At 40.6% G+C, this 70,166-nt stretch overlaps 2 protein-coding genes across 6 annotated transcripts; both read right to left on the bottom strand.

The window, feature by feature from the left end:
* Positions 1 to 4,715: 4,715 nt before the first annotated feature.
* QRICH1 (glutamine rich 1) lies at positions 4,716 to 31,713 on the bottom strand. 5 transcript variants are annotated; one of them, XM_083353815.1, is made up of 11 exons: positions 31,622 to 31,713; positions 27,971 to 28,083; positions 26,488 to 26,947; positions 21,870 to 22,892; positions 11,832 to 12,009; positions 10,810 to 10,964; positions 9,490 to 9,604; positions 9,157 to 9,265; positions 8,209 to 8,360; positions 7,678 to 7,768; positions 4,716 to 5,956 (listed from the first exon to the last, which is right to left on the bottom strand). In XM_083353815.1, exons 3-11 carry the CDS (start codon positions 26,797 to 26,799, stop codon positions 5,764 to 5,766), a joined length of 2,328 nt encoding a protein of 775 aa, XP_083209941.1. In that variant the 5' UTR covers positions 26,800 to 26,947; positions 27,971 to 28,083; positions 31,622 to 31,713; the 3' UTR covers positions 4,716 to 5,763. The 5 variants fall into 5 exon arrangements, with proteins under 5 accessions (XP_083209941.1, XP_083209944.1, XP_083209945.1 ...); XM_083353818.1 differs by having other exon boundaries at positions 26,488 to 26,820; positions 31,622 to 31,706; XM_083353819.1 differs by lacking the exon at positions 27,971 to 28,083 and having other exon boundaries at positions 26,488 to 26,820; positions 31,622 to 31,711.
* Positions 31,714 to 37,215: 5,502 nt separating this feature from the next.
* Positions 37,216 to 69,899, bottom strand: QARS1 (glutaminyl-tRNA synthetase 1). Its single transcript, XM_083351281.1, has 24 exons — positions 69,720 to 69,899; positions 66,580 to 66,727; positions 64,660 to 64,769; positions 63,617 to 63,692; positions 61,969 to 62,033; positions 60,617 to 60,670; positions 59,698 to 59,755; positions 57,876 to 57,947; positions 55,020 to 55,105; positions 53,909 to 53,995; positions 51,909 to 52,008; positions 51,061 to 51,139; positions 50,746 to 50,854; positions 47,688 to 47,818; positions 46,751 to 46,843; positions 45,411 to 45,548; positions 45,223 to 45,310; positions 43,979 to 44,125; positions 43,778 to 43,882; positions 41,527 to 41,619; positions 39,740 to 39,867; positions 39,151 to 39,217; positions 38,408 to 38,533; positions 37,216 to 37,999 (listed from the first exon to the last, which is right to left on the bottom strand). The coding sequence occupies exons 1-24, from the start codon at positions 69,861 to 69,863 to the stop codon at positions 37,949 to 37,951; spliced, it is 2,355 nt and encodes a 784-aa protein (XP_083207407.1). The 5' UTR covers positions 69,864 to 69,899; the 3' UTR covers positions 37,216 to 37,948.
* Positions 69,900 to 70,166: the final 267 nt, after the last annotated feature.

The raw sequence follows: 70,166 nt of genomic DNA, 5'->3' as shown, positions 1-70,166 counted from the left end.
ATGAAAATATATATTGTTCCTGTTTTACTTTTTAATTCTCTGTCCTGTTACGCATTGCCAGATGAGCACAGGATGTAAACTTAGTATTAGGACTGTGCAGTCATTCAGATTCAAACATTTGCATCTTAAAAACAGCTACGTATTTTCCTCAACTTTCCAAATTGGTACACCTGCACCTGAATGTGGTCTAAAATTAGATTATTTCATTCCATAAATGGAAAGAATCTACTCTTCACATATACTTCCCTACGAAACAAAGTTATTCACTTTGAAAAATTTTGCACAAGAAATGCTAGAATACATGAAATTCTGTTAAATAAAATATGTAAGTAGTCTGTGGTGAAAGTTCAATTTGCCTTTCAAAACACAAGCTTTCTGGCCAGTGACATTTGTGGGAGAGAAACAAGAATACTTTTAAGGCCTTAGAACCGTGGTTGTTAAACTGAAAGTGATAGAGCCCCTTTTAATTGTGTGTATGTGAGTTGAAGATCCCATTTGGGATGGCTGCTGCCAAAATGCTTGTGCAGAACAGTTTTGTAGAGACAATGACATTATTCCCCACTAGGAAAAAGACAAATTGGGTCAAACTGTTTAACAACCATTGCTTTAGAAGTAAGGGATATTTTGTATGACTCAAGTAGTTAGATGCCTCATATTTTATATCTTAAAAAGAGAACTTAGGAAACTTTCATAAATAATTTACAAAAGAGCTGGGGGGGCATTTTCCAGTAACTTAAAATATTTATCTATTTAAACATAGAAATGGCTTTGATACCAAGGTTGACCATGTATGATACATATATATTCCTTATATTTGTATGTTAAGTTGCATGTATGGACATGTAAAAAAGTGCACACCTATTAAAATGTTTTTCAACATATAGCTGATCTTCATTTCAACAGTATTGTTAGAGGATATGCTAACATAACCATTTACATTTTATAATCCATTGTGTAATTTAACTGTAAGTAATCCCCGACTTACAATAATTCATTTACTGACTAAATGACTGGCACTGAAAAAGTGACTTACAACTGGCCCTCACACAACCACTGCAGCCATCCCTATGGTCACGTGATCACAATTCACATGCCTGGCAAGTATTTATGATGGTTGTAGCATCCCAGGGTCGTGTGATCACCCTCTGCAACCTTCCCAGCTTGTTTCCTATAAAAGCAAAGTCAATGGGGGAAGCTGGATTTGCTTAATTACCATGTGATTAACTTAACTGTCACCAAAAAAAGGTTGAAAAATCAGGTGCAATTCATTTAGCAACTGCCTTGCTTAGTAACAAATTCTGGTGCCAACCGCAATAGGTCAAGGACTACCTATAAACAAATTCAAATTTCATACATAGAAAAGCAAATAGATCCCTATATTTATCACTATTCAAATATCTAAAGCTAGACTCAGGTGCACTAAATCAGGTGCAAATGATTAGAGCATCGTTAGAGAGAATATGGTTGAAACCTGCCTTATTGAAAGTATACAACTATACCTATTTCAGAATTGTACTTTGATTTGCTCTTTGTTGTCAAAGCGTGTACTGCTACTATAATTGAAAAAGCTCTCTGAGGCTTTCAGAAAGGTAAGAGATGCCTTAGCTTAGAGCAGGGGTGTCAAACTCAATTTCATTGAGGGCCGCATCAGCATTGCAGTTGCCCTCAGGGGGCCGGGTGGGTGTGGCCTGGGTGGGCATGGTCTACTGGGTGGGCGTGGCTAGAGTGTATATGGCCTACTGGGTGGGCATGGCCAGCTCTACATCATTCGCATCAAGGGTGCCTATGGGGGCCTGGGCAGGAGTGGGACAGATCTGAGGGTCTCTAGCGGAAGGAGGGTCTCTGGGCCAGGGCCAAGGCAGTGGGGGCCGTTCCCTCACTGTTTCCAGGATGGCTTTGCGGGCCGCATGAAACCACTTCACGGGCTAGATCTGGCCCCCGGGCCTTGTGTTTGACATGTCTGGCTTAGAGCAGGGCTTTTCAACCTTTTCACCCATTGTACCACTTTTAGGATATGGCAAAATCTGAGTACCACCAGTCACCACCAGCAAGGTGTCAAAAACTTGACCAAAAAAGTGATGAAGTACTGGTAGTCCTCAACTTACAACAGTTTGCTTAGTGACTGTTCAAAATTATAATTGCACTGAAAAAAATGCCCAAGCCACAGCTGAGCAAGACGCCTGCCTGCCTGGGAGCACTCTTCCTCCTGTCCGAGATTTTCATTGTTGTGAGCATTTCTGTTGAGGACTGGCAGCGGGGGTGGGGTGGGGTGAGGGGTGTTTGGTTTTTATTCCCCCCATCTGCTGGGTGGTTGTAGCAGGTTTTGGTCACTTCACATGACCCTGGGACACTGTGACTGTCAAAAATATGAATCAGTTGCCAAGCATCTGAAGGTAAATCACAAAACCCTGGAGATGCTGCAACATTCTAGCTGATTAGCGCTTCTTCTGGGCTCAGAAGTGCCAGGATCTGTGCCAAGCTCCAGCTGGAGCCTGGCGCTGATCCTGGCGCTTCCGCTGAGCCCTGACAGCCCTGCAGCTCCAGTCATCTCTCGCTCAGGCTTGTGCGGAGCTGCCACTGGTTCAGCTCACTCCCCTCCACCACTAGCACTTTTCTAGGATGGTTGCGTACCACCTGCCACGTGCCAATGTACCACAGGTGGTACCTGTACCACTGGTTGAAAAGCCCTGGCTTAGAGCATGGGAAAAGATTTTTTAAAATTGCCAAATAGACACAAATTATTCCATTGCCTGTAAGGTCATCTACAAGTAAAAAAGGTTTCAATGAACTGCTAACTTGCCCATTAAACTCAGCCCAAGAGCAGAATGCAAGATGTTGAAAGACGTCTCTAGGGACTCCAGAATTTCAGCACAACCGTCAGGTCACTCTTACCACTACTGATGTTGAAGTGTGTGAGCCTACTGTTACAAAGCAGTTGCACAAATTAGATCTACACGGGAGGTGTACCAGAATGAAACTTTTGAACACTTAGGCAAAGTCCAAGACTTTCTGGTACAGTGTGCTTTGGATAGATAAGGCAATGATAGGGATCATTTGGCAACAGGACCAAAATCAAAGAACCTGACACCAACTATAAACCATGTTGATGGAAATGTTATAGTCTGAGTTGCCGAGCTGCCTTAACAGCCTGGATAGCCCGTCATCACAGAAACTACTATGTGTTCTTCGTTGTACTACCAGGGGGGTCAAACTGCCGGCCCATGGGGCGGATGCGTCACGTGGAAGCTGCGCCCACCCCATGTGTCATTGCAATGGCAAAACTGTCCTGATACGTCACGCGACGTCACAAGTTTGACATATCTGTACTAGACAGTGCTTGAGGATAATGTGAGGCCATCTGTCAGAAAAAGTGCTGAACAGAAAGTGGACCTCACGACAACTCTTAAACATTCCAGTAAATTAACCAAGGAATGGCTGAAAAAATAAGTGTGTTCTAGAATGGTCAACTCAAATCTGGGATCTAAATTCCATCAAAATGCGGTCAAGTGATTTTAGAACAGGCTATATATATGCAAGAAACTCCTCAAGCATTACATAGCTGGAAAAAAAAATCTGCCCACTTTCTGTGAGATACGCTACTATATAAATTTGATCAATAAAGTCAGTTTTTCTTTTTCTTCAATTACATCACAATTTGTCTTTTGTTTGAATGAAGATAAAACACTGGCATGTCCACAAATGTTAAAAAAGAAAAAAACTTTATATGGGGTGTACTTATTTTTTCACATGATTGTATAATAGGTAGGCATATGTCTGTGCATACACACACTCATGTAAGAAATACCCAAGTACCTATTTGGAACACAGTTGTAGATTGTTATCTGGAGCGGAGTTACATTTCCTTGCCTGAGGGAGAGCACCACTTTTCCTGCAATTCTGCTCCTTTCTTTTTATGCAGAGCTAGTTTCCTTCCTGAATAGGGATGACACGTACTGATCATAGCTTTTTTAAAAAAACAAACAGCACTTTTTCTCATGCAGTTTTCAGGAAGGCATCAGGTAATTTTTCGTACATATCTAAGTTACTTGCCCTCTTCTATAATGTTGCTGTAATAGTAGGCTTAAATGCACAAAAATGTGTTCTTCAGAAAACCAATGCAGAATTACACAGACTTTGATTCTAATTTCAATCCAGCTGCTTTATGAGAAAGGGAAAAAAACATGTAACGTTAATGCTGAACTGAACAATCACACCAGTTTTAAATTCTAACTGGTGGAAATATGGTGGAAAATCTGAAGTCATCATCACAATATCTTTAAGTAGACAATGGCCAAAATATAATAAGTAATGCAAAAAAAACCAAACACCACCATAATACTGGGCTTGCTCCCAGCACAACATAGTTCCTATGGTTCAGTTCTTAAAACCTGTCAATTCAAACAAAACAGAGGTAAAATGGATGTAAAAATATAATTTAGAAAGGTATTAAGGACTGGATGTTTTTGCTTTTCCTCTTTCTACAATCAGTGTTACATACAACTGCTGCCAGCTGAGATAATGATGAGGGAATGTTCTTAAATTCTGATGGATTAAAATCAGTTGTCATAAAGTTATGATAATGCTATGTTCAAGAAGAAAGGGATTCTATGCTCTCTAAATCCTAGTACTAATAAACGTCTGCAGTTAAGTCTCAGGCTTTCGGGTAAGTAGGTTACCCGAAAAAATTAAAAAGAAAAGTCCTGGCCTCAAATACCTGCTATCCCAATTCCAAATTCATTTAATTAAAAATTACAACAAAAGCAACAAGTTAGTGTGCTAATAAACAATTTCTTGCATGAATCCCATAGAATCAGGTAACCAGGAAAAAAACAAACAAACCCTTCTTTAAATAGGCTAGTAAATTTGTAGAGGAATAGTTAAGACATTCTGTACGCTACTAAGTTATGTCTTTTGCTCCCCCAATAAAGACACATTGTTCAACAGCATGTTCAAAAGACGTGCTTGTCATTCTTAATAAACAACTAGCATAAGAATACATAAGAGAAACAGGGTGGTATCTTTATATGATACACAAGTGTATGTTACAAGAATTCCATTAGGCACAGGAGCCTCAAGGATTTAAGGCCTCAACATCAGGCCAAACAAGAGAGAGAGAGAGAGAGAGAGAGAGAAAGAGAAAGAGAAAGAGAAAGAGAAAGAGAAAGAGAAAGAGAAAGAGAAAGAGAGAGAGAGAGAGAGAGAGAGAGAGAGAGAAGAGAAGAGAAGCAAGTGTTGTAGTTTGTACTTAACATCTAAAAATGTCACTTTTAAGGTCTTAATAGAAATTGATTTTCTGCTCCTTATAAATCATAATTGCAGGACATCCCCCTCTAGGACATGTTAGTGTCCAAGCACAAGGAAACTGCAAACCACCTTTTTCTTTAGGTCAGGCAGATATCCACTGTTTTCTGCTTCCAAGTTCATGAGCTTGAATGTAGTGGCCCACCCAGGCCAAGTCCACCAATTAAATTTGTTTTTTTCACATCATAAAAAATCCCCAAGTCAACCTATGGAACTTCAGAGCTCCTAAAGAATGAATGCAGCCTTCAATGTGTCCAGAAAGCTGATGCAAAAGGGTCGGATACACAATGGAAAGGGTCTCTTATTAACCAGAAGAAGCCTAAAAGGGCTTCTTAACTACATCAATTAAAAAAAAAATTAGGCATCTCCTTTAGTGTAAAAGGCTGTACAATTGATCCTGGCCTTGCTGTCACCCCACCCAGTTCCACCCTGCACCCTTTTTCTGAACTGGGAGGGCTGCCTTTAGTGCATGGTGCTAACATTGGCCACCGCAATAGCTTCTTGAATTTCTCGTATCACCAGAATCCGGGTAAGCATTTGCTCCATTTGCTCTCGACTGATTGGCTGGATGGAATACCAGATAGGGCTATTGGGAGCCACCACTGGTTCAGGAGTCAAATAGAATGTATCATTTCTGCCTTTCACACTTTGCGGGCTACAAAGAGAAAAAAAAACCATTAGTGTTTGCTTTGGAAATGCTATTAACACTATCTTAGGAACAAAGGCCGTTTCCTCTTCCTCTTCATGAAATTAATAGGCAAAATGAAATCTGAAAAGGGCAAATTAATCTGGTCTGTTGTAGATAATGAAATCAGATTAAGATAATCTGTAATTAGAATAAAATAGGAATAATTCTTATCAATGGAAACTTTAAGCATATGCTATACCTTTCTTACTCTATCTTTTCTTTTTCCCTTCTACCTTTTGGTGACTCACTTAAAAGAATTTGAAAAAAATATGGATACAGAATATACACCATATTTGATATAATCTAGCGCAGGGGTAGGCAACCTTGGCTCTTTTATGACTCGTGGACTTCAACTCCCAAAATTCCTGAGCCAGCCATGCTGAAGGGAAAGGGAGAGCATGCTGGCTCAGGAATTCTGGGAGTCGAAGTCCATGAGTCATAAAAGAGCCAAGGTTGCCTACCCCTGGTATAATCAATTGCCTATGTTTCCTTTGTATCATATATCAAGAAATCCTGTTTTAGTAACTGGAAGACTGCGTTAGCTTGGTGATTTCACAGGACTCTCAAACGAAGCCTGCTTAAGAAACATTCCCTACTACAAGTAACTGCTTAAACATATTCAGCAACTTTGTTCAGCAACAGCTCAGAGCCACTAAGACCGTAAGGTTAAAAAGAGACCTTTATCTGATGAAAATTATATTCTTGAGCTGCAATAGACTATCTGGAAACAATACTAAACCTGATTTTGTCAATTGACGAACAAGTAAAAATCTATAGTATGTATTGTTCAACTGATCCCAAATAGTTAATGTTATTAACAAGAGATCTATATAAATCCGGATGTTTCCCACACTTGGTTTAGTACTGAATTAAGCCTGGACTAATTAGTTTAAGAAATTAACTAATTAACCAAGAAAATAACTTAGATGACAGGCTTGAGATTCCTATTTGCAAGCCTTTAATATATATCAAACTTGTTCAAAGACTGTTTATTTATTCATTATATTTAGAAAATGCTCATCTCGGTTTTTTTTAGCATTTTCCAAAGGCCAGGAGACCAAAGGTTCCAGAGAGTGAGGGCAACAGGAGGGCAGGCTCCTCCTTCTGCAAGCTGGAATTCTTTAACTGACAGGGTCTGTAACATGCTTTCCTTGCCTGACTTTTCTTCAGCCACATAATAAAATGTATGAATCAAGCATTTCTGTGATGGCAAGTAGTCCTCACTTAATGATGTGGGATTGGAATTTCTGCAACTAAGTGACACAGTCATTAAGTCTGATGTCACGTGACTGTGTTGCTTAGCAATGGAAATTATGACATTCCCAGTTGACATCATTAAGTGAATAGCTGTGGGTCATTAAGCAAGGATATCAGGTGTCGCTACTTGTGACCTTCTGCCAGCTTCCCCACTTACTTTTCTGGTAGGAATTTGGATAAAATAATAATAATAATAATAATAATAATAATAATAATAATAATAATAATAATAATAATAATCATCATCATCATCATCATCATCATCATCATCATCATCATCATCATCATCATCATCGTTCAGTTTCTGGAGGCAGATTGTCCCACTCATTTAATTGTTCTAACTGTCAGGAAAATTGCTGCAGGACAACCTGTACCAAACAACCTGCCCTTGAAGTTAATGAACAATGGACAATTGCGCTGGGAAAACTCACCATTTGAAGAGGTAGAAGTCATAGAGTTTTATAGGACACCTCAATGGGTTTTCAGGATTCTCTGTCTGCTCTGCGTACATATCATCTGTAACTGCAAATCAACCCCAAGAGATACAGAACCATGAAATACTTTCTTATGGCAGATGAACAGACTGATGTCAATGTTGTTAATGGAACAACGCATATTTTGTAATCTCTGTCATCTTCATTGTTGCATATACTGTCACATACTATTTTCCAAAAGAGTTCTTGCAAATAATTAGCCTTCTTAATAAGGCACTGCACGTAGGAGAAATGTAAGTTATGAAAGGCTTGATGAACGACTACCAGAAACACTTAAAAGTGAAAGCAGCAATTTCACATATCGCAAGGGGGGATATCCGTACTTCCAACAGATCACATACATGTCTTTACAAGACAATTTATACCCTATTTATTGCACAAAGTCTATGTAGTGGACCTGAAAAAAGCTGTGCAAAATGAACATCGCCAAGTAGTAGAAATTTTCATTCTTTCAGAAATTCTTTCTACCTTTTTGGCCTGCCTGGTGGATCCCAAGAGCCTTTAGATATCGGATGCTTGTACTTTTATCTTTAGGGTTAGAAGGGTTCTTCTTAGTCTGCCTCAAGACTTTGGAAAAGGCCAGTTTCATATGTTGATCTACTGTTTTCAACAGGAAATATCTGCAGACAGGAAAAGTGCCCATTGAATTACATACTCTATCCCAAATCTGGAAAAAAAACCCATGTCCCCCATATCCATCAATGGTCAAACATTTATGAACTATGGACCTAGGCACGGAGTATCTATATTTCAATAATCAAGGACATTCATATATATATTTAAGAATGTGATTAAACAAAAGACTGTTGCCATACTATTGTATCTAGATAAAATCATTTTCAGCAAAAAATATTCATTTATCAGAGCAATTTCCTTCAACAATTAGGGGAAAGATCTATGTTCAAAATGAATATAGTGCCCTTCAAATGATATAAAAACACTACAGCAAAAAATATATTCTTAAAGGATTAGGATGGCCTTTTCAGAAAACAGAAGGCTGGACTGCAGTCAACATTTCTGAAACATGTGAAGGCACTTGCCATAAAGAGCAAACTTCCATTTCTTACGTCTACTGACCTACAGCTGATCATGCTGCAGACTATTGACTTAAAACCACATACAGTATGGTCTATATGATGAAGCAGAATTTGAACTAGAAAATTACTGGTCCGTAATTTCTTTGTAATTGTACTAAACCAGCTTTAGATTTTAGTCTGTTTGCTTACATGCTTGCTTATTTGTTTCTTTATTAAAAAAAATATGTCGCACGTCCCCCCTACAAGGTAACTCTTCCATATTCTGCCGGAAGTTTGATTTGCTCTTACTAATTCAAAATTCTTGGAAAATAATAGGATTCTGCCTATTTTAAAATAATCGGAATGGTGTTATTGAAGTAATGCTTCCATCGGTACATACTTTGTATTAAAAAACATGAGAGTGGTTAGCAAGGTAGCAGGAGAGTGAGCTCCCAGCTGTTTACACTCCCATAACATCTCTTCTGTCACATGGCTGGGAAGAACATATCCTGTGCAGATAAAAAGAAAGCATCAGTACAGAGGTACCTAACTGACGGCTCCTCCTAAGAAGAGAGACAAACAATGCACTTCTCAATATTGTAATGTTAACAGAGCAAAAAATAAAATTTCAAAACAAAAACAATTGATTTGTGATAGCAAATTCCACCAGTTGTTCAGTTATTGTTAAATATTTAGATACTTCTCTCAACTATCTGTTTGAAGATTCTCTTACCCAAAGAAGTGATCCTAGGCTGCACATCCTTGAGAACTTCGTGTAACCATTCAGTGAACCGTATGTAATAGAGATCTGAGAAAATGTCATCAACTCGCCCATTTTCAAATAAGTACTGCAAGAAACAATAACACAAGGGAGAAAAAAAACACCTTACCATGATGTTCATTAATGTAATGAAATGAAGGGCTGTATGTTTAATTTTATATTCAAAATCCCTACCAGTCTAAAGTAAAAAGTACTGCTAAGTAAAAGCATTTCAGTTCAGATTCAAATAAGTTACTTTCAGAAAAATGGACTCAACAAATACATGTCCCCTACTTTTGTCAGACATCCAAAGATTTATGTTTAATATAATTTTAACCAGGGCTTTGAAAATCTAAAAAATTATTTCTATCATATGAAATCAAGAGTATTATTCATCCAAGCAGCCTGCAAGTCTCAGACATTATTTGTCTCAAGCTTGAATTAAACAGGGCTAATACCCATTCAGCTAAATTTCCAAAATTACATTCACAGCGATTAAAGCCAACAGTTGTAGTAATGAAAATTTCCAACATTTAGTATTCATTCAAATACACAGGTACTGTCCTCAACTTAAAACCACAACTGAGAATCAAATTTCCATCACAAATCAGTAAAGCGAGTCATATGAGTAGACCTGATTTACGACCATTTTTACCCTGGTCATTAAATGAACCAGGTGGTTAAATAAATCTTGGTTAGTGATTTTGCAATATTTTAGGTGTTTCTCTGAACACCGTTTGAAATATCAATACCCTCTTAACATAAGAACAAGTTTTAAAATACTGACATAAAATTTCAGAAGAACCTAAATTCTGGTATAACAAATACTTATTCGCTTCTAAAACCTAGGTATGTTTAAATATCAGAATATATCAGTAAAATGCTTCTTTATAAGGCATACATCCAGCTAAAGTTAAAGTTTCAGTTAAAGTTTCAATTTCCTTTTCACAATTCGCTTATCTCATTTGCATGCATTTCAAAACCTGAATAATGGAATTCTTTTCTCTCCCCCCCCCCCTCACTGGAGTCATTCCGGAAAGATTTGAAGTCTTAAACTTAATAAAAATAATATTAAGGGAGTTTTTTCTGTAAACTAGCAAAGTTAGATGACAGTTAGGTAAGAATTTTGTAATTGTATAATTATTATTTTTAGAAAATATAGTAAAGTATCATGGTTTATATTGGTTTTATTGCTTTTGTGTAATTTTAAGCCTTAGTATTTCCACTCAAAACATGCCTAAAACTATTTGTGTATTAAAACTACTTGTAGCAAGACTTTCCATGATGGCACACCTTTTGAATGCACAGAAAGATATAGTAAAGAACATCTGGATCATAGGGCTCGCCCTCACTATTGCGAGCTTCACGAGACATTAAGCATAATCCGTAATTTAATTCTGCTACAGCTGAAGATATGAGATCTTCTTGGAATCTCAATAACTGGCGTCCTGCAAACAAGAAGATAAGATCATCAAATGGCATTTAAAATCCCCATTTAAATCTCATTTTTCTTGACTATTTAAATCAACCCATTCTGCTACAAAATCACAACCACTTCCTCCTTCAGCATACTGGTGAATAAGTAACCAATAAATATTTTAAACTTTGATATTGAAGATACAGCCTGTCCTCATCAAACTTTTTGCTGCTAATAATTGTAACTTTTAGTCTGACAGAATATAAAAGTACATGACAACATCAGTAACACTGTTAGCTACAGTTAACAATTCATTAACAAATTTAGTTTTTGTCTTGCCCCCATAAAGTTTTGCAGTATAGACCAATGCAGGTAATCCTCTACAACTACAATTGGGACCAGAACACCTGTCACTAAGCAATGTTTAGTGAGTTGCATCAAATTTTACAACTTGGAAACCCCACGGGAAGGTGACATAATTCCACAAATATGTGCCAGTTGCCAAGCACCTAAATTTTGATCATGTGACTGTGGGGACAATGGAATAGTTTTAAGTGGGAGGATTGGTTGTAAATTACCTTTTGCACTACTGTTGTAGCTTCAACCGGTCGTACAATGAATAGTTGTAAGTCAAGGACTACCTGTACCTTACATAAAACACCCAGTATGGCCCTCATCCAAAAAATACACCCATGTGTTAAAAAATGGGGGGAAGGCACATCAAATAATAGTTTTTGAAACAGCGTTTAGGTTTTTTTTTAAGGTGGTAAGGCTCATTTTATAATGCAAGTCTAACAAACATAATGAAGGTTTACTGTGCTATAAAAAATATCAAAATTACTAAAATCAATGCAATGCAATTGAGAACATGATCAACCGGAAAGTCTAAGGCACTTACTACCAATGGGTGCAAGCCGGTTCTGTGATTCTTTTTCCATCTCTGCATTTTTAGTCTGTGCCCAGCTCTTCCATACTTCTAGTCCTTCCTCTGGCTTGAGAGACTGCGGAAGGAGAAGTTCAGGGGAAGGCTGAGGCTGTGGCTGCTGTTCCACTTCAGCTACCTGAACAGTTTGTGCCTGTGGAAGAAAATCATTTTAGCAACTCCTGCTGGAGTTTCTTTAAAGTAAAAATGATTCTTCACAAGTTTGGTCTCAGTTTTATATGGTTATGCTTACGAACACATCTGTAATCTCTGCAAATAATTTCTTATTTCCACAAATTATTAAGCAGATTTCATTGATAAATTCCTATTTGCTCTGTAATCAAAAAACAAAAATGCAGTGAACTTCACTTTATTGCAAGAGGTATTCAAGATATTTTCAAGTCCAACACAGAGACCGACACTTCCCATAATTATGTTCTAAAGTAAAATTTGATTCCCAGTTCCATTAACATAGATTTTACTTCAATTTAGGTGCCAGCTAACTCCAAACTGACTCTGGCCAGCTGACAATATAATAAACAATATAATAAACGATAAAAACAGTATAAAAAGATGACATGCAAAGAAGAGCAACAAAGATGATTAGGGAACTGGAGGCTTAAGGATATGAAGAACAGTTGTAGGAACTGGGTCTGTCTATAGTTCAATGGAAAGAAGGAATAAGAGTGACATGATAGTAGTGGTTCCAATGTCTCAGGGGCTGTCAAAAAAAAAAAGGGGGGGGGGTGTCAACCTATTCTCCAAAGCACCTGAAGACAGGACAAGTAGTAATGGATGGAAACTAATCAAGGAGGGAAACAACCCAGAATGAGGGAGAAATTTCCTGACAGCTAGAACAATTAATCAGTGGAACAACCTGCCTCCAGAAGTTGTGAATGCTCCAACACTGGAAGTTTTTAAGAAGAGACTGGACAGCCATTTGTCTGAAATGATATAGTGTTCCCTGCATGAACAGGGGGTTGGACTACAAGACCTCCAATGCCCCTTCCAACTCTGTTATTCTGCTGCATGCCCTCACTCTATATAAAGGCATAGAAAAAAAGCACATTCACAAGGGGCTCTATCCATCTTAACCCAAGACTTAGGGAATGTTTTCAAGGCTTTACAGAGCCCTATCAGTATAGGGGCCACCGATTTCAGGGGGGATTTTATTCTAGAGAGCAAGCACCACAGAGAAAGTATGTTTCCTGACTTCCAACAGATGCCACTATTTAATCAAAGAAGCCTGGACTCCACCAACTCTGCCAAGCATGTACCAGGCAGACAGAAACCACTGAAGATAGGCAGTTCCTCAGATAATTTGGCCTTAGGACACAAAGGGCTTTAACAAGCAATAACCAACAGCATAAATCAGAGTTGGAGGTATACTGGAAAACAGCACAATTCATGAAGCAGAGGTGTCACATAAACATACAAGGCATGCCCATTGCTGCCAGTGATAACTGCATTTTCAACCAGTTGAAGCTTCCAAGTGGCTTTCAAGGGCAGCCCTATTTAGAACACATTGCTATAGTCAACCCATAAAATGGCTACTCCAGAAAGAGATCCAATTAGTATATCAGGTAGAACTGTGCAAAAGTTCCCTTGGCAAACAGCTGCTCTTTGAAGCTTTAAGCAGGAGCTGGGATTACAGAAGGACTCCCAAAGTGTGCATGATGTTTAACGGGGAAGCACTACTCCATCCAAGAGTATGGGTGAAAAATATTTGGCTCTAGTATTCACAGCCATTCAGTCCTGATAGGATTGAGTGGAGTTGGTTGCCCAGGCCCACACAGTCTCCAGACACTAGGGTAGATCCTTGATAGCCTTACCTGACTGGCCTGGGGAAGAAATATATAATTCGTCAGCAACATACTGATATCAAACCCCAAACAGACGATCACATTCACCAAAACAATTTCATGTGGATGTTTCTAGAGAGGAGCGAGCAATTAAACTGTGGCAGCCCATATAAGACAGCTGAAGGGATGACCTCTCCCCTCTGCTAACACTGATTGGAAACAGCCGTGAAATGAAGAGAACTGCCATAACATTTTTGCCCCCAATTCCCACCACTGATCCCAAAAATACTATGAGCAATAGTACTGAAGATTGCTGAAATATTGAAGCCCATGCACCATCTCCAGCCCAATTCTACACAGGTCATCAGTAAGCATTATTAAAGCTGAAACTCAACTGAAACAGATCTTGATAATTTGTTTCCTCCAGGTTCTCTGCAAGCTGACCACAATCTTAATAACCTTCCCTAAAGAGAGAAAATTGCAGGTAGGACAGTAGTTGTCTAAAACCACTGGGTCCAAGACTGGTCCTCTCGGGGACTTCCTACAAGACCAAAAGCACGGCCCCCTCCAAGGCCAATTAGTTAGCTTCCTGACGACCTTAATAATCCAGGAGGGATCTGGGCCCAATAAAGAGGTGGCTGAACTAACAGCATACAGAAACCTATCCATCTCCTCAGGAATCACTGGCTTCAACTAATCCTAGATCACACTACAACACTGAGTCTCAGGTAACTTGATCAGACCTCTCACTGAACTACAGTTAGGAGTGGATCTGAGCGACCAAGTAGCCAGAATATTCTTCACAGTGACCCTGCCTAAGAAAGGCAGCTGAGTGCTATAGGTCAGGGGTCCCCAACCCCCAGCCTGTGGACCGGTACCGGGCCACAGCATGCCAGCAACCGGTCCACACAAACAAGCAAAGCCCCATCTGTGGGATGCAGGCAGCACACACAACCATGCACTCTCCGGTCCGTGGAAAAACCTTTATCCACAGAACCGGTGCCTGGTGCCCAAAGGGTTGGGGACCTCTGCTATATGTGGATGCAATGCACATGACTTCTTCCTCCTCTCATAATACTATTTGCAGTTTCCCTGAGCAGATATTACCGAAAGCAAGGTTTAGGTTTCAGTAAGAATCTGGCCTATTATTTTAATGAGTGTGTCTAGACTACTAAAGTTATTGCCTTTGATTATGTGCTATCATATTGGTATTGACTCTTGGTGACTTTAGAGATTTTCTCTAGGAAAGTTATTGCCTTAGGCCCTAGTAATCAACTTTTTCATTGTACTGTAAAAAAAATTTTTTTACAGCTATATCTATTCTTCGGATGGATGCTCTGGAATGACTCAAAATTGAGAACTGAAAGTTCTTACAGCAATTTCCCCTCTTTCCTGCATATGAATTAACTTCCAAGAAAAATACTTTTAAAATTCTGTCAGATAGAAAGCAATTCAAAGCAAATTCCATTCTCCATTAACCTTCTTTTTCAGTAAAAGTTTAGATGCATAAAAGATTTGGCCAGGAAAAATTCATTATCCCTTTGGGCTCTTAAAATTTTAATTCCAGAAATAATGCTGTTTGGGGATTGCGGGGTAAAATCAATAAAGACTGAACTTGGTGTGGGGAAGGGGTAGCCATTCAACTAAACTGACAAATGTTTTTCAAGCCACAGTGACCTCTGCGTTGTCACTTCCTCCTAAACTATCTGTTTAAAAAGATTTTTAAAAGGCCTATATCTATTAATTTTTATTTCTATTAATGTAGGTACATACATCGATCATTAGGAAAAAAAATCTATAGGATGCTTGCCTGCCTTTTACTTACCTACCTACTAAAACAGACCAACTCAAGATTACAAGAAAACTATTGTATTCCCTAGATAATCATAATATACCCCAGATTGGATCATAATTGAGTCATTGGTATAGGGTTTCCTGCCTGAGCAGGGGGTTGGACTAGATGATCTCCAAGATCTCTTCCAACTTTATTATTATGATTATGATTACCTAAAACCTTACTTAAAATATGTTTTTGATTTACCAAATGACACTTGTCTTCTGAATTTACGTTCCTGCAACACATGTACATTTGAAAAAAAAATAAAAACCCTTTATGTTTCTTGAAATGTATATTCTGTTGAACTTTTATATACCCCCCTTTCCTCCCCAATTTGCATTGTTTAATTATTCATTTTAAGTAGCTACTTTTTTAGCTCAAAAGCTACAGGACAGGAAAAGCTGTTAATTTTAAATCCAACCAACTAGGGAAATTAAGGATGCCTCGCTGCCAAAGGTAGACATCTCAGTTCTAACATTAATAAGACAACATTAATAAGACAAGGCATGCCACTAGAATATAATCTGAGAACAAGCCCCCACTTCCTACTAGCACTGATGATGTTACCTAGTTTGGGTAATGAAACATCTGCAAGGAAACAACCAAGCTCAGAGAGCACCAACGACCCCCTCATGAATAAGTTGCCTTTCATAATGCCTATTTATGAAAAAGGTTTCTGAGGTTCTTACCAGGATATATTGTAACAAACATTTATGTAACATGTAACAAATAAAAAGAACCAACCTTGTTGCCTGGCTGAATACTAACATATTAAAAGGCACTTTGTAAGTATCCATATATGTCCCCAAAACAAGAGGAATGATTTCCTTCCCCTGATTATAACAATAACAGTTGGAAGGGACCTTGGACATCATCTAGTCCAGAGGTAGGCAAACTTTGGCTCTTTTATGACTCATGGACTTCAACTCCCAGAATTCCTGAGCCAGCTGGCTCAGGAATTCTGGGAGTTGAAGTCCACGAGTCATAAAAGAGCCAAAGTTGCTGCAAATTAAAATTCTCTGTAAATTTATTTAACTTCACATAAAAAATGTTAACCTTTTCTATAAGCATTATAATCTGCCACTCCAGGTTGCCAAATAGGACTACCTGCACAGATTATCAAACGAAACTTAAGCTTAGGAGTTTTCTATTAATGTAGATATGTAGCAGTTCGAAAGCACGTAAAAATGCAAGTAGAAAAATAGGGACCACTCCGGTGGGAAGGTAACAGCGTTCCGTGCGCCTTTGGCGTCTAGTCATGCCGGCCACATGACCACGGAGACGTCCTCGGACAAGCGCTGGCTCTTCGGCTTTGAAACGGAGATGAGCACCGGCCCCTAGAGTCGGAAACGACTAGCACGCATGTGCGGGGGGAACCTTTACCTTTTTAGATATGTACATTCATCATTAGAAAAAAAAACTCTATAGGATGCCTGCCTGCCTTTTTCTTACCCTTTACTAAAACAGACCCAACTCAGAACTAACAGTACAATAAGCACTATGGTTAAGAAACCTACTAAATCAGAAAGAATCTAAAATATGAAAACTGCACAAAATGTAAAAAGCTGTAGCCCAGCAGTCTGTGGCAGGCCACAAGTTCTCAACCATTATTACAAGGTAGAAACTTTTCAAATGTTAAGTATTAGCAAGAAGTGCAAACAGCATGTAGATAGAACGTGGCTTTCTAAATGTCAGACACATATAAACAACCAAATGGTAGTTCAGTAAACTTTGAGATTATTCTGTTCAAGCCAGGGAACTTCTCTAAATCTAAAACAAAGTATAGGTGTGATTTTTTTCTGCATGAGGATGCTATGATTTTGATTACTGTCATTGTAGGAACATTCTGAAGGTAAATAAGGAAATATGTTTTAATAAATTTACACTAGCCACATAATTCAACAACTTACAGTTAGCACCGATATCAATGGTTTAGTGTGTATACTAAGCCATTGATATCTGTGCTAACTGTAACTTATTGCCTACATGGTTGTTCAAGAAAAGTTCGTTTAAAAATTCTAGCTAGTGTTATTTATGAAATATGCTATCAGAATGTTTCTATAATTCTGTAGATGGGGAATAGTTCTATTTAGAAATCCATATAAGCTATACTAAACTTTTCTTTTTAGCAAAGATAAAATGTTTATCACTGCATTTAAAAAGCTGCAGAAATCCAACTATTTTAAAATATATTTGCTTGCCAGATATATTTAAAATGTATCATAAAAACTTGAACTGCACTTAAGATTGGACATATCTGTCTACAGTGGATAACTTTAATCATAGCCACACCTATCAGATAAAAAATTAGCACAAATGGAATATGAACAAGTAAGTAGAATTCAATTTGGACCTAGTTGCAGGTTTCTGCAACTATACTATACGCCATGAAAGAGTGAGATTCAAACATAGTTCTAAAGCCTCAATATGTATTTGTTTTCTCCACAAAATAAACAGGCAACTCAGCTATCTCCAGATGTTTTAAATTTAAGTGTATTGCCTTGTTAGCTGAGGAGATGGAACTGAAGTTGGAAATATTTGGACAGCACTAAGTTTTCATCATGCCAAAGGAGTAATTCACCATTAGTATACATGAGCTTTGCACATTATATCTATAGCTTAGAACACACGTCAAACTGCTGACCCTGGGCCAGATGTGTCACGCCGAAACCGTACCCACTCCATTGCCAGCAATGGGGAAAAAGTCACGATACATCATGCGAGGTCACATGACATCGAGTTTGACATTCTTGGCTTAGAACTAAAAGGGGTCATTTAAGCAACCAAATCCAACTCTGTGTATGAGCAAGAACCCAAATTAAAGCATCTGTAACAAAAAAGAAAAGCTGAACGCCAAAGAATTGAGGCCTTTGAACTATGGTGCTGGAGAAGACTCCTGCGAGTCCCTTGGACTGCAAGGCGTTCAAACCGGTCAGTCCTAGAGGAGATCAATCCTGACTGCTCTTTAGAAGGCCAGATCCTGAAGCTAAAACTCAAGTACTTTGGCCACCTAATGAGAAGGAAGGACTCACTGGAGAAGAGCCTAATGCTGGGAAAGCTTGAGGGCAAGAGAACAAGGGGACGACAGAGAATGAGGTGGCTGGATGGAGTCACTGAAGCAGTAGGTGTGAGCTGAAATGGACTCCAGAAGATGGTAGAGGACAGGAAGGCCTGGAGGAACGTTATCCATGGGGTCACGATAGGTAGGACACGACTTCGCAACTAACAACAACAAACAAATGGCAGTCTAGTCTCTGAATATATTGAGTAAACTTCAGGCTATCACTTCTCTTGATAATTGATTCCACTGTCAATTTTTCCTTATTAGAAATTTTTAGAAAACTATTTTTCAAACCATTAATTTCACTCTTAAAACTAACTTTAATTTACCGTGAGCACTGCTAACATAATTTTCATTCATGTATTATTTTGCATGCTTTTTGACATTTCAACAGGGCAGCCAGAAACAGATTATACATTCATAAAGTATTCAGACCCCCTTCACTTTTGTCAATTTTGTTATACTTCAGCCTGATTCTACAGTTGTTTAAATTTTTTTTCCATTAATCTACACTCACTAATGACAAAGTGAAAACATGTTTACAAATGTCTGTAAATTTATTAAAAAGAACTGAAATATCACATTGGCATAAGTATTCAGACCCTTTGCAATAACACTTGAAATTTAGCTCAGGTGCTTCCCATTTCCCTTGATCAATGCTGACATGTTTCTACACCTTGGCTGGAATTGACCTGTGGTAAATTGATTGGACATGATTTGAAAGGCACACACCTCTCTATAGAAGGCCTCACAGCTGACAATCCATAGTGTAGCAGAGTAAAAGCCATGAGGTAAAAGGAACTGCCTGCAGAGCTCAGAGACAGGATTACTGGAAGGCATAACTCTGGAAAAGGCTACAATAAAATTTCTGCTGCACTGAATGTTCCTAGGAGCGCAGTGGCCTCCATAATTCTCCCAATGGAAGAAGTTTGGCACAACCAGGACTATTTCAAGAGCTAGTCTCCTGGTCAAACTCAGCAATCGGGCAAGAAGGGTCTTAGAGAGGTGATCAAAAACCTGATGGTCACTCTGACTGAGCTCGAGAGATCCTGGGTGGAAATGGGACAGAGTTCCAGAAGGACAACCATCACTGCAGCCCTCTACCAATCTGGGTTTTATGGCAGAGTGGCTAGACAGAAGCCACTCCTCAGTGCAAAACACATGAAAGCCCACTTGGAGTTTACAAAAACAAGACAAAACCCGAAGGTCTCTCAGACTGTGAGGAACAAGAATCTCTGGTCTGATGAAACCAAGATTGAACTATTTGGCCTCAATTCTAAACATTATGTCTGGAGGCACTGCTCATCACCTGCCCAGTACAATCCCAACAGTGTAGCATGGTGACGGCATCATGCTGTGGGAGTGTTTTTCAGCAACAGTGACTGGGAGACTGGTCAGGGTTGAGGGAAAGCTGAATGGGGCAAAGTACAGGGATATCCTCAATGAAAACCTGTTCCACAGCGCTCAGACTGGGCTGAAGGTTCACTTTCCAACATGATAGCGATCCCAAGCACACAGCAAAACAACACAAGAGTGGCTTAGGGACAGCTCTGTGAATGTCCTAGAGTGGCCCAGTCAGAGCCCTGACTTGAACCTTATTGAATGCCTCTGGAGCAACCCCAAAATGGTGGTCCACTGAAGGTCGCCATCCAACCTGACTGAGCTTGAGAGGATTTGCAAGGAAGAATGGCAGAAAATCCCCGAATTCAGATGTGCACAACTTGTTGTGTCATATCCAAAAAAGACTTGAGGCTGTAATTGCTGCCAAAGGTGCTTCAATAAAGTACTGAATGGAGGGTCTGAATACTTATGCCAATGTGATATTTCAGTTTTTTATTTTTAATAAATTTACAGATATTTTAAAATTCTGTTTTCACTTTGTCATAATGGGGCACTGAGTGTAGATTAATGAGGGAAAATTGAATTTCAGCAGCTGAAGAATCAGGCTGCAGCATAACAAAATTAACAAAAGTGAAGGGGGTCTGAATACTTTCTGAATGCACTGTAGGTACTTCCCATAGTAATATAGAACATGGCACAGAAAAAAAGTAATGTTTCCAATGTTTATAAAAAACATGAAGTATTCAAACAAAACCAAAGAACAAATATTGTGTCCCAGCCTCTTAGTGCAGCATTTTTATTTTCTGTCTTCTAAAATAAGTATGGTTAGCCTGAAAACTGCACAATACTTTATGTCTAGCACAAAATTTCTACTTGACAGCGATAAAAAAATAAGAACATTATACTAGTGAAGAATTGTTTTATCTTCTGCAATTATGCAGAATTGGATCCAACAATCTAGATTACAAAAATCTCTACATAGTAATAGTAATGATAAGACAGCTTATTTTAAAACGTCTAATATTTCTGCAGAATGCATTGCCAAAAAAAAAAGACCAGGCAATTGTAACTGATTTTATGTTCTTGACATTCTCATATGTTTGTTTCCCAACCAAGAAAACTAAACTATGTGAGAACACAGTAGTACTTGATTCAGAACAAAGTGTGCAATCCAGAGAAATTCATAAGCCATGCCGACTCATACAGATCACAACTATCCTTCTAATTCCCAAAACACACAATCTAAGAAGAAAAGTCACCAAGAGGAAACAAATGATGGTATAAATGGGTGCTCCCAGCTTACTCCTTTCCTAGCTTTCTTAAGTCCTCTACAGTTGGAAAACCTGAAAGACCAGGTTTGGGACAGTGTCGCTAAGAGTTGACAATGACCTAATGGCACATAATCAAAGCTATCTAAACTGGCTGTCATTGTGACACTGAATGCACAGGATATATGTATACGGTATGGAATGGCACTTCCATCTATCTGCCCTAAATCTCCCACCATTCAGCTTCATTGGATGATCAAGCATTATAAGGGGGAAATTTTCCTCTTCCCCCCCAATCTATTTCCTTTATATCATGTAAAATGGTATATGCTTCAGTAATTTTCCCTGGCCCCATTTGCTTCGTTTTCCCAAGGCAAAGGTTCTCAACTATTGCAACCTTTCCAATGGACTCCAATTCCTTATTAATTTTGATGTTATTTTTTCCCTGCGGTATTCCAAGCATGGCTGCACTAACAATTTGGATAAAAGCATTTCAATAATTATATTCCCATTGACATTCTTGAAGAACAGCATTTAAAGATTGGGTACAAATATAAAATCACAGAATGTAAGTATTCAAAATACAGTTAAGTAGACAAGTCTTCCCCTTAAAACTGTTATCTTTTAGAGATAGGACAGACAATCCTGCCCATATTCAGTTATTCAACCCTGCAGACACTTGCCTCATAAAGACAGCTTACTTACAGAGCAAGTAACTTGCAATTGTTGCTGTTGCTGCTGCTGCTGTGCCTGCTCTTGTGATGTGGACTGCTGCTGCTGTGGGTCCCATATATGAACCGTCTGTGCTGTATTCTGGTAGGTCCCTGCCACTGCTTGCACTGCCACTGGAATGTGGATATTGCCATTCATAAACTGTGCTGGGAAAAGGGAATTGGCAAGAGTTTGCACTACCTCCTCATGAGAGTTTTTCACTACCGATGCACCTCCTATCATCTTATCCTTATCTTCTTCTAGCTTCACAGTGGCCAAAGTGGTTGGGGAGCCACTAACATGGACGGCATTGTAGGCCTCCTGAGGAATGGCAATGTGGGTAATGTTTTGCTGCTGCAGGTCACCACGTGGCTGGGCAGAATAAACCGGGATTGTCCAAGTCTCCCCAGTGGGACTAGTTATGGTCCCAGTGGCACTGTACAGGTGGGCACTATCCACCGTTAACAAGTCTGGCCTTAAGGACACATAACTCTGCTGCTGACCCTGGGGGATGGTCAGAACTGTAGCCACCGGCTGCCCTGAAATGGCGTATGACACAGTAATAGGCATATCCACTTTGCGCTTCTTTACTGGTTGAAGGACGCTGGCGGTGCTGATCCTTCGTTCGCCTTCCCGTGGTGAACCTTGTTGAGATGGAGGAGGGGAAAGTGCTCCAACTGTCTGAATTTGGATTTGTTGTCCTCCGGCGATAGCCTGTCCTGCCACGAGCTGGGCCTGGATCTGCTGATGCTGTATGTGTTCCTCCTGTATTTCGGCACCCTGGATTTGCTGAGCAGTCTGCACATGCTGCACCTGGATCTGAGCCGCCTGTAACTGAGAAGGGCTGGGACTCTGAAGGGCCTGACCCTGTATTGTCTGGGATGCTTGCTGCTGTGTTTGGCCTTGGATCTGCACTTGGACCTGTATTGGCTGCTCTGAGGCTGGGTGAACAGTGAGCTGTGGAGAGAGCTGCTGGGTGGACACAGGTTGGGGGGACTGCTGAACTTGAACCTGCACCTGCAAAAGCAACACATGAGCAGTTAGGGGATCAACTCCAAAATCCCTACTTTGGGGGGCTGGAAGCATATCAAGTCAAATAAATGAATAAACCAGGATTGGGACTTAAATAAGCACCAAATCAGCTGGGCAGCCACATGAGAGTATCCATAATGAAAAGAAAAAAAAGGTTAATACATCTTGGTAGAATCTCAAAGGAAAAGAATAGAAGACCACCACCACCCCAACCTCAGTGCAAGATGAGCATCTCATTGACCAAGAATCACAACTCAGAAATAATCCATTTGATCCTTAACATTTAAAATATCACCAACAAATATTTTTTTTCTTCAAACACTCCTCTGAGGACTTTACAAACAGTAAGCACGCTGAGCAGAAAACTTATGTTTAGAAATACACCAAACCCCCTTGGCTGAATGTGCATAAACATAATTATATTAGAATTGTCTTTGGCAATGTAAAAATTTGAGGATTACTGATTTGATCTTAAAAAATCACCAGCATTTTTTAAATAATATTTTAATGTAGATTTATGGAGATTTTTAAAAAAGATGTTAATGTTATGTTCCCAAACTTTGGAATCTAACTATCTTTGAGAGGTTATGGTTAAATCAGGCATGTGCTGCCGCTAAGAAAAACTGGAAAAACAGTAATATTCTTATATATTCAAGGATGGATAACTGCTGCCGGCATCAACTTCCCTTCGTCCAGTGCGCTCCCACAGAGAGGGCCTCCTTAGGGTGCCGTCGGTCAAAGAGTGTCGACTGGCGGCCCCCAGGGGGAGGGCGTTCTCTGTGGGCGCGCCAGACCTTTGGAACCGTTTACCGGTGGAGCTCTGGACGGCTCCCGACCTTCGCTCCTTCCGACGTGACCTAAAAACATATTTATTTGAACAAGCCGGCCTGGTCTGATGGGTTTAGGGGTATTTTAACGTTTTGTATTAATCTATTGAATTGGGCTATTGTATTTAATATTTCTTTTAATTTTTATATATTGTATTTTATTGTATTGCCCTGTACACCGCCCTGTCCTTCGGGAGAAGGGCGGTATAAAAATTAAAATTAATTATTATTATTATTATTATTATTATTATTATTATTATTATTATTATTATTATTATTATTATTATTATTATTATTATTATTCCCAAAATTAATAATGCAATGTAATGTTAGAAAATCATACTTTTGAAAAAATATGTAATTTAGGAACACTGACATTTGATGAATACGTGATATATATATAATTTTCTCCTTTTGGCTTATTTTTGGGCAGGGAATTAAGGTGTTTTTGTGTGTGTGTGTGTGTGTGTGTGTGTGTGTGTGTGTGTGTGTGAGAGAGAGAGAGAGAGAGAGAGAGAGAGAGAGAGAGAGAGAGAGAATATTAAGTTGATTGTATATATGCCCCCAAAAGCCAAAAGGGCAGGGAATTAAGTTGTGTGTGTGTGTAAATATACATAAAGAAAAAACTAAGTTGTTCTTGCCCCGATTAGCTTTCAGCCACTTCAGTGTTCAAGCAAAAACAATTTAGCAATAATTAGGCTCCCTCTCTCACATGGCTATCGGACTCATCAACATATGTGGCAATGTTATCCTGGTGTACACAATAGAACAGAAGGAAAAATTGATGGCACAAGAAGCCTCCATTCTATAACTCAAACCTAAATGTAAGAAGAGGAAGCGAGGGATAAGAATTGTTCATATCTGCATTCTTACTCCTTGATGGCAACATTAAGAAAGCTGGCATTCACAAATGCATCGTTACAGAATGCTGAAAATTTTGTGTAAATTCAAATATTTCCTTTTGCATTAATTCAGTCTGTGCTTAATAATCAAAAAAGGAGAGCATAGTATTTGTTCATGTGAACTATTTTATGAGCTAGTTAAAATGTTTTCCACAAGTCTATACCATAAAGGAAAAACGTTATGCATTTCTCTAATCTTTCGAAACGCAGCAGCTTCTTTTTTACTTTGTGAATACTGTTCAAAACAAAATTTGAGTTTTTAAGTCCTGCAATCTATAAGCAATGAGAAATACATATATATAAATCCTGTATCTATAAATATTGTATAATTTAATATAATGTAGTTTTATATAATTTAAACTTATGTATATTTAAATACATGAACTATGAATTCTAATAGAATATATTTAGTATTCAATTATGAACACTTTATTTAAACATTAGGATTTGAAAATTCTTACTTGCACATTTAAATTTTACTCTCATATAGAAATCCAATGTTTACCTTATAGAGTTGAGGCTACTCCTCAGTGGTACCATGGCTTATTAATGTACGAGTCTTTCAGCAACCTATGATGTCTTACGAATCGCAACTTTTTAATCAAAAGAAATTTATTTCTAGCTTTATTAAAGCCCTTTCATCCAAATAAAAGGAAACCTCAAAGTGAGGTCACTCAATTTTATCCATATCACTCAACTGCAAACTTAAGACAGGACATCTGAATGGAGCTGTATTTGGTGCCTAAACAGCATCCACAGGCATCGCTAAATCAAAATAGGTTGACTTATATTAATAAGACAGTGATAAGCAAAAAAGAAGTATGCCTGAGGACTGTAACTTCCTTAGAAAAACAAGCCAACAGTCTTCATTTACATGAATATGAAATAAATAACAAACTAAACTGTTAGGTGTGCAATCTATGGCAGCAGTCCCCAACCATTGCAGCTTGACGGCCTGGCTGGGGGGGGGGGGGAAGAGAGGAGACCTGTGCCACGTGACTGGGCAACTTGACTTACATGAGTGGCAGGCTGGGGCACATGCATGCGAGTGCCCGCAGGCCCACCGCTAGTGCAAGTTAAGTTGTATGCACGCACACATGCCAGCCACTCATGTGGCCTAATTTTAAACAGGGCACTGCCCAGTAGCAAGCCAAAGCCCAGAGGTTGGAGATCCCTGATCTATGGCCATTGACAATAAAAGCCAGCTGGCAATAATCAACCTATATGGACCATCCTTATATCCAGTTTGCCACTGCCTGCAAATACAATCTTTACTATTTTTTTCTTTGTACTGCATTAAACAGTATTGTACAGGAAAAAAACCCTTATATTATTATTATCAATGCTACACAGTAGCTACTTTTCTGGTACTTGAGTAGTATCCAAAAAAGGCAGCACAACTATAATCAGAATTCTCTGTAGTATTCTAGGAAGAATACAAGCAGTGCTATACCCAGGTATTGTTGGTTTTAAGTAAATGTCAAGGGCACCTACATATTCTGTGATTTCTATTTCTATTGTAAATGTCCTTTGAAGCAAGTTAAATGAAAGCAGTTCTAACACTATTTGGGTAGAACATATTTTCGAATTACAATTCTTATCACTAGCAAACAGAATATTCTCCAACTTACTCATGTGATCTATACCTAATGCAACTGGAATCTTACAATTTAAAAACCGTCACAAAACCATGCTTTATATTTCCGTACTTCTCTTCCTCTCTGAAGAAGCATCTTAAATGAGAAGTGAAATGTTAAGGAAAAAAACCCAAGGAAGTCCAGAGATGCATCTCTGGGACCACCATGACCTGGATGATTGAGAATCTCCACAGACATGCAACGTTAACATTACCTGCACTTGTTGGGGTTGTTGCACTTGTATTTGTTGCTCTTGTTGGGTTTGTTGCTGGACACTAGTTGTAACAGGACAGGCAAGTTCAAGCAAAGATCCAGCCACTTCCGTGCTATCTGTATAAATGCAGTTGCCTCCTTGTTGATATACCATGGTTGTGGTAGCAGCTGTCTGCTGAAATTCCTGTAGGGCTTCAGGGCCCTTGGAGGCCAGGGAGTCCAGGAATTCCTTCATCCTATGTTGGGGGATTGTTCGTGCTTTCACACGGATGTATTCTTCAAAGGAAATTGTGTTCTCCAAAGAATTATTCATATTGCAAAGTCCTCAGGGTTCCTTAGAAGAAAAAGGCAGTCATTTTTTAATTCTGAGTTTAAACTCTAGACCACTGGCTTCCTATCTCTGTTGTCTTTATAAACCAGTTGAATCTTTCTTCAGATCAGCAGCCCCACACAGCTATTCACTATAACAGCCAAGAAATATATTGAAATAATTAATTATTAATTAAATAATTAATATGTGAAGTTAACCATAACCTAAAAACTGTCATCGCTCTATTTATTTATGGGAATTTCGGAGTGAGTCATTGAGTTTTATTTATTATTCAAATTTATACATCACCCATCACACTAAATGACTGTGGTTCACAGATAAAAAAAATTCATACAAATGTAGACAGTTAAACAAACTTAAAAAGATGAATGGAACACTCTCAACCTACCGACCTGCACTGCATTGGTTACTGATATGTTTTGGGGTGCAATTCGAAGTGCTGGTGGTTACCTACAAAGCCCAAAACGGCTTGGGATTGAGGTACCTGAGGGATCGCCTTTTTCCAAGAATCTCTGCCTGCCCAACCAGTCAAACAAAATAGGTGTGCTGCAGGTCCCATCAGACAAAGAATGTTGGCTGACGGGGACCAAAAGATGAGCTTTTTCTGCAGTGTCCCTTTCTATGGAACAGCCTGCCTTTGGAGATCAGAATGGTCCCAACCCTGCCAGCCTTTTGTAAGGCCCTAAAACCCTGGCTATCTTCCCGAGCCTGGGGCACTAAATGTGCCAAAGGCCCCATTTCCTGTCTATATTGTTAAATGCCGAAATATCATGCTCTTGTATATGTTGAATTGGATGTTTTTAATGTTTTTCACTGGTTTTATTGCTTTTGTTTTAAAATGTTTTAATCATAATATATTTTTCTGAATTGTAAACTAGCCAGTCATTGACTGTGATGGCTAACCATAGAAATTGAACAAATAAATAAATAAACCACCCCCAGGGGTCACACACCACTACTGGATTTCCATGCTAGTTGACAGAGCCAGAAGACCCCAAGAAGAATGAGGGTCTGCCTTTACCCCAGGGAACAAGACTAACCAAACATACATACTAACCACACAATTAAAAATATTCAACAACCATTTGTGACTTCTGTTCAAGAATTCAGTTTTCTGATATTTAAGCTTCTATTAAAATATATACGAACACACCATTTAATCCTTTGAAAGAACAGGAAAGGGAGCACCCAGAAAAGCTCCTTTAGGAGACGAGTAGGACTTCACTGTTCTATCTAGTTTCATCTTCCTCATTATGACTAGCAGAACTGCAGAAAATTAAATTAATGCAAGTTAATTAACCTACTCTGTTTAAACCACAGTATATTCTTTAATGTGGATTATATTCCAGGCCTTAAAATTGCAATTACATGCAAGATGTTGATTGGCCACTGTCAATCAAAGCAAAGTTATAATAAATAAAGCCTTTTCTGAAATTTCTAATGCATATAATATTACATTTCTTCTCTGACTTTGACAATAACCAGGTAATAAAAAGGATAGAAAGGTTACAATAATTAGTTTTCAGAAGTGATAATGGAACATGTACTCATATACATCTGCATTACGTTAAATTTAGTAATCTGCTATTACAGCCTATTCCTATTACATACATTAAAAATCTATTACACTGTTTGTTTCTCATACAGTACCATTTTTAAATTTATTGAGGAATTACTGTATATTGCTATACCTCCTATGTATAGAAACTGTGAGTCATATTAACCACAGTTCAACTTTTTAAATAATACCATCCTTTTCATTTTAGCTTAGGAATTGAATAGTAAAGCAATTAATGAATCATCAGATTAAAATGTTACTTTATAGGTAATTCATATATCTGATTTACTTTATAAAGCAGTAAATGAAATACCAGTTCTATATTTTATCTGCACATATTAAAATTAAAATGTTTAATTTTTCAAAAAACCTTTTTCTAAAAACAGTTACAGTTGATAAAGCTTTCTCTCGCAAGTCAAAACCAATGACTCTGTTCCCCTAGCTGCTGACCCAGTAAGCACAATTTCCCAAGAGGAATGAAGATTGTGTACCGTCTACACTTCTGCTTAGAAAAAAATATTGTGTCAAAGGGAAGAGTTGGCAACACTAACTAAAATAAACCATCTAATAATTTTTAAATATATTTTGACAATTGTATGATGGTTCTTCCAAATAAAAATTTAACTTTAGAAGACAGCTATATTGAACTGGAATAATTATGAATATGAATAGTTATTGTATGCCACCCAGTCACTTTTTTGTGATAGGTGGCCATATAAATTTGAATAAAAGTTTAATAGGATTTACACAGATACCCACAGCAAACTGAGACTGTCTTAAGTTGTATCATGATGCTAATTCTACTCTTACATACTGGAATCCCACTTACAACTATGTATGTCTTAGTATTTTATTCACAATATGTTTCAAATCTCCACATGCCCCCAAGGCAAATTATAAAATATATGGCTAGGTAGAAGTCTGCGATGACAATTGTTTAGAAACATAACCATCTGATAATTCAAGATTACCTAACCTAAGCAATTTTATCTTCTTGAAATCTTCCACTGATCTTTTATCCATTACAGCCTCCAGATAATAGAAACTGAAGGCAGCCTATTTCACCCTATCCCAATCTGATATTATTGTACTTAGATATATCATGTTACATTTCTGGTACTATTGTATCTAGATGTTACATTTATCAGCATTTCTAACTGACACAGATAAAAATCAAAACCCCAAAATATCAGGAGCTCTGTTCAGGGGTCTCCAAACTTGGCAACTTTAAGACTTGTAGACTTCAACTCCAGAATTCCTCAGTCAGCATGGCTGGCTGAGGAACTAGATAAATAATTAGGATGGGTAGAAAAAGATTAGCAATCAGTACAATCAGAAAATTTTAGACATTATTAAAGTCAGACACATGTGAAATATATGGGCAATGTAGACAAACCAGACAGCACACTGTACATATTTCTGATATTCATGTTTTAAACTCTGTATGACTCATTACAAAATAGAGAAGACAGAACAAAGAAATATACCTATATTTGTAATATTAAAAATACAGTTATGTTATAAAATACTTTATTTAAATAGGCAGGGTTCTAGAGACTCTCATTTTTCCCCAGCATGAAGTTTCTGAATGAATAGTAAAATTTCTACTGTAATAAAATGAACTAAATATATCCAAAGTCATGGTCTTTGTGAGGGAATGTAGTAAAATATAGTAAAATCATTCTGTAGAAATAAATGGGTCCACTCAGTATCTGGATGAGTTCTCAAAGCTTGAGAAACCTATGCAATCTGACTTTACTTCAACAATATAAAATATTATATGGCTATATTACTTTACACAATTATATATTAAATTGCAAGATTTCTGGAGCTTTGAATAAGCCAACAATAATATACCATAGTACTTTCTGCAGTACTGCTCTTATAGTAACCTAATTAGATAACTAAAACAGATCGCAGGGCCATCTGAGCCAATTCCTTATCCAATTCATTTGCATTTTGTGAAACAAGGTGCAAGGCAAGCTGGTACAGTATTTGTTTACTATAGTGCATTGTGCACCATATATATCTTACCCTCTTGAGTCTAACCAAAGGGCTGACAGGATAAAATTTCATTTAAATTGGCACCACTTTATAAAATTGAGCACCAACACATCTATTTCCTCTTCAAAGTTACACAAGAGGGGGGGAAATGCCAAAGATACAGGCTCAGACTGAAAGCAAGCAAAAACCTTCAGCAGGTTCTTTCACGTGTCTATTACCATTGCACATAATAAACAAAATACGGGCCGTCAAAGTTGGCCCTCACTCTCAGCGACTTTATATATCCTCTCCAGGCCCGAATTAAGGTCGTGAACATACTGCAACTAGTAGGTTATATAGCTAATTAAACGAGACAGTAACACTTGAAACCTGGAACAAATGTTTTCGGACCGAGATAAAAGTTAATTAGATGTTGAGAATAACCCCTTGCTTATTTGAAGCTTTCCATAACGTAAATAGCTCACTGTATAATATTTAATACAGCACTTTAAAGTTCCTGACAAATACTATTGGTCCTCGAACAAGGCCCGGACCTCAGGGGCCCCGCCTTGGTCCGCCTCGCCTTCCTTACTGCAGCCTCCAGGCCGAAGGTGGAGAGAAGCGCTCTGCGCTCTACAGCCAGCGCGATGACCGGCGGCCAGGAAATTGGCAGCAGCCGGCAGGGCACCATGAGGCTCACCCCGCCTCCCCGGGGTTCTGCAGCACCAGGGCCTACCGGCCTCATCCTGAAACTTCGCCTATTCCCGCCGCTGCTCCGGAGTCGGCACCCGGGCGAGAGAAATTCGCGCCCACTCACGCGTCGGTAACTCTCCAGCGCGGCTTCCCCAGAGCTTTACAGGCGGCCAGAAGGCCCTCCCCACCTTGGGTGCCAGTGGGCGGGGGCGCGGAGGAAGGCTTGGGAACTCGAGGCGGGGCCCTGCCCGGGGAAAACGGCGCAGGCCTCAAGTGGATCCCGCCTTGCCCAGCCGCCAATCTCCACGCGTGCACGCGCTGGCGGCGGCGCCGGCGCCACACAACAGCCGGGGCCGGGCTCGCGGGAGCGCGCTCCCCTGCCCGCTCCCCCTCCCCCCCCGCTTCTATGCCGCTACCGCCGCCACCTCCTCCCGTCGTCGTCGTCGTCGTCCCCCCCACCCCACCACGCCTTTCACCAATCCAAATGCTGCGTTTCCCTCCGGAATACCGCGCCTCACGCTCCCGTAAAGAAGACTCGGCAGCCCCCAACTGAGTCCAGCTCCGCCTCACCCCGGCCCCTTCTGTCGCCTCGCGCCGTCACCGCCTCAGGCCCCGCGTCTTTTTCCCCCTCACAGCTCCCTGGGCGCCATCTTACATTCAACCCGCCGCAACCAATCGGCGCCCGGCTTGAAGCTCGCGACAGCACCGCCTCCAAAGCCGCGCGAGACCTACAAACCGAGCCACGCCCCTTGCCTTAAAGTGGACGAGCGCCTTCGGTGGGAGGGAGGGGGGGGGTGAGGGACGCGCACCGAGGAGCGGTAGGGCTTAGTTTGAAGAACAAAAAGAGCTTGCGGGAAGGTTATTGTAGTACCTGTCTTACAGATACACATTGGTTTCTCTCGTTTCCTCCTCCCTCCTCGTGAGTCCTAGATTTGCGTATATTTTACTTCCCGATGTGGTCAAATTATTAAATTATTCTGCCCTAGATAGGCGTCCTCTTCACCCAGTGATTACTCTCTTATAACAATATTTTTCTCGTATATATTGTGAACGCTCCTAAAAGATAAAATGCTACCCCTCGCACAAGAAACTCCACCCTTATTATAAGTGTCAGCCTCGGGCAAAGAGAATTTAAAGCGCCCCGAAAATTAAATTTGGGGAGGAGGAGGGAGATGTCCCTCCAGTTTTCCCTTTTTCCAGTCCATGGAACATAAAATTGTAATACTTAGGATTTTGCAGAAAGTTTCTGCAAAACACTCTCAAAATGCACCCTTGCCGCCATGAAAATTAATAATAAAAGTTCTATAGTATGTTTAAGGTGGGGTGATTAGAAAAATCCTAGAAAGAATAATAACTCTTCCCTATAGAGGGGACAAGCACTGTAGATAGCCTATTACAATCTAATAGTTGAACTGGATTTATTTCTTATGAAAGAGCACTCAGCCTTCGCATCCTGTTCCAGCAACTTGCAACTTCTGGAGTTAAGTTCTAACACCTCTATTAAAGGCTAACAGAGCTCATAATTTTATCTATGTCATACTTCGAATATTTCTACTCATTTGCCATCCAAGAAAAGCTCCACAATTTGTAATCCATAAGCAAGATGCTATATGCATGTTAATATTTGTAATGCAATTGCAGAGCAGAGTGATGCTTTCTTTCTGTCCTCTTAAGATGAATTCCAATTTGGAGTGAAGGAAATAGTAAGAAATTAGAGTCTGCTGTTCCCAATCTGGACAAATTACCTGCCAGTCAGCAATTTTCACTGAAGTTCTGAAGTATTACAGTGAAGGTAATGGTTTCAGCAACACTAAGAAAATAACATTCTACAGGAGTTCAAAGAGAAGTTCTGCTTAGGAAAACTGAAAATAAATCAAAATAGTTACACTTTGTCAAAAGTTCTTATTTCCTTTTTTGCCTTCTAATGCTAAAATCTGATAACCCAAACATTTGTGCTAGCTACAGACATAATCAATGTGATATCTTTGTTGTAATTATGATGTTGGTACCTAAATTCACAGAGTAACTGTCAGGCCTGACCCATTTATATATATATATATGTGTGTGTGTGTGTGTGTGTGTGTGTATGTATGTTTTTGCTCCCTCTCTACTCCCAGTGAGTTTCATGCACCTATCAATGACGTCCATTTATTCTATATATTATATATTATATATTTATATGTATGTATATATATATACACACATATATCTATATACACACACACATATACATATATACATATATATGTGTGTGTATATATATATGTATATATAAATACATACATATAAATATAAATATATAATATATAGAATAAATGGACGTCATTGATAGGTGCATGAAACTCACTGGGAGTAGAGAGGGAGCAAAAACTTTCTGGTAGGCAAAAAAAGGAACAGCCTTGTCAAAAAGTTTTGAAATATAGTTCTTATCTTTGAAAAACAGTCCATTAATTACTAATGGGAGCAACATAGAGAAGCATCTTAGAAGGGCTGTCTCGCTGGACCACATTGCAACTGACTCAGAAATGAAAAGGTAGCTGTACCAAAAAAGGAAAACTTTATTTTACTATTTTTTCTGGGAATCTTAATAACATTGCACTTCTCATAAGTGGATGTTTAACGTACCCTGTCCTCAGGCTCAACAAAATATACCAATTAATATATTAAAAGACAGTGTGTGTTCATTTTTGTTTACATACAATTTAAAATGTTCCTTACTTTTTCCAATATTAGCAGTTAGAGGAAGCCTGCTTGCTCATTTGAAATGCATGCAAATAAAAAGCATCCAGATGTAGGATACAGCTCATGTTAAATACAAAATACAATTTATAAAACATCTGGAAAAGGGGGTGGGTACAGTCTTAGCATAATATCATTTCTGACTAACAGGGGAATAGGGAAATTTGCAAGTAGCAAAATAAATTCTACATCACAAAGAAATTAGCACAGAATTTCTAAGCATTTCCTCTCCCTTTTTTTCTTGCAGAGAAAAACTTCCCCTCAACAAACTTAGCTCAAGGTATCTCCCATGTGAGCCTAATTGAGTCATTTGTGCTGCTAAAGTGTAACATTTCCTTTTTAATCTGAGAAATCTGGGCAGCAAGGGAGGCTATTTACCAACTGTTGGAAACAGGCAGGCCCAATTTTATCAAGGCTTACAGACTGTATTCTGCAGAAAATCAAATCATTAGTAATCCCAAAAAGACTCAAGCTATCAAATGCAGGAACGCAAACTTATTAAGAAATACATATATCTTTTAGCCTCAAAAGCTGCGGTTCAGATACATAATTACCACAGCTGTCTTTCTGGAAGTGTCTTCTCTAAGCAAAATCCAGCTGATTGACCCCAGAAAAGAGACCTGATATCAGCACTGAGAAATTGAGAAACTTGACCAAAGGGTGAGCTTTCCATTTAAAAACAATAATTGTTTAGCCAGTGACCGCAAACCCCCTTCTTCCCCCCCCTTGGGATTAATTTAGTAGCCTGTGGGACAGACCATTAAAGGGAGATGGATAATAAGGTATTTTGGAGGAATGCAAATACCGTACTCAGAATTACTTTTCATGCTTGCTTAGAAAACTACATTCAGAACTTTTCCTTACTTCACTAAGGATATCCTCTCAGTGCTGTTATAAGAAGACACAATGAAGTTATACTGCAAACTGCAGATTCCACTCTTAAAGAGAAAGTGGTTTTTAAAAAGAATGGGTACCTGCTCTGCAGCACACATTCAAACACTGTTTGAGATGATGCTGGGAGAAGCTGATGTCCCTGGCGGGAATTCTTAAGATGTTTCACTATCCTGACCCACCAGATTTCTTCAGGACAAAAGTGGAGGGATGCCAGCAGACGCTCATTGTATACAACGAGAGCAACAAACTTTCTGCAAGTGAGGAAACTGGTCAAGGAAGGGGTCCCACCTCTCTTGCCCTCAAGAGACCAGCCTAGCTAAAGGCAACACCAGGCTGCTTTAAAATCCCCATGTGCTCGCTAACAACCTCCCACTTCACAGTACCAACAACTGCTCCTTAAGGTGGCCCATGTCATCCTTAACAGGTGAGGCTTCACAGGTCGCAACAACCAGAGATTCTGCTTCAATTCTCTGACCACAGCACCATTGTCAGGGCCCGAGTGAGATTCTGGCTGGATTCGGAGTCTACTTGGCCAGTACCGTTTGGTGCCAAAACAGCCCGGCACTTCCTCGCTGCTGGCTAGCAACCCTTATCCAGTCCACCTTAAATAGGGCCCAGAGTTACTAACTTTCCATCTAGACTTTGGTGTTTGTACACAGCAGAAAATGTGCAAGGCATTAAAGGTGCAGTGACCCGGGCTGGAGCATTGCTGGGAGAAGAAGAGGAGAGCGGGAGAGGAGCGCAAAGGAGCAAAGAGCAAGTCATAGCCTGGGCAGCTCCGCTTCACGAAAGGGTTAAAGGTTAGCTGCAGGAGGACAGACCCTGGCAGCAATCCAGCCTGGAAGAACAGCCACTCAGACGTGCAGATGGGCCGCCGGGTGTTGTTGCTCATTCCCCCACCTCCACCCTTCTCTGTTTGGAGAAAAAGGCTACTCGGTGTTTCCCAGGGGGAGCCGGGCACCTGATCGCATCTGCTTGAATACACAAAGGGAAGACGAAAGGAGAGCGAAAATTGGGGCACCCGAACATTGGTTACGCTTGTGACGTGGCATTTGGGTGGGGTACATGCCTACTATTGTTGCTTGTACATTGCGCGATGGTGGAGGAGTTTTTTGTTTTGTCCACATGGGCATACACCCCCACCTTCCTTTACATCCCACCGTCCTCATTTCTTGAGCTTGGGCAGGTTGCCTGATCTCCTTGGCCTCTGGGGATCCTGGCTTTGTTCATAGGATGTACGTACAAGTAGCCTTTTTGGTCTCTCTTGGTAGAGAACAGTATATAATAATTCCCTCCCCCACCCTCTAATATTTTTACACTACCGGAAACTGCCAAGTTTTTCGGTTGATGTTTTTTTTAAAAAAAAAACACCACAATTTATTTTATTGAAGTAAATCACATGCAACCTTGTCAATGATCTTTATTAGAGCCAGGAAGCCGGTGGTGCAATTACTCTGGCTGGATGCTCCTAGATGCTTTGGTGGTTTTCATTGTCACTGACTGGGGTATCACTTTGAATTGGCTATACCAGGGGTAGGCAACCTTGGCTCTTTTATGACTTGTGGACTTCAACTCCCAGAATTCCTGAGCCAGCCATGCTGAAGGGAAAGGGAGAGCATGCTGGCTCAGGAATTCTGGGAGTCGAAGTCCACGAGTCATAAAAGAGCCGAGGTTGCCTACCCCTGGGCTATACTATAGGTTGTATGAATGGGTACATAGGCACAGTATTGTGATCATTCTCCTTTCTGTGCAGTTGGTTCAATGTCGATAGGAAGGGAGAGGTCCCACTCAGAACCCCTTAGGTGCCCCGATAGCGTCACTCCTCTTTAACATCTATTTGAGACTATGAGGCTATTGGGAAGGTTATCCATTAGTTCGGAGCTAGGCATTATCAGTAAGCTGGTAATACAGGTAGAATCATGACCACAATTGAGCCCATAATTTTCTTTGCTAAGCAAGACAGTTGCTACATGAGTTGTGCCCCATTTTATGACCTTTTCCCACTGTTGTTAAGCAAATCACTAGTTAACTGAAACATGTGGTTGTTAAGCAAAACTGACTTCCCCCATTGACTCTGACGGTCGGAAATCCGTAGGAAGGTTCCAAATGACAACCCGGGAGCAGGGGACCCTGCAACCATCCTAAATACATGTCGGTTGCCAAACAACCAAAGTTTGATCATGTGACTGTGGGGATGCTGCAACAATCATAACGTGAACTACAGGCATTCTGACCTATTAGAACCCTTTCACTGTATTAAGTGATCCTTTCCCCCCAGGTTTTGGCATAACCTTGTGGTTGCCCAAGAGCCGGTCAGCTGAATTAGAACAGATGCAGATAGTCCTTGACTTACAATCACAGCTAAGCCCAAAATTTCTGTCGTTAAGTGAGACATTTGTTAAGTGAGTTTTGCCCCATTCGATAGGGGAAATTAAGTTTAAATAAGAACTTTGAAAATAGAACACATAGTGACCTAACAAGATGACTTTTACAAATACAATTGAAACATAAAATGCTAAATATGGATGTTATTGTTATCTGTACAAACACAAAAAATGTTTATATTCAACCTTGTATGTACTGAAAATATTATATTTATCTATTCTTGACAAAGGAGAATAACACTGGAAGAACGGAAGATCAAGGAAACATACTATTAATTAATATATTGATCATGGGATTATAGCAATTAATGTTTTTTTCAAATATATGAACCCAGACAACATGCTGTTTACTAAGCACTAAAGATTATCGCAAAAAATCAATAAAATATATTTAAAAAAACATGTAAATGTATTATAGAAAATGTGAGAATGGGCTTAATCAAGCTCAGTGTTAAATCTGGCTGGTGGCTTTGGAAGAAGAGGCAGGTGTTTCCTTCTTACCTGAAGATAAGAACAAGCTCCTTTTTTGCCACACATGTAGCATAAATGCTCTTGATTTTTGCCATGCAAAAGTTGACCATGCAAAGGGGAACATCAAAGGATGGCTGAACAACCTTGACTGCTATCCCATTGTCCTTCTTTTTCCCTCCACAATCTCCCATTCCACCATCATAAACACAGAATTTCTCCAAGCTCGTTTTTTTATTATGATGATTATTGATGCGCTCAATTGTGTACTCAGGATGTGTACTAAGGCAACAGTAGCATTACAGTAGAAAACTGTGCTTGGGCTGCATGCCCTCCTCCCCCTCCAGAGAAAGAGGAAGAAATAACCTCCGAGCAATTTTGTCTATGTTGAGAAATTATTAGGGAAACATCATCATGCTTTTCCTGGATCCTCCTTTAGGGTCACTGTCCGATTGAACACCAGCTGTAGAAGAAACAAAGGACATTAGTATCCTCTCCTCCATCTTCATGTCCATTTTAGAGAATGACCCTTCCTTCCTGCTCCTAAAACTTTGTAATGGGGGCGGGGGTGTCAGCAACCTACAGCCCATGGGCCAGAAGTGGCCTATAACCCATAACAATCTGGACCATGGTCCCCAAAAGAAACATACTGCAATCAACTGGCCCACAAGAATGAGGGAAGAGATAGCTTCATTGGCTCCTTCAGTGTGGGTGGAACAAGTCCCCTGCCTGGTGCTGGTGGGAGCGAACCGTTAGGCCCAGGCCAAATGGCAGTGGCAGCATGGCTTCTGGTTTCTACCCAGAGGAGAGTTACCAACCTCTGCTTTATGAGAAAGTCTCCCTCCAGTTCTTGCAACTTTGTGGAACCCACCTTTGCATTTGTGCTGTCAGGATCTACTGAAAAGTACCCCAGCCGCTCAAATTGAAATTTGGCGAATGGCTTGGCTCCGTAGACAGATCGATCCACCAGAGCCTCCTCAATCACATGAAGGGAATCCTGGAGGGGAAGAAAAAAAAAGGAAGACAAAGCTGAAGTTACAAGAATTTCTTTTTCTTCGCCGGCAGATTTACTTAAAGCTCTTCATCCCAACACGTTAAAATCTGCCACTTCTCTAAAGTCTTAACTCCTTATATCCATATTCTTTGTATCGATACTCTGGTATGTCTTCACTAGTACTGGTTATGTCTGACTTCTCAAGAAATTCACTTTAAATTAGGATGGGTGTCGGAGCAAGCAGACTCATTTTGATCAGCACGCTCCAATTCATAAATATTTCCAAACTCTCCTGTATATTCCTAGAATGGTTGCTGGCACCTAGTAAGATTCAAATTGAATTTTTTTTCTCTTCTGATTGAGCATGCAAATTTTTTGAGCATTATTTTTTTTAATCAATTCTTTTTCTCTCTGCTTTTATACCTGAATCTTGTTTTATTACAAACACAGAGTCCCTTTTTTTAATTGTTGCAATGTTCTACTTTTTGAATGACAAAAACCACACTTTCTTAATTGCAGTTTACTCTCTTCCTCACACTGAGGAACAGCAGTCGGGCTTTATCTTAAGTCTGCCCACCCAAATCCTACGTGTTAACAATTCTTCTTGGCCCAGAACTCACAGGATTGATATCACTCAGGAACCCTCCTGGCACTTCTGTGGAGTCTTCAGGATTCTTATGAAGGAACCTGCAAATCAAAGAGTTAAGATCGCTATTAGGATGAGAGCCAGTTTGGTTTAGTGGTAAAGGCACCAGGCTAGAAAGTAGGACACTGTGAGTTCAAGTTCTGCCTTAGCCATGAAAGCCAGCTGGGTGACTTTGAGCCAGTCACTCTTTCTCAGCCCAACCCACCTCACAGGATTGTTGTTGTTGTTGTGGGAAAAATAGGAGAAGGAAAATGTGTTGGATATTTTCGCCACCTTATTTGTGAAAATAATAAGGGCAATATGTAAATAAATAAAAATAAAATATTTTTTTAAGTAAAAGAAGAGACTTCTAAGTGACTTGCATGTGACTATCCTAAGCTTCTGGGGAACAATCAGGAATATGTGTAGTTAATTTGGGAAAGAGAAAGAGCTGAATTGAGACAAAGAAAAGTTAACTCCCATCTTCAAGGGCAAAATTCAGACAGAATTTCCACACCATAAGGAAGAGGCTGAGTTTAATATTACATCACCCTCACAAATGAGAACAGTTTAATAATACTCACAGCTGCTCATACTGGCGGACTTCACACACAAGAGGATCTGATACCCAGTGGATAAAGGCCTTGGGCTTCTCTGCTGCCTCTGACTTCGTGCAAGTCACTTCTAGCTCTTTTACATGTCCATTGGTGTCCTGGGCATAAACATGGAAGTTGTGATATTCTTGTTTCCATCTCAGGCTTCACAATCTCTCTTCTTCCTGGATGCCTTTGCTACCTACACTCTGCTCTGCCTCTGATTCAGAAGTTACATTTCTTGACTTTAAATAGTCATACTTCTATCGTTTGGCATCCCCCTTGCTATCCTCTTTAATTTACTATTTGGCAAAATAGTAGTCCTCAACTTATAACCATTCATTTTAACAAAGGTACAAAGTTACTACAGCTGGGAAAAAGTGACTTAAGGTCTGAACTCACATTTACAACTGTGATACCACCCCTGTAATCACATGACTGTAATAGGATCACTTGACAACCACATCACATTTACAATTAGTTGCAGGGTCCTGACATCACATGATCACCATTTACAATCTTTTTTGCCAATTTCCGGTAAAAATCGCCTATTGGGGAACTGGATTTGCTTAACAACTGCACAATTCAGAAAATGCTGTGGTGATTTACCTCAGGACTACCATAAAAATCATCATAAAATCAAGTACAAATTCTGGTCCCAGTTGTGGTCGTACGTTGAGGACTATCTGTATTTTTCCCCTCATTCTCATTTCTCCCCAACATTTTGGCTTATCTTTAAAACTGGAGAAAAAGAACTATCATTTATCAGATTGCAGTTACCACCAAGAAAGCCCTACTGTTTTCTGAGAAATAATGTATTATGTAAGATTTTTTTTATGTATTTGAGAAAGCAGTGACAACATCCATTTTCTTTTTTCCATCTTAAACTCAGGGCTAAAATATTCAGTGTAAGGAAGGAAAACGGAACACAAGTGGGGGTAGCTATCCAAAACTGTAAACATCTAGAGCTGTCATTATTAAATAGCCCCTCAAACACTGGAAATGAATATTCTTTTAGTACAACAGTGGGAATTGTCACTGATTCTATTATTAATATTATTGAGCATTAATAGTGTACGCACAAATTTATACATTTCGCAGATTTAAGCTGCCCAATTCTAAAATTATTCCAAGTAATTTGCATTTAGATTAGACAAATAATAGAGATAATCCTGGATTTACGACCATAATGAAGTCTGGCCATGATGGTCATAACTTGTGACAGTCATAAAGTAGATCATAATGTGACCGACCCAATTTGATAACCTTTTTTGTGGCAGTCGTTAAGCAAACCCCCCTGGTTGTTAAGTTAACCTGTGGTCATTAGGCAAACACCACAGCCATTAAGCGAATTCATTATGAGGTGTTTTTGCCAAAAACTGGAAGTAAATCTGGTTTTCAGCAAAAACATTGTAAACTGTGATCATGTGATACTGCAAATGGCCGTAAATGCAGGCTGGTTATTCAGCAGCTGAAACGTAGTCATGTGACCATGAGGGTGGAGACAGGAATAAGGTCGTAAGTACCTTTAGGGGAGGGGTCCTTCATAACTTTGAACAGTCAGTAAATGACCAGTTATCAGTCAAGAACTACCTGTAAAAAGCATCTAAGCATCCAGACAAACCACACATTTGAGAGGGTTGGTTTATGAAATTCACATGGATATGCGCCCTCTGATCCATTAATGGCCTTCAGGCCAGAAAAGATTTGACCACTCTGTCCTAGTCTATAGAAATGAAACTGGTGGTCTCTTAGAAGATGCTGTGAGCTCTACTCACCTTAATGATATTCTGAACAGCAATGACATAGCCAGAGTGCCTCAAACCTACTGGCTGACCCAGTGCTAAGCGCTTGTAGCCTTTATCTGGAACCTGTCAGAGAAGAAATATTAACATCAGCAGGGAACAAATGATAACAACAACAACAATAATAATAATAATAAGAACTAGTTGAAGGGACCTTGGAGGTCATCTAGTCCAACCCCCTGCTCAGGCAGGAAACCCTATACCATTTCAGACAAATGGCTGTCCAGTGTCTTCTTAAAAACTTCCAGTGAGGATGCCTGGGCCAGAAGAAAGCCTCCCAGTTCACTTCAGTTACCCAGAGGACAGCGGATGGCTTAACTCTTTAACCCCCAGCACTTCCAATGCTTTGAAAAGGCAAATTTTGTCTCAGCTGAGGATTTGCCCCATCCTGGAAATCCAGAAAAGTTATGATTTCTGATAGCATCTGACGGAAGTGAATATGACTAATATGATAGCAGAATAGCTGGCTATTCCCTTGGCAGTGATCAAGAACTTATACAAGTCTGTATTCCAACTAATACAGCATGCAGTTGCCTTCAGTTTCAAAGGGAGACAGCCAAATTTATATCATGATTTTTCTTTTCAAGTGGAAGTTAGAAAGATTGGGGGAAAATTTCCAGAGAAAGAAACCTAGAAGGGAAGTAAGCGAGAAATGGGAGATATCCCTTTTTAAATACGTTCTTATAATAAAGTCACATCCATGAAATGGTCAGTGGAATCCCAAGCCTTTTAAAATAAGAGGCTGCAGGACCTCAATCTATCCTTCAGCTCATTAACAATCCAGCATGACTCTGAGAGTAGAAAGTCCAAAGGAGCTATATTTGGGTCACATTCAGCAGGCTTTTTTGTTGTGGTTATAGGCATACTTTCACTAAAAGGCAAATAAACAAATAAATAAATGTGAGAATAAGTTGAGTCAGAGGAATTATTAGACAATAGAGCTGATTTCCTAGGAGGCTTAAATTAGGCACGAGAACCCTCTGTTGAAGATGCTCTAGGTCTGAAATTCTTGCGTGAAGAAGCAACCCAACAAGGCCTCTTCCAACTCTACGAATCTGGCTGTTCTGGCACCATAAATACAATCTTTCTTTCAAATATCTGAAGGCAGAAACTGCCAGAGCCAGAACAAAGTACACTGCAAATCATAAGAGCCAATATTTCATCAAGGAGAAATAAATTAATCTGCAATGCAGGCATGGCTCTCAGCCAGATACTGCGCAAACTACATACAATAAATATCAAGCAAAAAATAGCAAAAAGGGGCTGCACACAGCATATAAATGGCTTTTTAGACGTTCTTCAGAATGCAGGGGGGGACTATGCATGCTGCCATTGTCCCTGACACTCTCCAGGCATCCCCCTCTTGACGCCCCATTTCAGACTTTGAGATAAGAATGAAATTCCACTCGTGTTCCTCTTATAAAAAGTTGTGCCTGCGGTTACGTGGGAAGCAGTACTTTTATTCAGCCAAATACCAGTTGAAATTCTTCTGAGACTTTGCTGCTTAAACAGAGCAAAGTTTGTAAACTGAGAGCACCCCGTTGAGGCATTTAAGTGGAGTCCACTCTCCTTTGCGTCCTTAGGAGCTCCAAACAATGCCTGCATGAAGAGGGCTTCAGAGGCTTTGGATAAGCTGTGAATGACGATTACTTAAAATACTAGCACATTGCTTTTATTTATTTTTTAACTTTCAGGTGGCATGTCAAGAGCCATTCCTAAAGGAGGAGTGTGTAAGATACGGAAGTGGGCAGGACCAAACTAAGCCATTGATCCGATCCAACTTCTAGCCAATAGGTTGTAAGCTGGTGAAGATGCCTTCAATTTTGCAGTAGCTCCCCATTCCCAGTTCTACGTTAAACACAAGCATCCTCCTCTTCCATAACTCTTGTGTCTATAGGAAAAGGCAGGAAAGAAGAGAAGTGACGGGTGGAGCACAACTCTCTTCGTCCTTCAGCATGGGCCCTGCTGCTATCTGATAGAAGATGAACAATATTTGAAGGGAATTAGATTCCCTAACCCTTGAGATAAGGGATCCTTCCCCAAAACACAGTCTTACCTGGCCTGAAATTCTTTGGTGCAGAGGGAGTGAGTAATGTTCTCCAGTGAATCACAGAGGCAGTGTGTATAGTCATAGGTGGGATAAATGCACCTGTGATGCCAGAGAAAACCAAAAGCTCACTTCCAAAACTTTCAGTGGCTTCCGCAGTCTTTCTATTGGGCTCACCTCTCGGAAGTCACTTTGCTCAATATAGAGGGTTGGCTGGAATGGGACTTCATGGAAGCCTTTGGTCTCATCAGCAGGGAAATTGGGCGCAAGGATGCTTAAGGTCTAGAAGGAAGACAGAAGCACTGGGGTAGGTTCCAGGATAGATAGCTCATCTTTTCTTTCTCCATCCCATCCCACCCCAAAAGATCACTGGCTTACTTTGTGTGGTGCTGGGAAATTAGTGATGGTCACCCGTAGTGGTTCCAGGACGGCCATGGCACGGGGCGCCTGTTCATTCAGCACTTCCCGTACACACGCTTCCAGCATATGGGGCTCCGTGGTGCACTGGGCAACCGTTACACCCACCTGTTGGGGATGCAGAGTCAGCCAAAGAAAGCATCAGGAAATGTACCAACAAGCAGCTCGGAGGAGGTTGTCTAGGGGCTATATTTGCAACACGTTCTTGCCATGGCTTTTATCTTCTCTGCAATCAAGCAACTAATCTGTATCATATCTGTCTGCTGGAAATTCCCGAGTATGTGATTTAGTGTCTGGGGAGACAAAATCTATGAGGCTGACTGAAGTGGGAGGGAGGGAGGGAGGGAGGGAGGGAGGGAGGGAGGGAGGGAGGAAGGAAGGAAGGAAGGAAGGAAGGAAGGAAGGAAGGAAGGAAGGAAGGAAGGAAGGAAGGAAGGAAGGAAGGAAGGCCCTTGTGGTTGCTTAGTAACTTTCAATGGTATCAATCAGTTCCAAATTCTAAAACAGGTTCTCTCTCCCTCTCTCCCCCACTCTTTCTTGGATCGCACTGCCTTGGGCAATTGTCCCTAACCTAATATCATTGACCATGCTGGGCATAGTAGAAGGATCTGTAATCTAGAAGATCTGGTAGGCACTAGTTAGAAAAGGCTGTCTATACCAGTAGAATGAATTTGTTGAAGGTCATAAGGTGGGGATGTGGTCATAGTTTACATGGACATCACTTCCTTCTTTTCTTCTCCAAGTAGGACAACCAGAAAAGGCATACAGTTCTATCGTCAGGAGACTTTTCTCTTCAATTCAGACCAGAGACTTGCAGAGGAATCTAGAAATCAGACTACAGACTGCTCTCCCTGTTTCAATCCTATCCACTTTTATGACATCTAAAAGTAGGAATATTTTCAATGCCTCTTGGCTGTTCACACTGTATCCCACTATAACTGGGTCCCTAGAAGGCAATTAACGAAGGGACCTACAGAAGACAATTATGCTAAATACCATCACTGATGACATAGTTGTGGGCTTATCAAGCGATAGACAATCCAGGTTGAAATGATGTCCATTAAATCATGAGGCAAATGAATGAAGTTCATGAAGCAAATGTGCAATTGAAGTATAAGGGCAGAGATCAGGTTCTCTCTCTGTATTAATATCCTAGCCCACAGACAGACATCTGGCAGACTACTGGCTGAACATGGAATCTTTACCTTTGCACAGAAGTTGTTGATAGCCTCTGCTGGAAAACCTCGGCGCCGAAGAGCAGTCAAAGTAAAAAGTCTTGGGTCATCCCAGTCCCTGGAATGCCAACATCAACAATGAATATAACGACTGAACCTTAATTCTGCTGAATTCTGCCCACTCCACCACACCCCCAGGATCAAACCTGCCTCCTTACCTGACAGCCCCTGCCTCAACCAGGCGGATGATTTTACGCTTCGAGACCACCGTGTAAACGAGATTGAGACGTCCATATTCCCACTGCACTGGGCAGTAGACATCCAAGGCGTTGCAGAGCCAGAAATAGGAAGAACGTCTGTCAGGAAAGAGGAAAATGATGTTTTATGAGGTCACATTCAAGAAGTAGGATTGTGTCAGGACCCACCCCAATCCACGTCTTAGGAAAACAAAAACTCTTGGAGTCAGTTCTAGTCCAAAAGGAATTTTTACTAGGACACACTTGGTTGTGGAAATACAAGACAAGACTTAGTATTGTTTTACAAATTGAAACTTTATAAAGGGTTCCCGGTTCAACCCTGCTTCCCTCAACCCCATTTGGTCAGCCCCCATCATTTTACTTCATGTCATCCGACTCAATTTTGAAGATCATATAGGAGCCGTGACCAGCAAAGGAATTCTAAGAGTTGAAGTCCACAAGTCTTAAAGTTGCCAAGGTTTGAGGATCCCTGTTCTATGGTACAGGCACTTCTCAGGTTAAGAACATCAACTCACAGACAATCCCTACTTACAAACAAGCTGCCTGTCATTCAAAATGATGGATGGCTTTGTCCTTCCTTGAGCCAATGAACTGCTGAAGCTACACAATGTTTTCATGAACCGCTGAAGCCATGCATATTTAATATGCAGCCTGTTTTCAGTGGTTCACGGAAACATCGAGTAATTCGTTGGCTCAAGGAAGGAGAACATTGTCCACCATTGTTAGTAATTGGCACTGCAATGGAATGTACAAGTTCCAACTTACATACAAATCTGAGTTAAAGAGAGTTAGGACTGGAACTCACTCTTAACCTGGGAGCTGTCTGTATATTTATTTTTTATTTATTTTATTTTAATTCCATTTATATCCCGCCCTTCTCCGAAGAATCAGGGCGGCTTACAAGCTTAGCAGTATATGTTTTCAAACAAGAGCACTTTCTTGTGAAGGGCCCAGGAGCCAAAACTCAAAACGAGGGAAGATGAGACCTAGACAATTGTTTAAGGCTCATTAAAGCTGAGAAATAGAATTCTCCAGATAAGGGACATTAAAATGGCAAATTCTGCTTATGTTCAGGGAACTGAAAGAAACTACATGCGTAAGATGGAAACCTTCTAAACCTTTGGCAGTACTTGTGTCTATAGGAAAAGGCAGGAAAGAAGAGAAGTGACGGGTGGAGCACAACTCTCTTCGTCCTTCAGCATGGGCCCTGCTGCTATCTGATAGAAGATGAACAATATTTGAAGGGAATTAGATTCCCTAACCCTTGAGATAAGGGATCCTTCCCCAAAACACAGTCTTACCTGGCCTGAAATTCTTTGGTGCAGAGGGAGTGAGTAATGTTCTCCAGTGAATCACAGAGGCAGTGTGTATAGTCATAGGTGGGATAAATGCACCTGTGATGCCAGAGAAAACCAAAAGCTCACTTCCAAAACTTTCAGTGGCTTCCGCAGTCATCATATCCTCCTAGGAATACTTTTTTTTTTAGCATTGTTGGTCACTGACTTACAACAATTCTTGCAGTCACCGTTCGAAGTTACAACAAAAAAAAGTGATTTACGACCATTTTTGACACTTGCAACCTTTGCAGCGTCCCCACAATCACCTGATCAAAATTCGGATGCTTGGCAACTGGTTCGTATTTATGACAGTTGCGGTGTTCCAGGGTCATGTCATCAACCTTTCTGACAAGCAAAGTCGTTGGGGAAGCCAGATTCACTTAACCACCACGTTACTAATTTAACAACTGCAGCGATTCACTTGACTTGCCACTTCATTGTGGCAAGAAAGGTTGTAAAATGGGGCAAAACCCACTTAACAACCGTCTCACTTAGCAAAAGAAATTTTTAGCTCAATTGTGATCATAGGTTGAGGACTTCCTGTATTGTCCCTTAACATGCTTTCATATAATTTTCTTCCTGCAATTTTAATTGTTTAGGTGCAAAAATTGCACTTATCCTGAAGATGGTGGTGGGAGGCTATGCTCCTATCCGAGAAGTCCCAAAGACATTGGGGGTGGGGGGGAGGGGAGAGGGCAACTTGTTCCACCAATTCCAGACTCCAGCAATAACAACCAAGGCTTAATACCTCTGAAGCCACAGCCCAGGATTAAGCACTGGAGCACGTCCAACCCAATGACAACAAGGACAACTGCCTTACTTCACTAGTCAGAAAGAAAACTTCCACACTACCCAATCCCAGACCCAACAATGATCACACTAGACATCTAACCCCACATACCATTTGTCACCACTGCGGTGGTGTGGCGTATATTTAATGCGATAAGCAACAGGATCCATTTTTCCATCCTCCATCGTCATCTTCATGCGCAACGTGGCCTCTCCCTCTCCAAACTTTCCTTTGCGCATGTCCTGAAGAAATGTAACACAGACCAGAGTTTCAAATCACTCAGATAGGAAAACGGGTTTTTACTAAAGCCATTCCTTCTTCCCTAGAAGACGCACATTAGGCAGATGTCTAATGAAGGTGATGTACAGTGAGGGAAAAAATATTTGATTCCCTGCTGATTTTGTATGTTTGCCCACTAACAAAGAAATGACCAGTCTATAATTTTAATGATAGGTTTATTTTAACAGTGAGAGACAGAACAACAACAACAAAAATTCCAGAAAAAACGCATTTCAAAAAAAGTTATAAATTGATTTGCATTTGAATGAGTGAAGTATTTGACCCCTTTGCAAAACATGACTTAGTACTTGGTGGCAAAACCCCCGTTGGCAATCACAGAGGTCAGACGTTTCTTGTAGTTGGCCATCAGGTTTGCACACATCTCAGGAGGGATTTTGTCCCACTCCTCTTTGCAGATCCTCTCCAAGTCATTAAGGTTTTGAGGCTGACGTTTGGCAGCTCAAACCTTCAGCTCCCTCCACAGATTTTCTCTGGGATAAGGTCTGGAGACTGGCTAGGGCTAGGCTAAGACACTCCAGGACCTTAATGTGCTTCTTCTTGAGCCACTCCTTTGTTGCCTTGGCCATGTGTTTGACCACAACACTTTCACCCAGTTCTCCTCTGAATCATTCAGATGTTCATTGGCAAATTTCAGACGGGCCTGTACATGTGCTTTCTTGAGCAGGGGGACTTTGCGGGCGCTGCAGGATTTCAATCCTTCACAGCGTAGTGTGTTACCAATTGTTTTCCGATGACTATGATCCCAACTGCCTTGGGATCATTGACAAGATCCTCCCATGTAGTTCTGGGCTGATTCCTCAACATTTTCATGATCATTGAAACTCCACAAGGTGAGATCCTGCATGGAGCCTCAGAACGAGAGAGATTGACAGTTATTTTGTGTTTCTTCCATTTGCAAATAATCACACCAACTGTTGTCACCTTCTCACCAAGCTGTTTGGGGAAAGTCTTGTAGCCCATTCCAGCCTTGTGTAGGTCTACAAAGCTGTCCTTGACATCCTTGGACTGGTCTTGGCCATGGTGGAGAGTTTGGAATCTGACTGACTGATTGCTTCTGAGGACAGGTGTCTTTTATACAGGTAACAAGCTGAGATTAGGAGCACTCCCTTTAAAAGAGTGCTCCTAATCTCAGCTCATTTCCTGTATAAAAGACACCTGGGAGTCAGAAATCTTGCTGATTGATAGGGGATCAAATACTTATTTCACTCATTAAAATGCAAATCAATTTATAATTTTTTTGAAATGCATTTTTCTTGATTTTTGTGTTATTATTCTGTCTTTCACAGTTAAAATAAACCTATCATTAAGATTATTTGTTGTTGTTAGTTGCGAAGTCGTGTCCGACCCATCGCGACCCTATGGACAATGTTCCTCCAGGCCTTCCTGTCCTCTACCATCTTCTGGAGTCCATTTAAGCTCACGCCTACTGCTTCAGTGACTCCATCCAGCCACCTCATTCTCTGTCGTCCCCTTCTTCTATTGCCCTCAATCTTTCCCAGCATTAGGCTCTTCTCCAGTGAGTCCTTCCTTCTCATTAGATGGCCAAAGTATTTGAGTTTTAGCTTCAGGATCTGGCCTTCTAAGAGCAGTCAGGGTTGATCTCCTCTAGGACTGACCGGTTTATCATTAAGATTATAGACTGATCATTTCTTTGTCAGTGGGTAAACGTACAAAATCAGCAGGGGAATCAAATATTTTTTCCCCCTCACTGTAGTGATGTCACACAAAAGCTGGCACAAATCAGCCCTTTCTGATATGGGGAGGTTGGGCAAAATATGTTGGATAAAAATAAAAGTAAAATCATAGCCCCGCCCAGAGTTATCCTGTGGTAAGATGGACAGCTAACAAAATAGATGGATAGATGGATGGGTGCAAAAATAGACACAGAGAGATAGATAGAGAGATAATTAGTAATTTGTCACCAAATATCAGTGGCATGTTCTTGAGAAGTTCTGAGGGCCACAAAAACTGAATGCTACAGACAGCTCACGGGCTGTAATTTCTCTGATCTGATCTCTGTAATCTATTTCCAAAATAGACACCACAGTTCTGTGTATGGAATCAGTATCATGCAACCAAAATGAATACAAGTTGATACGTTTGATTGCAGTGCTGGAAAGAGTTGCGTCAGAGAATATGACACTTTGGGGCAAGGAAAGAGGCCTGGCAGAAGGAAATATGAAAAAGGCAGACACTAAAAAGAGCAGGGCAGTGAATATGACTACAGAAAGTGGAGGACAACACGTACATAACAGTGCTATTGATTTCTGGGAAAAAAACTGCCTCAATTTTTCCTGAGTCTTCATCAGACAGTACAGCATACTGGCTGTGAAAAATAGTTGTGAGGCAGTGTTCCTTCAAACACTGTAGCTCCAAATTGCGAGTGATTCCCCAACTAAGAGTCAGTTTGGTCTGGTGATTGAGGCACCAGGCTAGAACCAGGAGGCCAAGAGTTCTAATCCTGCTTTAGGCATGAAAGTTGACTGGGTGACTTTGGGCCAATCACCGGGCGACTTACTCCCGCCTTAGGCATGAAAGCCGGCTGAGTGATTTTTGGCCAGTCCTTCCCTCTCAGCACAACTCACCTAACCAGAGTTGTTGTGGTGGGGAAAATAGGAAGAAGAAGTAATAGGTACATTCGCCATCTTTGAGTTATTATTTATAAAAAAATAATAAAGGCAGGATAATAAACAAACAGGAGGGTCAGAAATATGAGGTTATGAAACATGAATAACAAAGAAGTTGATAACGCAGCCCTAATTCCTGCAAACAATATTGGTCCATCTTAGAACCCATTCTGAGAAGCCCTGGACATCCCCATGGTTTTTCCTTGACAGACAGGCCATCTTAGTGGATGCATACACCATACCTCAAAAAGAAGGAGGGACTCCTCAATTGGCCGGTCTCGCCATGGAGAAAGGGGTGGATTGTGTCCTTTGATTTCTTCCCCCTTCTGGTGACAAATATAAGCATGGCCTCTGGGAAAGGGGAAAAAAAAAGACATCAACTACAGAGAGAAGCAGTATGATCTGGGCAGGAAGGAATGACCGTGCACTACGGTCAGACATTTCTAATCCCCACTGTGAAAAAGGAAGATTAGAACAAAGGACACTTTGGGGGGAGTACACGAACAAGTTGAATGGACGCTTTTGCAGCATTTTTGATGCTGCCTGGGCCTCCTCACCTTTTAATGAGGTCCACTGCCAAGGCATACAACTCGTCAAAGTAGTCAGAGGCATGTGTCACTGCATACGGAGTGTATCCTAAGGGAAAACAATACTAAAGTGTGATAAGGCCGTATTTGATCAGTCCCATTGTCATAGAAAAAAGGCAAATTCAAGGCTTTTCAAGAAATTGCCCCCCCCCGCCCACAAAGGACTCTTTATGAAAAGGCCACCAGCACAAAAGGAGTCACCCAATTGCTGCACATAAGCCGGAAGGCCTGGTGTAAAATAGGGGTGGGGAATTATGGCCTTTGTATACTTGTGGACTTCAACTCCCAGAATTCCTGAGCCGGCTCTGCCGGCTCAGGAATTCTGGGAGCTGAAGTCCACAAGTCATAAAAGGGCCACAGCTCTCCACCTCTGGTGTAAAACATGGCAGCTTTCCTCAGCCTCAGGAAAAGCCAAGAGGTTTCCTTGCCATTTCATTTAAAAGAGCCTTGGTGGAGCAGTGGGCTAATGCCTCCTTAAGTAACACCAGCTGCCTGCAATTAGTGCAGGTTCGCATCCCACCAGGCTCAAGGTTGACTCAGCCTTCCATCCTTCCGAGGTAGGTAAAATGAGGACCCAGATTGTTGGGGGCCATTAAGCTGACTTTGTAATAATGCCGCTTGGGGGTGTGTGTGAAAGCCCTAATAAGCAGGCATATACATAGAATGAAGGCTACTGCTAAGCTTGTAAGCCGCCCTGAGTCTTCGGAGAAGGGCGGGATATAAATGTAATAATAAAAAAAAAACCTTAGGCCCATCCAGCAAATATAGCCTTTCGTCCCGCTCAGCACCTCTATCTCCCTTGCCCTGAGTTTCCATACCTAGCCACTCCACTATGTCTAGGATGCCTGTAAAATACTTCTCCTCTTCTTTTTCGGGGTTTGTGTCATCGTAACGCAGGAAGCAAATTCCACCGTTTGCCTGGTTGGGGGAGTGTAGGAATTAAAACAGCACAGTCAACCAGTCCCCTGGTTCATCAAAACACTTGTTTTTCTTCCCAAATGAGAGCAAGATTAGAGCACCATCAGAAAAACAATACTTCGATAAAATCACCAAACAATAAAATCACCATACAATATGGGGTCAAAGTAGGCAAAAACATAAATTACAATCCGTTCACTCTTCCAGAAAAACCATCAGCCACTATTGCTTCAGGCTATCTTCCAAGATGCTTTACTGAACTTTTGTGAGCCCAAAGAAAGTTGAATTCATCCCATTCCCCCCACCCCACCCCCTTGCAATTGGGGGAATGGGGGAAATTACCCAACATCCAACCTTAATTTGTACATTTCCTGCATCGTGGTTGTGTAACTATTAACTGTGAATTAAAAGAAAGTCTTGTGATTTCAACACGTCAGCAAAACAATCCAGGACTTTTCATTATCATTTGTTGCTTTCGAAAGTTGCTAAACTGTGCGTAACAAGATGGAACTGGAAAAAAAGTTAAATTAAACCTTGGTGACCTTTTCTCCCAGACAAAAAAAGAAGGAAATGTATAAGGACCAGGCTTCCTATAAGCTTATCAAGATAGCATTAAAGATTTGCTTAGCTCTAAATGTGAAGCTATATTTATTATGTATTTATTACATTTATATTTCACCCATCCCATTGTTTTCATGTAATTTATCTGAAATCTTTAGATTTAATTAGTCTCCTTTCAGATTAGTAGATATTAGCAACTATGTAATATAGTGGAGGCCAAAGACTGGTACACACCTAGTTACAGTGGTGGGATTCTAATATGTGAACAATCGGTTCTCTGTGGATGCTGTTTCCGGAAGTCCATTCTGGGCCTGGGCAACAAAAAATTAGCTATCGGTTCTGCTGAACTGGTGCAAACCGGCTGAATCCCACCACTGCCTACTTGCATGCAGGACCTGTTGAATTTAATAGGCCTTCTTTAAGTAAAATTGCAAACAACTAGTGTTTCTGTTTAAAAAAAAATTGGAAATTCAGGCAAATGCTCAAAATACAGTTATACATGTAACTGTTTGACTCATGATTCAGAACAGAAACTTAAATATGTAGTATATATGAGATATACAATTATATCACTCTGCCTCCACTATTGCTGTTAATTAGCACACCAAGGCTATTTAGGAGATAATGGAAGTTGTAATCCAACACACCCAGATGACATGAGGTCAGGGTGTAAATAACTGTTGGTCAATGTATAAAGTTTTCTTGCTCTGCCGCAAACATTATTTATGTTGAAAGCTCACTCCTGGTCCTTCTCTGGGAAGCTGCTCAGAGTTAATTTGGATAGAGAAATGGTGGTATATAAATTTAAATCCTTCTATTTCCCCCCCATCCAGTGAGCTGAAGAAGCTTCTAGGATGAGAAGTGAAAATGTCTTCAAAGAAAAACAGGAAAGTCCAGTTGCCTTTTGATAAACCATCTTTGTGACAACTATGACCTGGATGACTGAGAAGCTCCATGGACATTTAACATAAGAATCCATTAATCACCTGCACTGACATATAAAGCACTACTGATCAGAGCCACCTGAGATGTATATCTTGATAAAATATTATGTTTTAGGAAGAAAACAGGTTTGAAGCACAGAAGCTGGACATGCAAAAAACATCCACACTGGAAGTTTTTAAGAAGAGACTGGACAGCCATTTGTCTGAAATGGTATAGGGTTTCCTGCCTGAGCAGGGGGTTGGACTAGACGACCCCCAAGGTCCCTTCCAACTTTAATAATAACAACAATAACAACAACGATGATAGTAATAGTAATAATAATAATAGTAATAATAATAATAATATTCAAACCCACCACCAAATCAGAGTGTGAAATGAGGTTCAAGTGTCTCACCTTGGCATAGCCAAAATTGAAATTGATAGCTTTGGCATGACCGATGTGCAGAATGCCATTGGGTTCAGGAGGGAATCGTGTACGGACCTAGGCAAACACATTTAGATGTCAACGAAGATTCTCTTCAACAGATCCCATGCCTACTCACCATGCCAAATTTATTTATAACTACAGCATGTCTTTAGGCTAAAGATCACCAATAATACAGTACAACTGAACTGTTCCAAGCAACTTATATTGATTCGTTCTACAGGTGACAGCATAACACAAAAATCAGCAGTGCAAATCTATACATATTCATCATTTACATATGTTCTAGTGGGTTCAGTGATCATGAATCCCACTTTAATAAATTATTGGCACTACACTTTACAGCTCTTCCCAATTTATTTTAAATGTGTCCGTGGGTTTTTGTGCACTCCTTTCTAACCAGTTATTTTTATTATTATTCCTGGCACCTTCCTGGACACTCCATAAACTCCTAAAGTTTTCTTGGCAAGATTTTTTTGGAAGTGGTTTGCACTTGCCTTCTTCCTAGGGCTGAGAGTGAATGATTGACCCAAGGTTTCCCCAGTTGGCTTTTGCCTAAGGTGGGACTAGAACTCAGTTTCCTACCTGATGTCTTAACCATGATCCCAAACTTAAGTTGATGGAATCTTCATTAATTTTGGGCCACAATATTTGAAGGAACACTGTTTCACAATCATTTTCCCCTCCAAAGCTGACAATCAATCAAAGCTCCATGCTGACAAATGGAAAGGTGTTTCCCCCCCCCACTTTCTCCCCAAAGCTCAATTTGAGAAGTGCAGTGTATTTATTCCTTTTAGTTTTTTCCTGTCTAATTATCTCACGGGAATGGGATTCATCTTAAATCCAGGACTCTTCCTTTAAATACAGCTTATTAATACATAATTCATTATCTGCAATGGAGCTACTTAACTGACATTTTAATATGGTTTTACTTTCTAGCACTTAGAGTTAACAACGGTTAAAACTTTTAACTCCTTTTTTAACCTTTCCTTTTTAGACTATGAGTTTAAGTTACGCAGGTCAGTGACTGCACGAAATCAGTCTCTCCAGTTTAGAGGATCTTGGTCTGCCTATCACTCACCTGTCCACCTGTGATCTCTAAATGCTTCTTCAATAGATTCATGGTGTTAGGTGTGACGATGTAGCCTTCAGTTTTATAGTTCTCACCTGGAAAGGCAGAGAACACACCTTAACTCAGAAAAGTAAAACATGGTCAGTGAACGCAGGATTTCTTTGTAATAAATGCCACTGTGTCCAAATAAATACAGCTGGCACAATTTTCTACTAATATTTAATATTTAATCCACTCACATTTTTGGCTGATTGCTATAATCAATGGATTGACAGTGACTAGATTTCAACTCTTCAGGGTAGTGCAGGCAGGAAACCAAAACCATAAATGCCAACACCACATAAGATTTGAAGAAAATCTTGCAAGTCTGTAAGCACTTCGCCCTTCACTGCCTTTACTTTCAGATAACTGGAAAGCCATATAATAACAACAATAACAGCCATCAAATGTGATTCTGGATGAAACATGTAACAGTGATACCCATTGTCATCGGGGCACTGGGAACTATGTCCAAAAACTTTGCAAAATACATCAAGAAATTGCAGCTTCCTGGAATAACTGCAGCAAAGCTACAAAAAACTGCGCTACTCGGAACATCTTACATTTTAAGGAGATACCTAGTTGATACCTAGGATGCTGGCAGCAACCTGTGTCAACCATTAGTGCCAGTCAATTTGAGTGTTCACTAGACTGAGTTTCATGGTTTATGAATAAAAGTTTTATATAATAATAACAATAACAATAAGTTGGAAGGGACCTTGGAGATCATCTAGTCCAACCTCCTGCTCAGGCAGGAACCCTATACCATTTTGGACAAATGGCTGTTCAGTCTCTTGTTAAAAACTTCCAGTGTTGGAGCATTCACAGCTTCTGGAGGCAGGTTGTTCCACTGGTTAATTGTTCTCACTGTCAAGAAATTTCTCCTTAGTTCTAGACCAGTGTTTTTCAACCTTTTCACCCATTGTACCACTTTTAGGATATGGCAACTTCCGAGTACCACCAGTCGCCTAGCTCCAGCAATCTTTCGCTTAGGCTTGTGTGGTGCTGCCACCAGTTCAGCTCATTCCCCTCTCCTGCTATAACTTTTCTAGGATGGTCGCGTACCAACTGCCAGGTGCCAATGTACCACAGGTGGTACCCGTACCACTGGTTGAAAAGCCCTGTTCTAGACTGCTTCTCTCCTTGGTTAGTTTCCATCTGTTGATTCTTGTCCTGCCTTCAGGCACTTTGGAGAATAGCTTGACTCCCTCTTCTTTGTGGCAGCCCCTGAGATATTTGTCTGAAACGATATAGGGTTTCCTGCCTGAGCAGGGGGTTGGACTAGATGACCTCCAAGGACCCTTCCAACTTCATTATTATTATTATTATTTGGATTTATATACCGCCCCTCTCCCGAAGGACTTGGGGCAGTGTACAGGGCAATTAAAACACTATATACAACACATAATATACAAAAATTAAAATAAATTAAACCAAGTAGCCCTAAACAATAAAACACATTCTAAAATGTAAAATTTTAAATTTTAAATCTAAAATCTAAAATTATAACTAGGGAGGGTCCCTTTTGAGACTTTCCCCACCCCATCCCTCCTCTGGAATCAGATTTCTCCTAGCAGAGTGTTGTCTAGTCTGTGGCTCTTCCTCCTGTCTCCTAAAGTTATTCTCACAACCCACTACATCAGGGTTTCTTAAGTCAGATTTACCTGCATCCTGTCCGATGGAGCCCTATGTTACAAGAGGCTATTTAGTAGCAGCAGGAGTGAACTCAACGTACAAAATAGCATCAATATCTGATGGTTAAGCAATCTTTCTCATCCTACGGCCCACGGAGTGATTTTATGCCCAACTTATGACGTCAGCAAAATGTACAAGCAGAGCTCTTTAAAAAAAAATCTTATTTCAAAGGGGGTGTATGTTAATGAGTATGCAGTAGCAATAGTGTGGTAAGCCCTAGTCCTTAAATTGGTCCCCAAACAGGGTAAAGGGGCTTGGTTGTTGTTAGCTGCAAAGTCGTGTCTGACCCATCGCGACCCTATGGACAACGTTCCTCCAGGCCTTCCTGTCCTCTACCATCTTCTGGAGTCCATTTAAGCTCATGCCTACTGCTTCAGTGACTCCATCCAGCCACCTCATTCTCTGTCGTCCCTTTCTTCTATTGCCCTCAAGCTTTCCCAGCATTAGGCTCTTCTCCAGTGAGTCCTTCCTTCTCATTAGGTGGCCAAAGTATTTGGGTTTTAGCTTCAGGATTTGGCCTTCTAAAGAGCAGTCAGGGTTGATCTCCTCCAGGACTGACCGGTTTGATTGCCTTGCAGTCCAAGGGACTCGCAGGAGTCTTCTCCAGCACCATAGTTCAAAGGCCTCAATTCTTTGGTGCTCAGCCTTTCTTATGGTCCAACTTTCACTGCCATGCACTGCAACTGGGAAGACCATAGCTTGACTATACGCACTTTTGTTGGCAGGGTGATGTCTCTGCTTTTTAGTGTGCTGTCTAGATTTGCCATGGCTTTCCTCCCCAGGAGCAAGTGTCTTTTAATTTCTTGGCTACAGTCCCCATTTGCAGTGATCTTGGAGCCCAGGAAAATAAAATCTGTCACTACCTCCATTTCTGATGATTTTAAGGGGGTGTATTAGATGCCTTTAAGGCATCAGCATTGTGAATTTAAATCTCCCAACTCCACGTAAATGGGACTGGACATGCACTTTGTTGGCAAACAATTCTTGTGAGCCACAACTGAAATGCTGGAAGCTGACTGTGATCTCCTGGTTGCCTATCATGTGTGTTAAATGCTTACATTTAAGCCCTCAGAGCTTCTCTGGTCTGTAATTTATCCAAAAGTAGATTGCAAGAACTCCAAGGCAGCTTACCTGGCTTGTGGAATTTGAGTGCTTCCCCTCTCAGCTGCTCAAGGAGTGATTTTGTCTCCTGGTGTGGTTCCCCTAAAGAGCATTGGTTTGGATATTGTTTATTTATTTATTAAACTGATATGCCCCACATCTCATTATCCAAAGCAACTCTGGCACAAAACCCAGAGAGTTAAATATCAGGCATTCTGAAGCATTTCCATCTATAACAGCCACTATCATTATAGATATTCTCCCTTGTCCACTACCTTTAATGGTGGCCTTCTTTCCTGGTTGCCTTTTTTTTCTATATCTAGCCTGAATCAGGACTTCTTCTTACTCATATTTTACTTGTAATATGAAGGGCCGTCTACCATTATGAAATACAGTTAGTATTAATAGGAGTAACAGAAGAAGAAGCAATATTAAATATTGCAGAACATTCATCACAGGAAGAAGCTGCCAGAACTAAAGAGTGGGAATGGGAGACTGAAAGCCCAATTTTCTGGTTACCATTAAAGTCATAATCTGGATACAGCCTCAATTTTCAGGAACCCAAATGCTAGGCAACCTCTACCAAAATGGCCAACAGTTACAATGCAACCAACAGTAGATCAACCGTAGGCCACGTATTATGTACTAATGTTTTAGATTGGAATTTTGAAGACATAGGTAAAGGTAAAGGTTCCCCCGCACATGTGTGCTAGTCGTTTCCGACTCTAGGGGCTGGTGCTCATCTCCGTTTCAAAGCCGAAGAGCCAGCGCTTGTCTGAGGACGTCTCCGTGGTCATGTGGCCGGTATGACTAGACGCCAAAGGCGCACGGAACGCTGTTACCTTCCCACCGTAGTGGTCCCTATTTTTCTACTTGCATTTTTACATGCTTTCGAACTGCTAGGTTGGCAGAAGCTGGGACAAGTAACAGGCGCTCACTCTGTTACGCGTCACTCGGGATTCGACCCGCCAAACTGCCGACCTTCTGATCGACAAGCTCAGCGTCCTAACCCACTGAGCCACCGCGTCCCATTTTGAAGACATACAAGACATTAAATTGTTAATAAAAGTTGAAATCTTCTTCAGGCTCAACTAGAATGGATCTCACTACATGAGAAGGTATAAAAGCTATGGCAATAATCTAACTAGCTGGTACTGTTCAAAGTGGAAGCAATTCTGCAGGATTTCAGACTGCACCCCTTCCTAATCTTCCTAGAAATAGGAAAAAGGCTGAATCAAGAACCTCCTACATACCAATAATGTATATAACCATGAGTGGCAGATTTTCCTGAGGAAACCTTTGAGTAAGTTACCTTCAGCTCCCCCAACATTACAGAAGACACAAATAATCTTGTATTGTGCACAGCTGCACAGCCTCAGATATTGGTTGTGGCTCAGTTTCCTCCACAGATGTTGGATGAAAAGTCTCCGAATTCCCAACCAGTTGTGTTCCCAGATGCCTGGGAATTTTGGAAAGCTGAGTACCAGATAGTCGTGGAGAACTCCAAATTGGAAGAGATTCTCAATGGTTAATTAGGAGACCCTTGTTCTCCAAGACTGCATAAGAGGGCAGTCCTGACCTTAGCAGAAGCTGAAGATTTCTTAACTGGCATTTTTCCACGGCAGAATTAAAAAAGAAAAAAGCAAGCTCTGTTAATGTCTACCCTGCTAATTCTCTATGTCCTTTACTGACAGGGCAGGTGGACGTTGAAAGGTTGCAAAGTCCTTTGGCTACAAGCGCCAGAGAGGGGCCACCATGGACACAGAGCATTCCAGAACTTAATTGCAGTTGATAGCCAGATGCGTACAAAGCAAAGCAGCCAATCAACAACAACAATCAACAAAGGCCTTACCATTTTCTACCACCACTGATTTCCCCTTCTCTGGCTCAGTATTACGGGCCTTCGGGACCTGACAAGACAAACAAGAAATAACCACTGGGTGTTATCCAAATCTGGCCTCAGTAGTTAACAGAAAACAAGTTCCTAACAGCACCACTACAGGCAAAAATCTAGCAGCTAAAGTTTTCTCCTGGAATAAGGAGAGGATGCTGGGAAAACTTTCCTGCCTCTTGGCAGGAAACAAATGGGAAAGGAAAGACAGCTACATTTCCAGCTAAGGGAGGATGGCATTCTGACAGGCTCCAGCAACCAAAGGCATTCAGCTTTGCCAAGTGAGATGTTTCACTGGCCCTCTAGATCCATCCCTAAGCACTTTAATTAAGGGCATGATCATCCCAAGGCATTTATGCATATGCCAGCACAGGATCGCCTGGCCCCAGAACCTTACTAACCTTTGGAAAAGCTCTAAAAGCTTTTCAAACATGCCCAAAGGCCAGGGTGATTTGTGATCTCAATTGGTGGAAGATGGATGACTCGTATTTATGTATATTTTTTCTCTCCCATGTGCTATATTTGCCTATGTGGTTTCACATAATTTTTAACGCAGTTCTGACTCTGTATGCTGCCTGGAGTCTTTGGATTGGGTGACCTAAATGATAAATTATTTTTATTACACACATTTACTAATACCTAAATAATAAATATACCTCAATAAGGAGCAGGGTCAGAGAGCATCATACCGTCCCTATCTGGTCACCGTTCCTGCCTCCTTAGGAACAACCATCTAAAAAAGCTCTGTGACCATCTGTGGCAAATTGTTCCCCTCAGCAACCCCTCATCCCAAGATAAGATGACAAATGTACGTGAAGCACAATAAACGTGAGCAGACCAATGTGTGCTGGGGGGGTTAGGAAACAGCCAGCTAAACTACCTTGGATTTCTTTTCCAGATCAGCTTCTGTCTTTGGGCCTAATAAGTTTAGAACCTGCACAAGAAAGAGAAAACTAATGTTAAAACGAGGAAAGAAACTGGATGGCTTATATCTCAAATTTCACTTCATTTATTCAGCCCGCAGGCAAATAACCCTATTTTCGGTGGCCTCAAGGTGGGGTTCTTCTTACACAAGAGGAAGGCAATGTGCAGTCTGAGATTGCGCTGGGGAAATCAGGGGACAATGTGACCAAATTTTAGAGAGGCACTTTCAATTTGAAAAACAAAGGTGGAAGACATCCCTGTGATTACTCCCGTCTTTAAAATCCGCCAACCTCCTGAAAAAACACAGTGAAACTGTACTGCCCAAATGTCTAGTAGCAAAGCGTCCAAATTTCAACAGAATCCTTTTGGCTTTTCCTTGCTTTATGGGGGAATAAAAGGGTGGGAATAATAGTGGTGAGCCTCTGGCAGGTGAAATGTTCCCAGTTCCATCACTAAAATCTGCTCCCAAAACAAAAAAACAGTCCACTTGGCTGAACTGAAGCCCTTGTCCCATTACAAGCTGTCCATCCCAGTTGTTATCAAGCCAAAATTACACACAACAAATGTCCTAGCCACCTTAGTAGCCTGTAGATGCTACAAGATTCAGGGCAACATTGCAACTATCTTTCTGGAGTTGAATTCATACTAAAAGATGATGCTGTGGCTCAAATCACAGACATGACTAATAGCACAGCGGCCTTTTAGCATCTATCCCAGGCCACCAGAAGGAAAACGTTCCCGGAAGAGCAGCTTCCATTTTTGAAAAAAATTATAATAGTTTAAATTTATTTATTTATTTATTTATTGATGGGATTTATATCCCGCCCTATCTCCCGAAGGACTCAGGGCGGCTAACAACAAAACATATAATAAGCACAGAAATCAAGATAAAAATAAAATTAAAATCATCTGTGCAATAAATTAAAATTAAAAACTAAAAATAAATTAAAAATTCTAAATATAATTAATTAAAATGCCTGTCAGTCCAGGTCAGCCTGGTGGAAAAGGAGTGTTTTGAGGCTGCGGCAAAAGGACCGGAGATCTTGGGCCATCCGAAGCTCAGGGGGGAGCTGATTCCATAGGGCTGGCGCTCCCACAGAGAAGGCCCTCCCCCTGGGGGTCGCCAGCCGACATTGCCTAGCTGACGGTACCCTGAGGAGGCCTTCTCTGTGTGAGCGTACTGGGCGATGGGAATTTGTTCCCGGCAGCAGATGCATATCTTTCATTTTTGGTCAATTCTCGTATGTATATTTTTTTCATACGACACGTTCAAGTACACGATCCCAAATGGTAGGCCCAACTATATACCTGTAGGTCCACTTCATTTTTTATTATTTTGCCATCTGCCCATTTCAACTTGCTCCGTGCCTCACCTGCAAGAGAATAAAAGTACATAAGGGATGCTGAGGCCTTTTTTTTTTCCTTTTCCAAAACTGGTACTTAAGACAGACAGCTATGTGAGACTCTTACTATCATGGGGACACGAGTGCCTGTAATGTGCGAATTTATACTACCTCCATCACTGGACACAGTGTACCACTAATTTCTTGGAAAAAGCAGCAGAAAAGAATTACAGATAGTTCTCGATCTACAACACTTCATTTAGTGACCATTCACGGTTACAATGGCACTGAAAACAATTGACTTCTGACCGTTTTTCACACTTACAACCACTGCAGCATCTCCGCGATTATGTGATCAAAATTCAGACGTTTGGCAACTGACTCGTATTTATGACGGTTGCAGTGTGTCCTGGGGTCATGTGATCACCTTTTCCGGCCTTCTGACAAACAAAATCAATGGGGAAGCCAGATTCACTTTACAACTATGTTACTAACTTAGCAACTGCAGTGGTTAAGAAACATCATAAAATGGGGCAAAACCTACTTAACAAATGTCTCATTTAACAACAGAAATATTGGGTTCAATTGTGGTTGTAAGTCGAGGACTACCTTATTGCTTCATCAGGTACCTGTTTTTATTTAAAAAGAAACAAAAATCTCACAAGGTTTTCAAGATTTCAGTGAGTCTTGATCAGGAGTAGCAAAATATTTTGAATCTCTTCAGTTGAAAACACACAGTTCTGATCATCCCAACAGTGCTCTGGGCTTGAAGCAACCTCTTTGACCTTGAAATAACTGTTTCAAATTCAAAACACATAAATTTCAAGCTCAAATGGTTGGAACAGATGGTTTCAAGCACAAGTCTTATCAATTTCAAAACACTATTTTTTAAATTATTTTTATTATTTTAATTCCATTTATATCCCGCCCTTCTCCGAAGACTCAGGGCGGCTTACAAGCTTAGCAGTAGCCTTCATTCTATGTATATGCCTGCTTATTAGGGCTTTCACACACACACACCCAAGCGGCATTATTACAAAGTCAGCTTAATTGCCCCCAACAATCTGGGTCCTCATTTTACCTACCTCGGAAGGATGGAAAGGCTGAGTCAACCTTGAGCCTGGTGGGATGCGAACCTGCACTAATTGCAGGCAGCTGGTGTTACTTAAGGAGGCATTAGCCCACTGCTCCACCAAGGCTCTGAATTCCAAACATCCCTTTTACCCCTTCATCTGAAGTCCATCTCATTTCATGCAAGAATGATATAACTGTGCAAACATTGCTGTGTATCTGCCTTTTTAAAAAGCATTTACATTTTTTAAAGTTGAATGGACTGTAGGTAAAAGCACCCAGGAAAACTGATTTACTTGCTCCGTTCCATTTTACTGTATGAAACACTGGAGAAGTCAGAACTCTTGTTATGCTCATATAGTCACATTTATTCCTCCAATGAATTTGCTGGTGACATTTTCAGAGGAAGGAAACAAGGAGAGAAGAGCCAGGTTTGAAAAGGGCACATGTCAGGACAAGAATAGTGCCTCCAACAATATCAAGGAAAGATCCCACTGCTGCAATGAATGTGATCTTCTTGGAACATGCCACATTCCACTCACCCATCAGAACCCCAGTATTAAAATGATAACGCTCTGAAAGGAGCCGAGATCTGTGTTTGCAGATGGCAGCTTCCACCTAGACATAAAGAGAGGAAGAAAAGTTCTGATGTAAGAAAAGAAGGATTCAAAATGACTTCCAGACAAGGATGAATATAAGATGCTAAGCACTCTTATCTAGAGAAATACAAGATTTTAGCAGATGGGTGCAAAATTCATCATTCTTTGTTCTGTAAAATTCCCTAATGGGGTATTGCATATTCATTGTCATCAATTTAAAAGATGGCAACATGCAGCAACGTAGGGAACTGTACATAGACAACCACCATATGTAATGTGGTCATTTTCAAGGAGCTAAAATAGGTAGGTGTTCTATGAAAAGGACTCACTGTGGATTCTACTTCACTAGTTGTTGCCGACTATAGGAGGCAGTGATCATCTCCCTTTCAAGGCCATTGAAAAGGAAATATTATATGGGTCTATTTACAATATTACTTGGAAGCCAGAATTCTAGCATAGCATGAAAAGAGCATGTCTATTAAGCTGCTCTAATGTCCACCCATGATCTGTTTACCATCACAGGTAACTAACAAGTAGAATTGGGATCAGAATTTCCGTTGCTAAACAAGGCAGTTGTTGTGTGAATCACACAGTCCTTAGGTGAATCTGGCTTCCCTTGTTGCCTTTGCTCGTCAGAAGCCATCTGAGAAGGTTGCAGATGAAGATCATGTGACCCAAGGATGCTGTTGTAAATATATGCCAGATGCCAAGTGTCTACATTTTGATCAAGTGACCATGGGGATGCTGTGACAGCCATATGTGCAAGGACCAGATGTAAGTCACTTTTATCAGTGCCACTGTAATTCTGAACAGCCACTAAATGAATGGTTGTAAGTCAAGGATTATCTGTACCTTAAGCCAGGAGCCTTGGCTTATTCGTCTCTTATTATGTCAGGAGCCACAGGGTTTGTTAGGAAGGGCCTTGTTAGGAACAATTCACCTGGAGATGGTTTTACTTTTGGCTTCCGTATGGGGCTGAAACTTACTGCCTCTTCAATCTGTTCTGGTGTGATGACCACGCCAATGCCGCACTCTTTGTCAAAGTCTGCTGTATTAATGGGATCCACAGGGTGACTTTTAAGGTATTCCAGAGCAGCTGCAGGTACAAAAATACAAATGGGTTAGAAAGGGTGGCATGCTGCAGTGGGTAGCCTGTTTGACCAGCATCTGGATGATTTCAATTCAGATCTTTATTCAGCTATAATACAGTTGGTGAGCCTGGAACTGTCACTCCCTTACATTCTAGCTCCTTCACCAATTGGAGGAGGCATCATCTACAGCAATATTTCTCATTGTTGGCAGTATGAAGATGGTGAAAAAAGTAAGGTTCTACATTTAGGTAAGAAAAACCAAATGCACAGGTATAGTATAGGTGGTACCTTGCTCAACAGTAGCAACTGTGAGAGGGATCTTGGAGTCCTAGTGGACAATCACTTAAATATGAGCCAGCAGTGTGCTGCAGCTGCCAAAAAAGCCAACACAGTGCTAGAGGGACAGTAACATTAACAGAGGGACAGAATCAAGATCACGTGAAGTGTTAATACAATTCCTTGATAAGGCCACACTTGGAATACTGCATCCAGTTTTGGTCACCATGATGTAAAAATGATGCTGAGACTCTAGAAAGAGTACAGAGAAGAGCAACAAAGATGATTAGGGGACTGGAGGCCAAAATATATAAGGAACAGTTGCTGGAATTGGGCATGCCTAGTTTAATGAAGAGAAGGACTAGGGGAGACATGACAGCAGCCTTCCAATATCTAAGGAGTTGCCATAAAAGAAGAGGGAGCCAAGCTATTCTCCAAAGCACCTGAAGGCAGGACAAGAAGCAATGGATAGAAACCAAAGAGAGAAGCAACCTAGAACTAAGGAGAAACTTCCTGACAGTTAGAACAATTACCGTAACCAGTAGAACAACCTGTCTCCAGAAGCTGTGAATGCTCCAACACTGGAAGTCTTTAAGAAGAGACTGGACAGCCATTTATCCAAAATGGTATAGGGCAGGGGTGTCAAACTACCAGCCCACGGGCCGGATGCGTCATCTAGAAGCCGTGCCCATCCCATTGCCGGCAATGGCAAAACAGTCCCAATACGTCACGTGATGTCACGAGTTTGACATGTCTGGTATAGGGTTTCCTGCCTGGGCAGGAGGTTGGACTAGATGACCTCCAAGGTACCTTCCAACTTTTTTATGATGATGATGATGATGATGATGTGTGGACTTCAACTCCCAGAATTCCTTAGCCAGCTAAGGAATTCAAGATAAAGCCTCCCAGTTCTACCTTGGGGCTGAACTGTGGAGTGCTCTCTAACCAGTTGCCATGAAAACTCACAGCACTTGGGCCCTCCTGTAATTATTATCTGGGTGATTCTTTACATGCTGTTTCCTTCTGTGGTCTCTTATTCTTCTCAAAGGCATGGGCCAAACATTCTTGCTCAACAAATGCTCTTCCATTATCATTGCCAACTCATACATCTCATATAATGTTTAAGAATTTAAAATGGCAAGGAGTAATTGTCAACCTTGGTATACTCCACCCACCCAAGATGCCTCTCTTGACATGGAGACAGCCTTGAGCAGGAAGGTTTCTGTAGGGCAGGGGTCTCAAATTGCCAGCCCATGGGCCGGACGCATCATCTGGAAGCCGCGCCCATCCCATTGCTGGCAATGGAAAAACCATCCCGATACATTGCGCAACATCACATGATGTCACGAGTTTGACATGTCTGCTGTAGGGGAAAAGCTTCCTCTTTCTCAAGCTCTGATCACAGATTTCATCCAGTCCATCGTGGTGTAAGAGGACATGCAATAAGGCCTTTGGGGCCAGATCCAATCATCAGTGATCATAAAAAACAGAGGGACTCTTGGCTCCAAAGCCTGTGAAATTCCCAAGTACCGCATGTACCATTGAGCTGCAGATCTGTGATGATCTTTTTGGTAGCAATGTAGTCAACAAGGTCACCAAGACGCTTTGTGTCCTTAAGCCGGGAAGCCACATTGTACAACAGGGTGCCGACTGTCTTGTCAATCACTGGACCCAGTATTCCTTGTGCCTAAAGAGTAAGAGGAGTCAAAGGGGGAAACTGAAAGTCAGGATAACAGCAAGAATATATATTAGGAAGAGGCGATAAGTCTCTTAAAAATTGAGCTTTTCCCAATTTTCTCTTTTCTAGCTTCTCTCTCACACAACAGAAAGACATTTATTTTTATTTATTTTAATTCCATTTATATCCCGCCCTTCTCCGAAGACTCAGGGTGGTTTACAAACTTAGCAGTAGCCTTCATTCTATGTATATGCCTGCTTATTAGGGCTTTCACACACCCCCAAGTGGCATTATTACAAAGTCAGCTTAATTGCCCCCAACAATCTGGGTCCTCATTTTACCTACCTCGAAAGGATGGAAGGCTGAGTCAACCTTGAGCCTGGTGGGATGCGAACCTGCACTAATTGCAGGCAGCTGGTGTTACTTAAGGAGGCATTAGCCCACTGCTCCACCAAGGCTCTACCAGGTAAATCCAGACAGATTTTCCACCCTGATCTTTCCAACTGGAGAACGAACATTACAGAATTGTTCCAATCCAACAGTCCAATGATCAGCATCCATACAGGTAATCCTCATCTTATAACCATAAGGGAGCCTGCCCATTATAGTTGTAAGTTGTGATGGTCATAAAGTGGGTCAATTTTACAACCTGTTTTGGGGTGGTTGTAAAGCACTAAGATCTATGCGGCATTTTGCAGAAAACCAGAAGTAAATGCCAGTTTTTGGCAAAACGTTGTAAATCAGTCATGTGACCTTGGGAGGCTACAAATGGCCATACATGCAGGCTGGTTGCTGAGTGCCCAGTATGTCACTATGTGACCATGGCAAGGGGCCAGCGGGGCGGGGGGGGGGGAGAAGACTGCTGTCAAAACTTCAAAATCAGTCGTATCTTTGGGGGAGGGTCCATTGTAACTTTGAATAGTTGCTATGTGACTGGTGGTAAGTTGAGTAGTACTTGGAAGTTCATTTTAGCTGTTGTATTTGCATATATGAATATAAATAATGGCACAAGAGCCAAACTGATTATTATTTTTGCGTCTACAAGAACCTCAGCCAATTCAGTTCTTATTCTTTAAATCTATAAAACAACTTTTAGATTTGTCTATTATTAAGCTGAGCTAATCATATGATTTGGGGGAATTATAATGTATAATGGCCCCTTTTTTAACAATAGAAGAATACGTGTTAAATCTGTCCCACCCAATGACTTCATCCTCTTAAAAAAAAAAAAAAAGCAAAACATATTGAAAAACAATAGCCTGTTTTTTTTCATTTGCTGTTTATATTCAGGCAGTCTCTGTACAGTTACACTTTCACTTTTAGATAGGAACATAAAGGAAGGAAATTCCAGTGCAGAAAAATGGTTTGGGAGATAATGCACTAAGATATGAGCTTTAATATCCCAGAGACATTTCTATAGGCTTTTTTATGATAGCAGTGCTGAAACCTGGATCACATTACTTTAATACATTTGAACTCAGCTAATGTTGGCACTGAAATGGCTATTCAGCGAACATCTTCAATATGAATCAAACACATTGTTAGCATTCTTTCAGACATTATCACAAAGTGAAGCTTTACCTAACATCAAAAAAAAATCTTTTAAATCTTTACTATTTGTATTTATAATAGAACAGAAGACAGGACTCAAATTAAATTTGCAATCAGCCTACAAGAGGCACTGATCTATCTCTATGAAGATTCCAGATGATCTTATATCTGAGCATCTTTTATTGTAGCACCCTAAGAATCACCTCCATTAACCAGTGGCATTCCTAGAATGACGGTAGATCCAAAAAACTAATTCCTTACTCAACATATGGCAAGTGTTGGACATAGATTGGGAACTTAATTATACTTATAAATGGTCCATTTGAATCATTTTAGGTTTAAGGCAGCATGATTAACCTGTTCCACTGATCTCAACATGACTAAGTCTAATCCAGCCCACTGACACATTTTAGGATTGTTTAAATTACAGGTATAACTAGTTTCAGCATTCACTGAAAGAATAAATAAACTGAGCAGAACCTATACATAACCAGGTAGAAATGGACAGCAAAATATATTAGGAAAAGTGAGGCACAGATTTCCAAGAACCTGTCTACTCAGTAGCAGTTTATTTGAATGGGCTTTATACCCATGCATAGGTTTGTAGGAACAGCAAAACTGTTGTTCATACAAACCTATACATGGGTATAAAGCCCATTGAAATAAACTGCTGATTCAAATTTGACAAACCTCTCTAAAATTACATAATGTTGTAAAAGCAGAAGCCATATCTGGGAACTATATACTCCTTTTAAAATCTCCTAAAAGCCAATGCAATACATTTTGCTTAAAATCAACACACCTATTTTACCGGTTTTGATTAAATCTGTCCTTGCTGCCCAATCACTGTGTTCACACAACATGCAGATATATTTATGCTAACTCATATTTCGCTCACTCATTGTATAAACCACAGTTGGCTAGATTCCCATATTATGTTGCTTTTTTTAAAAAAAATGTATATTATACGTTTTATTGTTTTTAAAATATTCTATGGTAAACCAGCCGGAGTCACTTACGCGAGAAGGGTGGTGATATAAAACAAATAAAATTACCAATACATTCGTCCCACAAACAAGCCATCAGCTAGCAGCTTAATACATTACATAAACCCAACTATGAGTTGCTCAGTAGGATCAATTGAAACGCTGCGCAAGAGAGGCAAATACTTGGAAGTGAATTAATAACACAAAAGCGGCTGAGAACACGGGAGAGAGTTTCAGTCGTTATTAAGAAAAAGTGGTTTTCTGATGAGCAGAAACAGCTTTTTTTTGCGGGCGGTGGAACTTAAGTTGGAAATATAAGGACGAAGAAAGTTTTCCCCCTTTTAATTTCTTCTTCAAGGGCAGGGTCACTACCGGAAGGGGTGCAGAAAACGTGGCAAGTCTACCCCGGACAGATGGGGAAACCGTAAAGGGGCTACAGACGAAAAGAGGGCGGCTATTGAGACCTGTACGACTGCCTCGCGGAGCAACGCGGTGAGCGCCTCGTTCCGAAGAGTCTCGCGAGCCTTGCTCTCGGTTAGCCCGATGCTAACGAAGAGCCGCAGCGGGTCCGATTCATCAGCCGCCATGCTGCCGCCTGCCCCGGCCATCACGCCCACTTCCGCCCGCAGTAGGGCACGAGCTTCCCCGAGCTAGCCATCCACGCGAGTGAGCGCTGCGATAAAATGAAAAGCCAATCAGAATCTGCGATCCTGCTCCTGACCAATGAGAAACACTTTCATAGATGCACGCCTTCTCGGGTTCTCCGACAAATCGGAAAGAAGGAAACCCGACAGGAGGTGGGACTAGAGTTGCAGCAGGTTTCATCAGAGAAGATATATTTAAACTCAGGGGTCTTCAAACTTGGCCCTTTTATGACTTGTGGACTTCAACTCCCAGAATTCCTCAGCCAG

Source organism: Vipera ursinii (assembly GCF_947247035.1).
Source record: "Vipera ursinii genome assembly, chromosome: 2".
Lineage (NCBI taxonomy): Eukaryota > Metazoa > Chordata > Lepidosauria > Squamata > Viperidae > Vipera > Vipera ursinii.
This window is presented reverse-complemented; position numbering and strand designations above follow the sequence as displayed.

Excerpts from the sequence above, each read along its gene's own strand:
- QRICH1 (XM_083353815.1), bottom strand. The coding sequence starts at position 26,799 with ATGAATAATTCTTTGGAGAACACAATTTCCTTTGAAGAATACATCCGT. Across the intron at positions 10,965-11,831 it reads CCGGCTTGCACCCATTGGTA|GACGCCAGTTATTGAGATTC; the intron begins GTAAGTGCCTTA and ends TCTTGTTTGCAG. Across the intron at positions 8,361-9,156 it reads CTCATGTTTTTTAATACAAA|ATATTTCCTGTTGAAAACAG; the intron begins GTATGTACCGAT and ends TCCTGTCTGCAG.
- QARS1 (XM_083351281.1), bottom strand. The coding sequence starts at position 69,863 with ATGGCCGGGGCAGGCGGCAGCATGGCGGCTGATGAATCGGACCCGCTG. Across the intron at positions 64,770-66,579 it reads CACAGATCTGCAGCTCAATG|CTGCTCTGGAATACCTTAAA; the intron begins GTACATGCGGTA and ends TTGTACCTGCAG. Across the intron at positions 63,693-64,659 it reads CAGAACAGATTGAAGAGGCA|GTGGAAGCTGCCATCTGCAA; the intron begins GTAAGTTTCAGC and ends CTTTATGTCTAG.